The sequence below is a fragment of the Lycium ferocissimum genome, chromosome 8 (assembly GCF_029784015.1).
Source record: "Lycium ferocissimum isolate CSIRO_LF1 chromosome 8, AGI_CSIRO_Lferr_CH_V1, whole genome shotgun sequence".
NCBI lineage: Eukaryota > Viridiplantae > Streptophyta > Magnoliopsida > Solanales > Solanaceae > Lycium > Lycium ferocissimum.
Window position 1 is genome coordinate 38,927,961 of NC_081349.1, and position 72,089 is coordinate 39,000,049.

A 72,089-nucleotide genomic window follows, 5' to 3' on the forward strand; every position below is an offset into this window, starting at 1 on the left:
TTGGGAACTAATCAATCGGTGTAATTTGGATTCATGTGCCACTATATAGGATTCACTAAAAGAGGAGGTGCTTCCAACCATAATCTTTTGAATCTCATGGCTCATAACCCAAAACCTCTGGTTAAATAAAAAAAATTAAAATGTCAAAATCAATAAATATGAGAGCGCAGATATTCCGTTGCAAATCTTTGCGCTAAATTTAACGACTGATTCATCTTCATCGCTATGTGTTTTCATTATCTTTTGATTTAGTGAAAAAAATCATAATCCGTTGTTATGTTGTCATTAGCTACTACTTAAATAGTATCACCCCGTCACTAATATCCGTGCAAGGCCTTTTTTTTTTTTTTTTACAAGAGGACTAGGCCTACTTGTACTTTTTTTTTTTTTTTTTTTGGCGCGGATTGACCTTCTTTTGGGATGGTCCTTAATTTTTGTCCCTCAAATTGGTGGTCTTTAATATTGCCCTTCACTTAACACCCAGAGGTCCTGGGCTCGAACCTAGACTCAGTAAACAAAAAAAAAAAAAAAAAAATCGCAAGGCATAAGTTGGGATTCGCAGGGCAAAAGTTGGGATTCGCAAGGCATAAGTTGGACCCCAACTTATGCCTTAAGGCATAAGTTTGCCCAAAGTTAGTCCTTAAGGCATAAGTTTGCCCAAAGTTAGGCCTTAAGGCAGAATATATATATATATATATATATATATATATATATATATATATATATATATATATATATATATATATATATATATATATATTTTATTTATATAGCGAGAGTTTGAAACCCAACTTATGCCTTTCAATTTTTTAATTTTTTTTAATTTTTGACTTAGCGGGGTTCAAACCCGAAAAGGGGCTTTTAGTGAGGAACAAAAATTAAAGACTACTGATTTGAGGGGTAAAAATTAAAGATCACACAGTGAAGGACAATCCTGCAAATTGCCCTTGCTTGTATGGTTTCGTATGGGCACACTTTTGTGGACCTAATCTTGTCTTTAAGAAGAGTACACATGCTTTTTCTATGAATTTGATAGAAAAAATGACAAAGTTGATTCCTTATGTTTGAGAATAGAAGCAAAATAGTACCTTAAGTATGCATTGAATAATTTTGGTCCTTTAAGCTAGCCAAAAGTTAGTACTTGTAGCGTTTGTCAAATAGTTACCGAACTCTGCGTGTTAGATTTGAAAACTATGCAAAAAAAGAAGAAGAAGGAAATTAGCGAGAACTTACATTTAGAGAGGTACAATTTTTGTGGTTATGCTATTTTTGATTTATTTTTAGAGTCTGGTGTGGCTTTTATAAATGTAAATTTAACTATTTTTACAATCCTTTCAGTATCTAATGTAATTTTTTTGTTGCATATTTTAGGATTTGCTCGACTAATTTAAATTTACGCCGTGTTAGCGCCAGCCAATACAATTTCAGCCAAATTATATAACATGTTATAATGTGACTATGTGACTGTGATTAATTAAGGCTTAGCTGTCTGTAACTAATTTAGCTGAGGAACCTGATTATCCTCGTGTACGAGATTGGTTAATTTTTTCCCGCCTAGCAAGTTTGAATCTAATTAAATAAACTCTTTACAATTTATTATGACATTAAAGTTTCTAACAGTTTCATTAATTCTTTTAAGTGATTTCTGTTACAAGATTCCCATACGAAATCTAAATTAGGGGATGGGTGACTGCTGATAAGAAAAAAAACAAGAAGTTGTTACAAATATTAATTCAACCATTATCCATTGAAATCCTCATGGAATTACATTTTAATATCCTTAGTTGGGTAGTATTCAATTTTACTACTATAAATAGAACCATTTTTCATGCCATTTTGCATAAGCAATTAGCAAAAGAGTAACTTAAACTACTCAATTAAGTTAATGGCCATGGCTTCTAATATTCCGCAAATTCTTTTTGTTTGCATTTTTGTTATTCTTTTATTGGATTTGGTTTCTTGCCGATTTTTCAATGGTAGTTTAGATGCTGGTGGATTTTCACCAGCAGTAGCAACTTGGTATGGAGATCCTACTGGATCTGGCAGTGGTAATGTCTCTAAAATCGATTTTTTCATATTCTTTCAGATTTAACTTATATATAGTATAACATGTTGTGCAATAGATAAACTGCTTTATTTTTTAGGTTAATAATACCGTTTGTTTATGAACAATTATATATAATTATCTTTTTTAACATTCAGGAGGAGCTTGTGGACTAGAAGATGATGTAGCAAATGCTCCCTACAACGGCATGATAACCGCTGGAAATCAAGCTTTATTCCAACATGGCACGGGATGTGGTGCATGCTATCAGGTGCACACATTCACTATAAAAAAAAATTGGAACTAGCCTACGAACTTCATTGCTAATCCGTCGTTAAATTGCTCATATCTAACCTGATTTCCCCATTGCTAATTCTTGCTTTTTAGTAGTGATTTCTCATAAATTTTACTTAAATTTTTTGTATACAATATCAGTGGCAAATCCAATAATAGGCTAAGTATGTGAAAAAACAAATATGCAGAATCAAAAATATATTTCAGAACCGACAATGTCTATGTTCTAAATCCGTCGCTTTTCAATATACATAATGTTTGAATAGGAGAGAAAAAGAAAAAGTTGTTATTTAAAATTTTACAAAATAATGATATTTTTTATGTATGGAATTGTTTTTCAGGTCTCATGTTCGAAACCAGAATGCTCTGGAAATCCAATAACAGTGGCACTTACAGATGAGTGTCCAGGAACATGTAATAATGATCCAATTCATTTTGATTTAAGTGGAACTGCTTTTGGTGCTATGGCAAAACCTGGTCAAGCTGATCAACTACGTAAACTCGGAAGAATTGATATTTCCTACAAAAGGTAATTATTAAGTCTCTTCATAACAAACTAAAAAAATTATCAGTATAACTTAACATATTATAGCGGATTACCTCCTTTAGTATCATTCGTTATAACTTCTACTTGGGATTTTTTCAGGGTGGCGTGCGACTACAAACAAAATATTATGTTTAAAGTTGATAAAGGATCCAACCCTAATTTCTTTGCGGTTGTAACTGAAGCTGAGGACGGAGATGGTGAACTCTCTTTGGTTGAGATAAAACCGACAGATTCAAATAATTGGCTACCCATGAAACGAATGATTGGAGTAACGTGGTCTGCTAATATTGATCCGAACACACAAAAACCTCCCTTCTCTCTTAGGTTAACTTCAGGGAATAAGCATCAGGTTATAGCTGATACTGCTATTCCTGTTGGTTGGCAGCCAAAAGAAATTTACAAATCGAATGTCAATTTCCCTGCCCAATTATAAAGTCTTTAGTTTGAGAGATTACAAAGTGAAATGTTGGACTTCTTTTGTATACCAACAATATGATATATTAAAGAAAATTCTTCAGATATCAAGATCGAAATTCTCAATTTTACTTTATTATAAATCTTTATGGCAGTTCCTTCAATGTTTGCCTATGGTGCCTTCTGGCTAGACATGTTAGGCATTTCTTTTGAAAAGAACATTCCTGTTGTACGCTACTAATTAATTCAAGCTTTAATATAGTTATATAGCCAAAAGGTTTTCAGTCCATACGGACCCAATATCTTGTAATGTTGAACGTTAATTATGTTTAATTAATAGTAGTATATATTATCCTTGTTTAAAAAGCATAGTTGATTCAGTCCATCTTGTTTTTACAAATTCAAAAGAAAAAACTATTTATAATTACTCATTACCTAAAAGCATAAACCTTGAAAGCATTGGTCACAACAATTTTGTAATGTATTTCACATATAAAACGTACCTAAATTTAATTTATATTAAGTCTTTTGTTCTTTTTACTTAAAAGCCATCACCTTAGGTTATGTTAAGAATTGGTCATTCCCAATATTCTATGAGCAAAAAACTAGTTCTGTCTACATTTATCCTAGCCTTATACTACAAACTAGGAGTACAAAATCAACCTAGAAAGTTCGAATCTGACGTTTACAAATATTCATTAGATTTGTTAAGTGATATTTATTACTAGATACCAAAATAAAATCTAAATTAATGGATACGCAACGTGCTGATAAAAAATAATCTAGAAATTTTAAAAAATATTTCTCCCATTATTTATTAAAATCCTCTACATGTATTCAAAATTTTCTAGTATAAATAGAACAGTTTTCATGTCATTTGTATAAGCGATTAGCAAAAGAGCAAAGTACTCTATTAAGTTAATAATGGGCATGGGTTCTAATTTTCCTCATTTTCTTTCTATTTGCATTTTTGTTTTTCTTTTCTCGAATTCGGTTGGTGTTTGTTCTTGCCGATTACTCAATGTTAGTTTAGATAATACTGGTGGATTTTCATCAGCAGTGGCAACTTGGTATGGAGATCCTACTGGAGCTGGCAGTGGTAAAGTCTCTAGCTAAGATCCTTTCTTTTCTTATTTTTTTGGATTTTTTTCATCTTATTTTTTTTGGATTTAACCTATCTACTAATGGTGTAAAATAACTATGCTCAATCAATATAATTTAACATGTTTTGTAATAGGTAAGTTGCTTTATTTTTCAGGTCGATAATTTTTTTAAAAATAATTAATTACCGATAATGATTTTTTTTTTCGTGTTTAGGTGGGGCTTGTGGACTGGAAGATGATGTAGCAAACGCTCCATACAACGCCATGATAACTGCTGGAAATCAAGTTTTGTTCCAATCTGGTTTAGGATGTGGCTCATGCTATCAGGTCCGAACGTTACTCATAGTTTTACTTAAATTTGTTGTATTCAACAACACTGGCGAATCGAACAATAGGTTGTGTGAAAAATAAGGGCCCGTTTGGCCATAAATACCAAAAACGTTTTCACTTTTTTTGGAATTTTTGAAGTTGGAGTTGGAGTTGTGTTTGGTCATAATTTTTTAAATTGGAGTTTTTGGTGAAATGTAGTGTAAAAAAGAAAAAAAAGTTGAAATTTTTTTAAAAACAAATTTTTCTTGTTTTCAATATTCCGGAATACAACTCCGGAAAAAAGTGAATAATTTTTATGGCCAAAAGCTAAAAGTAAAAGAAGCGAAAAAAATTTCTGGAAAAAAGTGAATAATTTTTATGGCCAAACGCCCACTAAGTATAAATAGAGTTAAGACACCCATTTCAAGAGTAGCCATCCTCTACTTATTTTTTGTTTTGTTTTTGCGTTAAGTCTTTTCAGTGATGCAGAGGTTAGGCCTAGTGCCCCTTGCGCAAACTATAATCTGAATTATCAATAAAAGTGGACCACTTTGTGGTCATAAACAAAGTCATACATTTCAGAACATACTATTTTTCAATGGTCGTTATGCAATATACATCATGTTTTGGGGCGTGGGGGTGTGAACAGTGAAATTTTACCGAATTTGAAATAGGATTTTACAAGATGAATTCAATCCATCTTCAAACTCTAAAGCCGGTTAGGGTTTCTTGAAGGCTACTCTACTCTAAACCCTAACTTACGTCTATATAAAGGGACACATATTCCCTTGAAAGACATCTCGAACATCCCATAAACTCATGGATATTCACAAAGAGATCAATATCTCGAATATCCCATAAACTCATGGGTATTCACAAGAGATCAAGGCATCAAATAATGTATTTTTCAAATCTCTGTCCAACGTTCTTGGAGATTAAATACATCACATGGAGGTCATCCTACGTTCGAGAAATACGCTACTAACGGCCCTCGAATTACGGAGAAATATTAGGAGAGAAGAATCAAGAGAACAAACAGATTTGTACCCGCAATATTCATCAATAAAATCTCTGTTTCAACATATATTGTTTGGGCTTTACAGTTTATTTTTCACAAATCAAAAATTTGTTGCAAACAAATTGGCACCCCCAGTGGGACCAAATCTGCCCTTCATCTCTTCTCTCACAAATCAAATCTTCAAAATCTGTAGTCACAAAACCGCCAAGATGGAAGCTCCATAATATGGGTACTTCAAGTCTCGTATTTGAGTTTCAGCAAGTCTACACTTTGACAAGCCTTGAAATAGGGGGCATTTGTGAACAACAAAATTTTACCGAATTTGAAATAGGACTCTACTAGATCAGTTCAATCCATCTTCAAACTCTAAGGTCGGTTAGGATTTCTTGGAGGCTACTCTACCCTAAATCCTAACTTACGCTCTCGAATATCTCATAAACTCATGGATATTCACAAAGAGACCAATATCTCGAATATCTCATAAACTCATGAATATTCACAAAGAGATCAATATCTCGAATATCCCGTAAACTCGTGGATATTCACAAGAGATCAAGGCATCAAATAGTGTCTTTTTCAAATTCCTGTCCGACGTTCTTGGAGATCAAATACATCACAAGGAGGTCATCCTACGTTCGAGAAATACGCTATTAACGGCCCTCAAATTACGGAGAAATATTAGGTGAGAAGAATCAAGAGAACAAAAAAATTTGTACCCGCAATATTCATCAATAAAATCTCTATTTCAACATATTTTATTTATGCTTTACAGTTTATTTTTCACACATCGAAAATTTGTTGCAAATAGGGGGTGGGGAGGGTGGGGGGAGGAACTGCATAAAGAAAAAATAAAACACATAATATAGTAGTACTTATTAAAATTCAGAGTATCAATTTATATGTTTGTAAAGAATGGAACTGTTTTCAGGTCTTATGCAATCAGAATCAAGAATGCTCAGGTAATCCAATAACAGTAGCTCTTATAGATGAGTGTCCAGGAACATGCAATGATGATCCAGTTCACTTTGATTTAAGTGGATTTGCCTTTGGAGCTATGTCAAAATCTGGCCAAGCAGACCAATTGCGTAAACTTGGAAGAATCGATATTTCCTATAAAAGGTGAATGAGTTTCGTCATAATAAACTAAAAATGTACATTATTTTATGAATTTAACTTACAAAAATTGCATTATCTAAGTAATTTTACGTGTTATAATAAGTTAGACTACCAAAAAAAAAAAAAAAAAAAAAAGGCCAGAACTAACCGAGAATCGATTTTCGGAAAAACCCGACAGAAAATGAGTTGTTGGAAAGGAACTCGTCGGTAAAAAAAGCGACCGATTTTTCAGTTGTTTTTTTAAATATTAAATTTATCGGCTTTTTTGACACATGACCAAAAAAATGATTGAATTCGGTCGATTATTAAATTACAAAATTATAAAAAGCATCATTCGGGGTTCGAACCCCCGTCTTAACTGTGGTAGGTACTATTATTTATTTATTTATTTTGTAGGATATTATTCACCACCAGATCATTGGTGCTTGTTAGTTTAGGACTTTTTTTTTAAAAAAAAAAATTTATACTCTTCAATCTCATTTTTTCGGATTGGTAATTAGATCGATTTTTCTTTTAACTAAGTTGACCGAAGATTTGACCAAAAATTGACCGCGTCGGTCGGTTTTGAAAGTTATTTTCAATTATTTCAACTAATAAACCGATCGCGTCGGTCGACTTTCTATTTCCTGGATTTTGACACTAAAAACCGACCAAGTCGATCGACTTTTTATATTAGTGAACCTTTTTGCCAGAAGAAAGCAAAAAATCAACCAAATTTGGTCAAATTTTCTATCGATTTTGGCGTGTTTTTAGTAGTTGCCTGCTTTATTTTTCATATAGCTATCTTATTGACCCATATATTATTCTTTGGTTAACTTCCTCTTGGGATTTTTCAGGGTGGCATGCGACTACAAGCAAAATATTATGTTTAAGGTTGAAAAGGGATCCAACCCTAATTTCTTTGCTATTGCAATTGAAGCTGAAAATGGAGATGGTGAACTCTCTTCGGTTGAGATAAAACCGACAAGTTCCAATAAGTGGCTTTCCATGCAACAAATGTTTGGAGCAACTTGGTCTGCAAATATTCATCCAAACACACAAAAACCTCCATTCTCTGTTAGGTTAACTTCACAGAATAAACATCAGGTTCAAGCTAATAATGTCATTCCTGCGGATTGGCAGCCAAGAGCAATCTACAAATCAAATGTCAATTTCTCTCCCCAATTATAAAGTCTTTTAATTTTATTTTGAGGATTGGAGGAATTTGAGAGATTATCAAGTAAAATGTTGGACTTTTTTTATACACCAACATTTTGATATAATAAAAGAAATTATTTAGTTATCAAGTTCGAAATCTCTTTCACTTTATTATAAACCTATTCGAGAAATTGTACTTTCGTTAGATCTCGTAGACAACTAATACCCTAGGTAAAGTTCAATGGCTTTAATGAGAGAAAAATATTTTTTAACTTTATTGATAAACAACTAAAGTTGAGTGACATAAATTGATAAACATAATTTTTTAAACTTTATTGATAAACATAAATTGAAACGGAGGGAGTATTTATGATTATTCATAATCTCTTCATTTTCTCGCAAAATCATAAAACTAGATTTTCTTTTGTTATTCATGTGGGTAAAACAAAAAATTTATTACAACCTAAGGCAAAAATGAAAAAGGAAGAGACTTTTTAGATCAAAGAAAGACTGAAATAACACTAATGAACAGGAGAACATTTGTTCATCTCTTCTTCATTCATAGACAGTCTACAAGGCTCACTCCATGCTTTATAATAAAGAAAGGTTGTACTAATACTACCAGTTGGCCTCTCTCATTCAAGAGTAGTAGTAGTACTAGTGTTTTTCCTCACCCGATATCAGGGGGCGAATTTACTATAGAATTTATGGTGCACGTGAATCCATAATATTTTCACTAAATTAGATATTTTATGTACATATTATCTAGATTTTTTTTTTTTTTTTTTTTAATTTCTATTTCTCCCATCACAGTGGCAGGACATTTTCATTAATCAAATCAGAGTACACAAAAGGGGTATTAACTACCCAAATACCTACCGAATGGAACATTCTCCATTCGTAAGATGGTAGATTTCCATTTAAGCCCTAAAAAATTGTATATACTATGTAGGGGTACTTCACCCCTCTATCTAAAACAAGTTAACGGACATCAAAAGTGTAGAATCTAGCTATGTTCCTATCTACAAAGAAGGAATTATGTATGATTCTCCTTCTAAATGAAGGGAGTTGTAACCCGTCAACATTAAGCTCTCCTCTAGCTTCTTTAAGCATTTGAGAAGGAGTACTGAACCAAGTGAAGTCTTGGCACTGCACACCAAAATTAGCAAGTTTGTCTACAACATTGTTGCCTTCTTTATAGCAGTGATTGATTTGGAAATGATCAAAATTGTTGAGAAGATTTTTGATATTTTGAATAATATCAGAAAGGTTCCAAAGAGGGATTTGATTTTCTAAGAATCCAGTTAACTAGGAGTTGAGAATCACTTTCAATCTCCAGATTCTGGATGCCATTACTGGAGCACCAATTCACACCAATCAACAGGGCCATTGCTTTAGCAAAATTATTGGATCTCTGGCCAAAAGTAGTAGCAAAAGCTGAAACCATGTATCCATCAGCATCCCTAACAATACCTCTACCACCACTGGGGCTAGGATTGCCTCATGAGCTGCCATCTGTGTTCACTTTCATATAACCATTGCGAGGAGGGGTCCATGTTACAGGAATGACAGAGAAAGTAGGAATTGCATCTTGAATCAGGTTACTGATGTTTCCATTGCATAAATGGTGAGATGTGGTTGAATTGTTTATGGGCTATGATATTGAGCTGATGGTAGGTGGATGTGATAATGTTGTAAGCATTCATTCTCTTGTTCTCATACCTATATTTGCATCTAGCCTTCCATAATTGCCATATAAGAATAGCTGGCATAACTTGAAGGGCCATTTTCACAAGAGGCCTCCTACCTTTGGTAATCCACCATTGAATTAGAACATGTCTAATATTAATGGCATGTATAGAGACACCAACCACCTTGTTGAAATGAGACCACACCTCCTTTGCAATGTCACTTTGTATGAACAAGTGTTCTTGATCTTCCAGATTCCCAATAGCACAACAAGAACATTTTGAAGGTAAGGCCACACCTGATTTGATGATGTTAAAATCCCCTGCAATTTTATTTCTAAGTAGTCTCCAGATGAAAAAAGATACTTTGAAAGGCTCCTTCTTGTTCCAAGTCATGCTATCAACCAGTGACTTCGAGTGCCATGTCCTAGTTGCATGCCAAGCAGAGTTACAAGTGAATCTTTCATCTATTGAAGCAGTCCAAATTGGCTGATCATCCAAGGTAGGAGATCCAATTTTAACTCACAAATATGTTCCACAATATCTGGGGCTAGGCATTGGTGAAGCTTGATCATATTCCATCTACCATCTGTAAAGAAAGAAGAGACACATGTATTAAAGAAGTAGAAGTTGAACCATATTGTGATAATTGGCCCTTACCAGACCAATTATCCCACCAATTGTTGGCATTTCCAGAGTTTATTCTCCATTGTATGAGGTGATCTATTCTTCCTTTGATTTTCATCATTCTTCTCCAAATATCATACTGTGAATCGTTGAATTTCCTAGCAATATTTAGCATTTAAAAAATCAGTCCATATACATTTCTACAATTTTGAAAATACTCCAAAGTTTTGTGGCAAAGGTATCAGCTATCTCATGAAGAGATCTGATGCCAATGCCTCCTTCATTGGTAGGTGCACAGAATCTTTTTCAGGAAGCCCAATGATGTTTATTTCTACCATCCACAGTATCCCATAGGAAGTTAGAGAGAACCATTTCAGTCTGATAGAAAATAGTTTTAGTGGGCTGACAAATAGAAAGTAAATGTGTAGGCATTGCACTAAGAACATATTTTATAAGAATGAATTTACCACCAGGTGAAAGAGATTTACTATTCCAAGTGCTAGCCCTTTGGAGAATTTTAGAAGCAAGATCAGTGAAATAGTGAGTTTTTTTCCTACCAGTGAAGATGAGGCAACCCAAATAATTAAAAGGAAAATCATTTTTCTGAAAACCAAGGCATTTAGTGACGATTTTCTTCCTTTTGTTAGGAATAGAGTCATCAAAAAAGAAACAAGATTTGCTCCTATTAATCAACTATCCAGAAATTTTTTCATAGTCATGAAGAGTTTCCATAATAAGGTTAAGAGTATAGGATTTCCCATAACAGAAAATGATCACATCATCTGCATAAGACAAGTGATTAATTAGAGGACCATTATTCTGCATGTAAAAACCAATGAATTTGGGATCTTGGAAAAGCTTATTCAGGCTTCTAGTAAGAACTTCAGCAGCTATAATGAAAAGATAGGGTGAAATGGGATCTCCCTGTTTGACCCCTCTTTGAGATTTGAAAAACCATGTTTGTTGCAATTGATGTTGATAGTATACTGCATATTTGAAAGCAGATTTCATATAATACCAATCCATCTTTTAGAGAAACCAAATTTTCTCATAACAGCACAGAGCAATTGCTATGATAATCTGTCATAGGCCTTATTCATATCCAGTTTAATGACCACATTATCAACTCTGTTTTGTTTCTTGAGCCAGCAGAACATTCTCACTTATAGATCTATTCTTGACAAAACCACTTTGATTCTGAGAGATAATCTTGGGAATGACTTTGGCCAATCTCTCATTAAGGACCTTGGAAACTATTTTTTTGTGAAACATTACTCAGGCTGATGGGTCTGAATTCTAAGAAAGATTGAGGAGCCTCAACTTTAGGGATGAGGACCAAACAGGTACTGGTGAAGAACTTAGGCATTTGAGCACCCATTTATAACAGTCTTCACCATTTCCACAAAGTCATTTTCAATGATGTCCCATATTTTCTGAAAGAAACACCCAGTGATGCCATCAGACCCAGGAGAACTGTTGGCATTAATGCTGAAGACAGCTCTTTTAACTTCATCCATGTTGGGTTCTTCAAGCAGAGAAAAGTTGTCCTCTTCACTAATTAAAGAAGGATTGACATCAAAACATTCCATATCAATTAAACAGTATTCTTGTGAGGAAAGTTGATGATAAAAATTGACTGTAGCAGCTGCAATTTCTTCATCATTTTCCAGTTTAGAATTGATCTAATATTACCTGTTGGCACTCATGCTACAATTAAACTTAAGAGTACACTTGGTTGAAAGCTAGAGGAACATGACTCATTCTCACTTAACGTATTTTTTTCCTTTCTTAAATAGTAAACCCATATTTCAAAAATTCTAAATTCAGCTTTGCCGAAAATCCTAAATCCACCTCTGTCATTATCTGCTTTGTAGTATGATTAATATGAATTTACATTGAGAAGTACTACTATACAGATTAAACTTTGTTTACAAAATGCGACTCCATTTTCAGAGCTCAAGCAATAACAAACTTTGTTTTTGTTTTTCTAATATAATAAATCACAAAAATCTAGCCTTTTGAGTTGTACTAATATGAAGGCCATAGGTGAATAGACATAGAAGTTGACCACTTGGCCTAATTTGTTTTTTGGATGCCTTCAGTTTTTCATTTATTTATTATTTGGCTTAATAGTTCGGGAACCCTGACATTTGAAATTTGTAGGGAGTCAAATATTATTAATTTAATGGAAACGGCTCAAATATGCCATTGAACTATCGGAAATGACTCATTTATTTCACTCATCAATAGTTTGGCCCATTTATGCCATCGAACTATCGAAAATGGCTCATTTATGCCACTAATCAATAGTTTGGCTCATTCATGCCATCGCCCGTTACCAAAATGACTCATCCATGCCATTTTTCATTAACGCCGATTGTATAATACCAAATATGACATGTGGCCTCCAACTCAATTATGGTTGTGGGTGGGTAGGGTGTATGAGTCGGATTTTTTATTAATTTGGGATTTAAAATTGGGCCGGTTTAATTAAAAGACGTAAACCTCTAATTAGAGGTCACGTGTCATATCTGGTATTATAAAACCGGCGTTAATGAAAATGACATGGATGAGTCATTTTGGTAACGGACGACGGCATAAATGAGCTAAACTATTGATGAGTGGCATAAATGAGCCATTTTCGATAGTTCGATGGCATAAATAGGCCAAACTATTGATGAGTGGCATACATGAGCCATTTCCGATAGTTCGATGACATATTTGAGCCTTTTCCGTTAATTCTTTTACTGAATAGATCAAATAGCTCTGTTTTCAAGAGGAGTTGGCCAAAAGGCCATATTGAAAAGTTATTTTGCCAAAAGGCCACGGGTCTTCAAAAATTGGTGCTTTGGCCACCATTGATGATGTCAGCATGTCAGAGATTTGCTGTGTCAAATATCAGCCCTAAAGTTTTGAAAACTACACTTTGGCCTCAAACGCCCAATATTTTAATTACCTCAAAAAAAAATTTAAAAAAATTTCCCTCCAAAAGCTCCCGATTTATCCACTTTTCATATTCCGTTTCCGGCAAAAATTTCGGCGAAAGTTTCGGCTTTTCAACGAAAAATCAGTCCCCAGCAACGTAGTATGGCGTCGATTGCAGTCATAGACCATAGCCGTAATCTATTATCGATTTATTATGGCATCGATTGCAGTCATAAATCATAGCCGTAGTCTATTATAGATTTATTATGGCGTCGATTGCAGAATATATTATAGTAGGTGGTGATTGAATGGATGAATGGGAGGGGACCTCAAAATGTTGGAACTGGACTTCTATGAGCAAGGTGACAGGATGATCCTGATAGTGATGACGAAGAGCGAACGGACAAAAAAATAAAACACAAACCCCAAATTGCACAAATCTAAGGGATCGTGGATAGGTATACCATAAACCGATCGCCGCCAATATAATAGCTAACAGTTATCATTTAGGCTCGACTTCACGCATGGTCAATAATTGTCCACATGTTATGTATAGACCAAGGACAATATTTGTCTAAAAATTCATAAGTAAATAAAATAAATAAAAGTACAATAACACTTTAATACCATATGAGAGTCCTCATTCATTGAACACATGATTAAAAGAGTTTTAGGACAAGTAATGGTACTTAAAAGGCCAATATTTGTCTAAATAGCCATAATTTTTTTTTTAAAAAAAAGGACATACCACTATTTAAACATTATAATAACACTCTAATACATCATATGAGAGTCCCATCCATTAAACACATGATCAAAAGAGTTTTAGGACAAATAATGGTACTTAAAAGGCTAATATTTGTCTAAGTAACCATAAGTAAAAAAAAATAAAAAAGGACATACCACTATTTAAACATTAAAATAACACTTTAATACATCATATGAGTGTCCCCATCCATTAAACACATGATCAAAAGAGTTTTAAGACAAGTAATGGTACTTAAAAGGCCAACATTTGTCTAAATAGCCATAAATTTTTTTTTTTAAAAAAAGGACATACCACTGTTTAAATATTATAATAACAATTTAATACATCATATGAGAGTCTCCATCCATTAAACACATGATCAAAAGAGTTTTAGGATAAGTAATGATACTTAAAAGGCCAATATTTGTCTAAAAAGAGCCAAAAACAAATAAATAAAAAAGGACATACCACTATTAAACATTATAATAACACTTTAATAAATCATATGAGAGTCCCCGTCCATTGAACACATGATCAAAAGAGTTTTAGGACAAGTAATGATACTTAAAAGACTAATTTTTATCTAAAAATGCCAAAAATAAATAAAAGGACATGTCACTATTTAAACATTATAATAACACTTTAATACATCATATGAGAGTCCCATTCATTGAACACATGATCAAAAAGAGTTTTAGGACAAGTAATGATACTTAAAAGACCAATATTTGTCTAAAAAAAGTCATAAATTAATAAAATAAAATAAAAAGAGGACATACCGCTATTTAAATATTATAATAACACTTTAATACATCAAATGAGAGTCTTAATCCATTGAACACATGATCAAAAGAATTTTAGGACAAGTAATGGTAATCATAACACTACTATCCATTTAGTCTCACAATAAGTTATTGTTCTCAAAGCACAATCTTGTTTTAAGGATAACCATTACTTGTGCTTAAACTCTTTAGACCATGTGTTTAATGGATGTGGACTCTCATATGATATATTAATTTTTTATTGTAATGTTTAAATAGTATCAAGTCTTTTAATTTATTTATGGCTTTTTACACAATTATTGGCCTTTTAAGTACCATTACTTGTCCTAAAACTATTTTGATGTGTTCAATGGATGGGGACTCTCTTATGATATATTAAAGTGTTATTATAATGTTTAATATCCTTTTTTATTTTATTTATTTATTTATGACTTTTTTAAACAAATATTGGCCTTTTAAGTATCATTACTTGTCTTAAAACTCTTTTGATCATGTGCTCAATGGATGGGGACTCTCATAGAATGTATTAAAGAGTTATTATAATGTTTAAATAGTGGCATGTCCTTTTATATATTTATGGATTTTTAGACAAATATTGTCCTTGGTCTATATACAATATATGAATAATTATTGACCATGCGTGAAGTCGAGCCTAAATGATAATTTTTAGTTATTGACGACGGTCAGTTTATGGTATACCTATCCACGATCCCTTAGATTTGTGCAATTTAGAGTTTAGGGTTTGGCGTTTGGGGTCTGGGGTTTGGGTTTTATTTATTTTATTTTTTCAATTTTTTTTTCATTAGACTAGTGTAAATTCAGCATGCTTTTCATTCCAACGGTCGCCTTTATTTCTCTGGTTTATCATCGACCAAAATGGTCTAAAATTGTTCTAAGTAGTGAGTTATTATAAACTACGGTGATTTATTTCCTATTTGTATTTATAATCTACCAAAGACACAGTTTTATTTCGACTGACGGACCACAAATTTCTCTACAACGGTAATAAAACAAAAATTTCTTAAATTTACAACCTTAACAATAGATCCTTCCTTATAATAAAACCGACCAAAAGTTCAAACTACTCCATTGTCTTTTTTCTTGAACAAACTTCTCCATTGTCTCCTTTCTTGATCAAACTCCTCCATTATCTTTCTTGATCAAACACCTCCATTCTCAGATACATTACCATCATTCTCAACTCTATCTCCTCCATCACCATCAACACTATACTTATTAATAGGGTCTGAGTAGGACTCACTCTCAGCTTCTGCACTTCTATTTCTTTTACATCTCAGCTAACTTCTTCACCTCTTTTTTTTTATCCTTATGATCTGCAGTAGAACGAGTTTGAACCATATCACCAGAACGGGGGAGTATTTTTCCTCTTCTTCCTCTACACCTAGTCATTTATACGGTCTATATATAAAAAATACAGACTTTGTTGAAACACAATATAAGAACCATCACTCTCAACTCTCAACTGTATCTGAACCATTCTGAACGGGGACGTGACGGTTGTATTTGAACCATCCTCAAATAGGGACTTTATTTTGCCTGTTTTTCCAATACAGAATAAGAATAATCGACCAAAAGTCTATTAATAGACCATGATTTACAAAAAGCAAAAACACAAAAAGAAAGATCAAAACAAGCAAAATAAGTATAAATAACACACATTTCCACGAGAAAACAGGCAAAACTTCAAAGGTTTTGGAAAAAAAGCAGAACTTTATAAACACTAGGTTTTTATCAAGATCGAAAAAAATTTAATCGAACCAATCTTTTAAATAGGCAATATGGATCTTAAAATGCTTCGCCATTGATGCAAAATTAATTAACATACCTGAAGACGACGATTGGAGAGCTTCCGAGCTCTAGAGAGAAGAAAAATAAACTGGAGAGATTGGTCTTGATAGAGAAGAGAGTGAAGAGAGAGAAGGTTTTGTATATTTTATTACAAGTCACACGGACTTAAGTGTATAACTTAAAACCTCCAAACTTTTTAAAATTATGAAATACACCCCATTCCCCTTTTTCTAAACCTTAATACCAAAAAATTATTGAAAAAGAAATTGAACGGCCTTATTCCCAATTGAAACTTGAAAATGACCTCCTCCACAAATCTTCTCCTGTTTTTATCGGGGATATGGATGATAATATAAATACTATTTCTTGTAGCTTCTTAAAATATAACTATTCAAATATGAAAAAGCTATTCAAATACTTCTTTTAATTATTTCAGAAACCTTTTAGAAAATATTTGTCTGCACTGTTGTCGAGTACTCGAGTTCCTCTAGTTGAATTTCTTTTTTACTTAATAATTCAATTTTCAGACAAATTTACATGTAGTTATAATTTGATTAATTAAGTCTAATCTGTCTGTAACTTGATTAAAATTATCATTTAGCTAAGGAACCTCTATATTGGTTATCCCCGTTAATTGTATGAGACAATTCTGATGAAATAACCTCTTTGCAATTTATTATGACATTTAAGTCACTAACAGTCAACAGACTCACTAGATGGTCTTCTAAGTGATTTTTCTTACTGAATATTGAAAATTTAATGGAATAATTAAAAGTCGTTAAAATATTAATTCTGGTATTATCCATGGACATCCTCACACAATGAAGTTTTAATATCCTTGGCCGGCTTGTATTCAATTTTTCTTTGTTCCAAGTAATAATTTTTATTACGGGATTTCGAAAAATTAATGAATCTAATTAAAAGTCGTTAAAGTATTAATTTTTCTATTATCCATGGACATCCTCCTACAATTACTCCCTTCGTCTCAAATTATTTGTCCTTTTTTTAAAAAAAAAAACATTCCTTAAAAAATATTAATTAGGAAGAGTATTTGACTACCATATACCCTTATTTAAGTCTAAGTTATAATCTCTCTCTATTAAATGTTTACTCTATTTATGTATCCTCTCCAATAATTAATGATAAAATTCTACCAAAGTTAAAATGGGAAAAAATAATTAATTGTGCCTTGAACTTTTAAAACGATGATAATTTGAGACAACTATATTAATTAACAACGACATATAATTTGCGAGGGAGGGAGGACGTTTTAATATCCTTCACTAGATCTTCTTAGTGATTCTCTTTGCTGGATTTCAAAAGGGGAACTTACACAATTACTAGCAAATAAGTATTAAATTATGTAATGTACAACTATTTTCTAATTTACAGAATCTACCATATATACCCTATAAATGAGTAAAGGAGAAAATCTTTGGATATGGTAATTTTCCTATAAATAATGTAATTAAATTTGATAGGTTATATTTTTTTCCCCCTAAATTTAAGTAATTAATCTGTCCCTACAACTACCAATCAATAAGGAAACATTATCATCAAACCCTGGAAAAACTCCATTAACAGACAGTAGAATTTGCTCATACACTCGATCTTCTATAAGGTGTATTGTAATGCTGTGTACTACATATATATTATACGAAGGTATTATTATGTTATATACTGTATATAATAAACAAACTTAAATATATTAATTCCTACTATTACACCCACAAATATTTATTATCATTTTTTCAATTACACTTACCAATTTGAATATACCATACACATGGTATTATTATATTATATACTATATATAATATAAAACTTAAATATACTGATTCTCATCTTTTCAATTACACTTACCAATTTGAATATACCATATACATGGTATTATTATATTATATACTATCTATAATATAAAACTTAAATATACTAATTCTTACTATTATACCTACAAATATTTTATTACCATCTTTTCAATTACACTTACCAATTTGAGTATACCATATACATTTTTAGCATTTTCCCCTAGAAACAAAAATAGTGTGAACACATGCTTAGAAATAAAAAAATTTGAAAAGCTTAAGTAAAAAACTACAAATAGTTCATATCAGAAGACTTTGAATATGTATATAAAAGCAAAGATTGAAAATTTGTATTTTTAGGAGCTTGAGGGAATGAATATGGAAGGGAGAGGACATGAAATTGAAAATTAGAGCACCTTTTGATTGATAAGGTAAGTTTTTAGGTGAGAGAATTACATTTTATTGTGTATTTAATTAGGAGAGATATTTTAGGGATATGAAAGATTGTATACAATATGATGAAAAGTTAAAAGATTAGAATAAATTGTATTAATGTAATTTTTTGAAAGTAGTTGTAATTTTTGAAGATTCCTTTTTTAAAACTTGTATTTGTGTGACTTTCCCTGTTCAAGAAACTAATAGATCTAATTAAAAGACGTATAAATGTTAATTTTGATCTTATCCATGGACATCCTCATACAGAGACGTTTTAATATCCTTAGCTGGCTAGTAGTCAATCTTTCTAATATAAATAGAACCATTTATCATGCCACTGCATATGCAAATTAGCAAACACCAAACCATTCAATTATTAGTTAGTGGTCATGGCTTCTAATATTCCCCAATTTCTTTTTGTTTGCATTTTTACTTTTCTTTTCTCGGATTATATTAGTTTTTGTTCTTGCCAATTATTCAATAATAGTTTAGATGGTGGCTTAGCAGTGGCAACTTGGTATGGAGATCCTAACGGACCTGGCAGTGGTAATGTGTCTCGCAAGATTGATTTTTTTTTTTCCAGTTTTTATTTGAACTTAACTTATGTGCACTAATGGTACAAAAATACCTAATGACACTATCAGGTTAATTAAAATGATCTATAACGAGGAGCTTGTTGATTACCTAGAAATAAAGTAAAAAACCTGATGTAATTGGTGAAAATAAAAAATATACATCGTCAATGTACTTAATTTTTTTCCTTTTTCTTTCTTGTGTGTGTATTTATATTGTATAGGAGGAGCTTGTGGACTAGAAGATGATGTAGCAAAAGCTCCGTATAACGCCATGATAACTGCGGGAAATCAAGTTCTATTCAAACATGGCTTTGGATGTGGTGCATGCTATCAGGTGCACACATTACTTATACTGACTTTTTCTTAAATTTATTTCGCATATTCTGTTGAACAATTCTCCTTTCTAGTAGTATTATTTATTAATCGCATAGTTTCATTCTTCAATGTGCATTACTATCTGTTGCTTCATTTTCTTTGTACCCTGCTACCTTGTTGTCATATTTTTCTTGCTACCCTGCTTCATAAACTTTTTTTTTGAGCCGAGGGTCTATCGAAAACAACATCTCTCTACCCCACAAATGTAGGGTAAGATTTGCGACATCCTACACTCCCTAGACCCACTTTGTGGGATTACATTGGGTATGTTATTGTTGTCGTAAATTCTGTTGAACTAGTATTTCAAAATCAAACCATATATATGTATTTGTGTGGGCGTGCATTCAAAATGCAAGTAAAGATGAAGTTAAATATATAATATTTCAAAACTCATTCTCCCAATTTGAATCTCGTGTCTAGTCTATATCCACTATGTTCAATATCCGTAATTGTATCACAAAAGGAAGAGAAATTCAAAAGAAAAAGGAAAACCACATAGTTGATTATTTTTTGTTTTTTTAAAAATTATCCAAATAAATTTATGTATATCATCTTTGTGCTATTGGATTTTTTTTTTTTTTCCAGGTCTCATGCTCTAAACCACAATGCTCAGGGAAACCAATAACAGTGCCTCTTACAGATGAGTGTCCAGGAGCATGCAATGATGATCCAGTTCACTTTGATTTAAGTGGAACTGCCTTTGGTGCTATGGCAAAGCCTGGTCAAGCTGACCAACTGCGTAAACTTGGAAGAATTGATATTTCCTACAAAAGGTGAGTCTCTTTGTAACAAAATAAAAATAATTAGTATTTCACGGGTTTAAATTCTATGCATTAACATTGGGGAAAAGTTATCTAAATGTACTATTTGGCCAACTAGTTTATCAAAAATGGCTGAAGTATACAATATCTATACACTTCAGTTGTATAAGTTGTATGTAGATATGTATATTTATAAATTGTTTACCATCAAATTAAGTTGACATATAACAATAGGTAACTCTATAATGAAAATCAGTTAATAATCACACAAAAGTGAAAATACCTTTATCATATTTGTGTATATTATTTAACTTCATTTTTATTTTGCTAACTTTTGCTTGGAAAATTTTTAGGGTGCCGTGCGACTACAAGCAAAATATTATGTTTAAGGTTGACAAAGGATCCAACCCTTATTTCTTTGCAGCTGCAATTGAAGCTGAAAATGGAGATGGTGCACTTTCATCGGTCGAGATAAAAACAGCAGGTTCAGATAAATGGCTTCCCATGAAACAAATGTTTGGAGCAACATGGTCTGCTAATATTAATCCAAACACACAAAAACCTCCATATTCACTTAGGTTAACTTCAGAGTTTAAGCGTCGGGTTAAAGCTGATAATGTTATTCCTGTGGGATGGCAGCCAAGAGCAATTTACAAATCAAATGTCAATTTCCCTCCAAAATTATAGTCTCTTTACTCTAGAGGAATTTGAAATTACAAAGTGAAATGTTGGACTCATTTGTATGCCAACAGTATGATGAATGAATTTTTTTAGTTTTCAAGATCCAAATGCTCAGTCTCACTTTATTTCATAGGGTTTTACTCCATCAAATTTTCTCAAATGTGATATAAATATCTAATATCTTCTTAAAATAGACCGTTAATTACTCTTGCAATGACATACTATGTTGTTTACATCAAATCAATAAATGCAAGATATATATCAATTATACCACATTTATTCCTGAATGTTGTAAAGTGTATGATTTTCACTTTAATTTTTAACTATTGAAGTTAAATTTGATAGAGAGAGAACAACAAAGATTGACTCCTAAATTTTATAGTCAAAAAACGTATTCGCTCTCGATGACTATTTGCACCACAAACACAAATTCTAATTTCTAAGACATGTATCTTATCATATAACTCTATCATTTAACCTTGATCAAGAGAGACGCATTTTAACTTTATTTTGTGACCTGATTTCATGAACGTGTTTAATTTAGTATAAATAACGAGTGGGCGTGTGAATATCTTTTAAAAAATATCAACAAAGATGAGTGGCTAGATGAGTTGCCGCTCCACTTTGAGAAATCTTTTAGTCCTCTCCCTAACTTTGTACCTTGCGTAGACTCAAATTAGAGATTGTTCTCAAGACTTTTTATCAATATGAGGTGATCGTAACACTAGTATATAAGATTCGTGATTCAGGCAATCCAATCTTCTGTGTGTAAGGCGGAATTCTAAAAGTATAACAGCTATTTAAGAGATGCGTGTTGTTGTATGCCAAGAAAATTAAAATGTAAATTTATATTTAGACATGGCCATACTTTAATTGTGTGATGAAATCTACACCAAGAAATTTGGCATTTACATATATACTCCTACATTTTTTTGTCTAGTTGCTTCAAATGAGGGGTTACATTTCTCATTTGTTCTTAACAATTTGTTGCTGCACCACCGTGACTGAAACTGGTCTATTGATCTCTGCAGCAGCAAGCATATCAATAACTGGTCCAAGTTCTGGTAAATCATTCCATTCATTAAGTCCTAATAACTGTTGCAAATCGTCTCGATGGCGCCTTCCGACCACAATAAGATCAAAAGCTTCTTCCATAGCATGTATATAGTCAAAGTTGTTTCAGCCCCATCTTTAACTCTTTCCGCTTTGTACACAGTATTATCTTGGTACACCAAAAAGTCTTATTTCCTTCAATAATTCAGCTAGTGCACATTCGAGAGTGCAGCTATGAGTAATATAGATGCAGTTAGCATGGAAAAGGTTTCTCCATCAAATGTCTGTGATTCAACACAGGGGAGAGAAAAAGGAATTAAAAATTCTGGTTGAAAAAGGTGAGGAAAATGATAAAAATGGTCCTTATGTTTGTGGGTTTATTTAAAATAGTCTCTTAAGCATGCACCGAACAGTTTTGGTTATTGACAAGAGGGGGTTGCTCAGGTGGTAAGCATCCTCTACTTCTAACCCGAAAATTGTGAGTTTGAGTCACCAAGAGAGAAAAGAGGGGGAGCTCCGGGGGGAGGGGTAAAAAAAAAAAAACCGTTTCGGTTCTTTAAGTTTGTTAAAAGTTAACATTTTTCAAACAACTTCAATTGTTCTAATTTTTTAATTTAAACATTTATCTCATTCAAATTCCAAACTTTTCTCAATCAAAACAAATGGAGAATTCGATTTTTGCGATTTAGTAACCGAATGAGAATGAAATTAAACGTAACACAGATGCTAGCTTTGATATTCACATTATTCTGGCGAGAGTGGAAATCTTTGATACGCACTGCTATAGAAGATTTCATTAGCGGCAAGCAAGGTTGTTAAATAAAGTACCTAACCTGTTAGTTGCAGAGATTATGGGTGTTCGGGAAGCTCTCGGCTGGTTGAAGAGCGGCTTTGCTAATAGTCATGTGGTGATTGAGACAGATAATCGGTTAGTTCGTCAAGCTCTCAAAGGAAACATTTCAAATAATTCTTATTCTGATTCTCTTGTTTATAATTGTAAGGCAATAAGGAAAGATTTTCAATTAGTGTCTGTTTTTCTAATTAGAAAATCAGCGAATCAAGCTGCCCATGCTTTACTTAGGGCGGCTATTTCTATGTCTGGTTCGATGGAATATGGGTTCCCCCCCCCCCCCCCCACCCACCCCACATCTTTTATTTCTGATGTACTCGCTTTTGATTTGAGTAATAATTGAAAAGCCACCGTTTCAATCAAACCAAAAAAAAAAAAAAAGAGAGGAGAATACAACTTATAGATCCCATTTTATAGTAGGGATCTAATAGCTCAATTGGTTGGCTACCTGAACTTTCACCTTGTTGGTGAGGGTCCGAATCCTTACGATGTAATCCCCTTCCCCTAGCCCCTATGTAATAAAAAAAGTTAAAAAAAAAAAAAAAAAGATCCCGTTTTATATATGAAACATAAATAGCCAATTGGAAAAAGCTTTTCATAAACTCATGAATGACGCCAGGTTTGAAAAACGAGAGAGATAATATGAAAATATATGGAATTAAAATTCACATTATCAGTTCGAACTCCAGCACAATATAAATTTTAGGACTCCAGCATAATGTGCTGGAATTTTGCTTGTAAAAGTTTTGAAATCATGTATTTGTTACTGGACATCTTTTGTGTTTTAAGCAAGGATATTTTTATCCAAATATTCTTTTGCGTCAATAGAGTCTATTTCCCTATCAAATATCCAAATATTCTCGAAAAAGCCAATTTGACTAATTTTCGGAGCTAAAATTAGATTAGATTAATTCAATGGCCACCCACCTAATTTTTATTTGTTTATTTTCTGATGACCAAAAACAACAATTATTTCTTCTTCTTTTTTCATAAAAGAGAAACTAGTAGGAAATCAAATATTATTAACTCCTTTACTGAATAGATATCAAATAGCTCTGTTCTTTTTTTAAGGATAAGGAGGATAATATAAATACCATTTCTTGTAGCTTCTTAAAAATAACTATCCATAGAAGTACTTTGTAAGCGCAAAAAAAAAAAAAAAAAAAAAAAAAAAAAAAAACACTACTCAAATACTCGTCTTTTTCTATTTCAGAAAGCTTGTTGGAAAATATTTGTCAGCACTGTTGTCGAGTTCCTCTAGTTGAATTTCTTTTTTACTTAATAATTCGATTTTCAGCCAAACTTGCATGTACTTTTAATGTTTCTGTAAGTAAATTAAATTAGCATTTAGCTAAGGAACGTCATTATAGACTAGCTGGCTAGTATTCAATTTTTCTTTGTTCCAAGTAATTTTTGTTGCTAGATTTCGAAAATCTAAGGGATCTAATTAAAAGTCGCTAAATTAAATGTTAATTTTGTTATTATCCATGGACATCTTCATACAGATTATGTTTAAATACCCTTGGCTGGCTAGTATTGAATATTTGTAATATAAATATAACTACTTTTCATGCCGTTGCATAAGCAAATTAGCAACAAAAAAAAACCACTCAATTAATTAGTTAGTGGTCATGGATACTAATATTCCTCAATTTGTTTTTGTTTGCATTTTTGTTTTCTTTTGTCGAATTTTGTTAGTGTTTGTTCTTGCCAATTATTCAATGGTAGTTTAGATGGTGGCTTAGCAGTGGCAACTTGGTATGGGGATCCTAACGGAGCTGGCAGTACTGGTAATGTATCTCGCAAGGTTGTATTTTTGTTTTTACTTGAGTTTAACTTATATACATTGATGGTATAAAAGTACCTAATTTACCGAGTTTTTGATAATTACGTAGAAAAAAAAAGTAAACAGCCTCATGTAATGGGTGAAACTGAAAAACGTTACACTATGTCATTAAAAATGTACTCAATTTTTCATTTTTTGTCTTCTTTTTTTTTCTTTTCTTGTGTGTGTTTAGGAGGAGCTTGTGGACTAGAAGATGTCAGTGTCAAGTTTTTATGATGACAATTTTATTTGTGTAGGTATAATAATTAAATCGCACAAGGAAGCAAAGGACATCAACAAAGTTGACTACTTGTATAGAAAAGCCCACAAGGCAACCCAACAATCGCATAAACAAGATGGGCTTACACAAGTCCAATTCAGTGAAGAGTGAAGACTTCACAGCCCTACAATTGGGTACTGCTATATGGAAAATATCGTAGTGGCTGCACAAGAGATTCTTACAGCTGCAAGCAGTACTAAATCAGTTCAAGGAAGGAAAGAAGATCTGCACTATTAAAGGAGGAATATCCCATCGAGTGTAACAATCTTCTTGATTGACAATGCAGCTCCATCGCACAAGGAAAGAAGTAACAGCTCCAGCCTTATTCTTGGAAATAGGATCACTAATTCCTTTTTCCAAGGATCAAATCCCTTGGCTTGATATCTCTGCGTGAAGAGCCTAAACAGCTACAAACAAGTTGCTTCACAAAACAAGAAAAAATACCCAGTCTCATTCTCTTAGTGCCTGCTTTACTTTTCATAAACATTGTATGTCTGTGTGATTTATAGTGTAAGAAAAAAAGAAAGGAGAGTTATAGTATAGCTTGTGAGGCTTTGTATCAAAAAGATTAAGAGTGATTTGAGTGTAGACGTAGGAGCTCCATTCAAACCTCCATTGTACCAAACCTTTAACAAAGAAATTACAGAGAGAACACCCTTGCAACCCAAGGGGACTGGACTAGGATTCACATTGAATCTGAACCATTATAAAATATTTGGCGTCATTTATCTTCTCCATTTTACTTTAGCATTATACAGTAAACGTTCATCGACTGCGATTCACCTTAGTCGACTACGTATCGAAAATTACAATTCACCCCCCCCCCCCCCTTCTTGCACTTTCGGAAGATGCTCGTAGCAAAAGCCCATACAACCCGGCGGATGTACCAAGACTTCGGTGTTCGAACACCCGAACAAAAAATTACGGTGTATATTTAGGGTAAATTTTATGTGTTTATGTAGACATATTAACTTTTTGAACACCCGAACATATATTACGGTGTATATTTTGGTTCAATTATTTTTCCGAACACTCCGAATGAAAATTTTGAATCCGCCACTGCATACAACGTCATAATAACCGCTGGAAAGCAAGTTCTATTCAAACATGGCCTTGGATGTGGGGCATGCTATCAGGTGCACACATTACTTATAATGACTTTTGCTTAAAAAAAATTTCGTGAATTCTGCTGGACCAATGTTTCAAAATCGAACCATACATATGTAATTATGTGCGCGTGCACACAAAATACAAGTAAAGTAAAGATAAAGTTAAATGTATAATATTTCAAAACTCATTCTCTCAACTTGAATCTCGCGTCTATTTTATATCCATAATATCACAAAAGGGTGAGAAATGCAAAAGAAAAAAATCACATATATCATTATCTTATAATTGGAATTGTTTTTCAGGTCTCATGCTCGTATCCACAGTGCTCAGGGAAGCCAATAAGAGTGGTTGTTACAGATGAGTGTCCAGGAGCATGTAATAGTGATCCAGTTCACTTTGATTTAAGTGGAACTGCATTTGGTGCTATGGCAAAGCCTGGTCAAGCTGACCAATTGCGTACGCTTGGAAGAATTAATATTTCCTACAAAAGGTGACTCTCTTCATAACAAACTACTACAATATCAGCATAACTTTAACATCTTATAGCAGATTACCTTCTTTATTTTTCAGGTAGCTATCTCATTGAACCATGAATCATTTGTTTTAACTTCTAGTTTGAATTTTTCAGGGTTGCGTGCAACTACAAGCAAAATATTATGTTTAAGGTTGGTAGAGGATCCAACCCTTATTTCTTTGCCGTTGAAATAGAAGCTGAAAATGGAGATGGTGCACTTTCATTGGTCGAGATAAAAACAGCAGGTTCAAATAAATGGCTTCCCACGAAACAAATGTTTGGAGCAACATGGTCTGCTAATATTAATCCACACACACACACAAAGCTCCCTTCTCACTTCAATTAACTTCGGAGTTTAAGCACAAGATTCTAGCTAATAACGTTATTCCGGTGGGTTGGAAGCCAGGAGCTATCTACAAATCGAATGTCAATTTCCCTCCTAAATTATAGTCTCTTTACTCTAGAGGAATTTGAAGTTACAAAGTGAAACGTTGGACTTATTGTTTTAAACTCTGCAAAGAATACTTTGAAGTTTACAAAGTGAAATGTTGGACTCGAAAAATATATGTATGGAAAACCAAACACGGTGTCCTTAAGGAAATTATTCCCCTCATATGTGCCCGAGGTTTTGGAATCTTATATCATACGAGAGTTTTTTTTAATTCGGAAAATTTCAAGATCCATATATACTCGGGAAAAATTATTAATTAAATAATTAAAATTGTTGGTCCAAAAAGATTATCAATCAATTTGACCGAACGGGCGAAGCCGAAGCCGAGCGAGCAACACGGCGCGAGGTTATACTCCTTCTTCTTGACCCTTTAGTAACACGAAGGAGTCCTTTAAGTTTTTTTCTCAATGCTTATGTGTGATATAAATATCTAATGTCTCATTCAACCATCAATTAAACCCAACACTTATTTGTATACCAACAATATGATAAATGAATTTTTTTTTTTTTTTTAATTATCAAGATCCAAATACTCTGTTTCACTTTATTTCATAGGGTTATACTCCTTCATTTTTTTCTCAAATGTGTGATATAAATATCTAATGTGTCTTGAGAATAGACCGTTAATTACTCGTACAGTTACAAGTTATATCAAATCAATAAATGCAAAATATATACCCACATTTATCCCTTAGTGTTGTAAAGTGATATGTATTTTCACTTTAATTTTTAACTGTTAAAGTTAAATAAGATAGACAGCGAGAGACCGAGAGTAGCCACCGGTTTAAAAGAGAGTCAAAATAGTATGATAAGCTAGTCGTCCATTATCCACAAATTCTGACTCCTAAATTTTTATAGTCGAAAAAACTTATTTGCGCTCGATCACTATGTTTCCCAAAACAAATTCTAAAGCATGCATCTTAACACATATGGCTTTATCACTTAACCTTGGTCAAGACATGTATTTTAACTTTAATTTGGGACACAATCTGATGGGTTAACATGTTTAGTTTAATGTAAACACCAAGTGCGGGTGTGAATATATAGCAAAAGTCAAATTTTTAAAAATATCAACAAAGATGAGTGGCTACACTTTGAAGTCTTTTAATCCTCTCCCTAAATTTGTGCCTTGCATATACTCAAACAAAAAGTGGAGCGATTCATTGAAAGGTGTGATGCTGTATGCCATGAAACTTAAAATGTTAATTTATGTTTAGACATGGCCTTACTCTAATTGTGTGATGAAATCTACACAAAGAAATTTGGCATTTACATATATATTTTTCTGGTCTATTTGCTTCAAATGAGGAGTTACTTTCCTCATTTGTTCTTAACAATTTGTTGCTGCACCACCAAGACTGAAACTGGTCTATTGATCTCTGCAGCAGCAAGCATATCACCAACTGGTCCAAGTTCTGGTAAATCATTCCATTCATTAAGTCCTAATAACTGTTGCAAATCGTCTCGATGGCGCCTTCCGACCATGATAAGATCAAAAGCTTCTTCCATAGCATGTATGATCAAAGCTGTTTCAGCCCCGTCTTTAACTCTTTCCTCTCTATACACAATTTTATCCTGGTGCTGACCAAGAAGTCTTATTTCCTTCAATAACTCAGCATCAAGTACAGCATCCCATTGGTTTTCACGTACGTCAAGGTCCCATGACACGAATCTAACCACGGTTAAGTGAATTTCAGGTGACCTTGACATACGTTTAGCATAAGCTAAGGCTTCACGATCATCATTTCCTCCCATGAAAACCACAGCTACATGATACATCGATGACCCATGATCGGATTCACTTGCAATACGCCTTATTTTCTGTCGGTCAATTAAGATACCTACAGAACAAGGAGCCATGTCCAATACATTATTGTTAATTGTCCTTAAGTTACTGCTGTCCAAGATAGTCTTTCCCTGGTGATTCCATTTCCTGTGAAACGGGAGTATGATCATGGACGCTAACTTGTCGAATGCGAGTGAGCAAATGTCCTGATGCATGAATCTTGGGAGCGACATTGAGGTGAAGAAATGAGTGCTGGCAGATCCCAAGTACCGATTTTCAAATGATTGAAAAACTTCCACGATTTTTTGTGATCGAGAGATGCCAGAAGTATTCTTTTGTCCGAGTTGATGATCAATTAGAACCGGGGATGCTCGACCAGCAAGTTCCACCAAGTGTAGAGCGTACACAGATAAAGGACTTTCTTTACATGGAAAAGAAGCATCTAAGATCTTACGGACAGCTACGACATCATCAAATCGATGAGCACATGCAAGCAAACGCAACTCAGAATTGCTTGAAGCATGTTGGATGTCTCTTTTCTGATAACCGGCATATATCCTTGTATGATCATACAGAGACCCGACACATAAATGAGAGATTGCAGCTATGAGTAATATAGATGTCGTTAGCGCGGAAAAGGTTTCTCCATCAAATGTCTGTGCTTCAATGCAGGGGAAGAGAAAACCGAGTTAAAACTCTAGTTATTAGCACAGTTTAGGAATGATTAACTATGGTTTCTTTTTCATAAGGAGCATTGCTATCACATACCACACTTCACATGTTGACAATAAACAACTACATAGTATCAACTACAATAAAACAACCCCGGAAAAAGAAAAAAGAAAAAAAAAATACCTCCCTCAAAAGGAAAGGGGCATTGCATAAATTCGAAGATAATCAGCTATAAGCACACTGTTGCTCATCAATAAGAAGCTGCAAACTACTTAGGAGACGGGTTGGGCTGGATTTGGGCAGGTCATGTTTTTATGGGCTAATTTCTCCACTCCTAAAACTACTGCATTCAAACTAAATGGTTACAACAACTTGCTTGTATGCTTAACTTGATGCAAATAGCATGTAGATGTTAAACTGAATCGTCTGTTCAAGATAGGTTGACACAGAACAGCATGCCATGGATTAAGAAAGCTAAATTTGTACAAATCGACCACATAAAGAAACTGTATTCACTACTAGAAACAAAGGTTTTTCCCACCGATATTCAGTGGAAAATTTGTGCTACAAAACATAATTTTCCCACCTCATTCCCACCGAACCAACTCACTGGGAAAACGAATGGTGGGAAACAGGTTCCCATTGAAACACTGGGGAATTTTCTAATTTTTCCCTGTGAAAACACTATAATTTAGGTTTTCCCATCAACATTCGGTGGGAATTAATCACTAAACATTTTTCAGTGGGAAATCAGTGGAAAAATAGAGATTTTTAATAGTGATTTAAGCTAATAACATTCCAGGAAAAAACAGTTACTGTATTTACTGTATATGTTACTGGTACGTAACTGCAGGCTCAGCAACACAACCTCGGAATGTATATATGGACACCAATACTTTGATATTGAAAGGAAAATCAATGTACCTGATTAATAACGTTGTTCAAGTAAAACGACATCTGAATAACACCTTGTGAGGTCATGATGAAGGCAAGAGCTGCAGCATCTTTAGGCGGGACCTTACAGGCCAATGCAGGAAGAAAAACCGATGCATACTTCACCGTAAGACAAAAGAACACCATAACCCATACCCAATTAAGGAACATGACATCATACACATCGATCAGATTTATTTTCATACCACAATAAGTCACCATTAGAGGTGCAAGCATACCGGATACCAACGTCTCTAACTTCTCTACCAATGTGGACCCTAGAGGCGGACCATCTGGTATCACAAGACCTAGAATAAAAGGACCATATTGGTAATTAAGCCCTGCGTTATCCGTAAGAATCACGCCTAACAGGACCGTGACAGATGCCCAAACAATGTAAACCGAACTTACAGGCCTGCCTTCCGGGGTCCTTTTGATGATCCAAAGTGAAAAAGGTCGAACGGTGAAAATGATAAGCAAGATTATGGCGAGAAGTAGAACGAAAGACTGTACAGATATAACCGTCGTAATCTCTGCTAAGAGTCCAATTCTAAGTGTCGAGAAGATAGTCAACCCGAGATTACTGAACAGGTCACTTATCAAACTTGATGCCAGAGCAAGACGACCAAGCTCAGAATTCATGATTTTCAGGTCAACAAGGAGAGATGCAACCACGGGAAATGCGATTAAACTTTGTATCAAGAAAATACTTTGGGTGGCTGGTTGTCGGTATCTATGCAGGTTCGTATCTAGTGCAAAATAACCGAAATACAAGCTCGCGAAAGAGGCCACGGGTAGAATGACTGCAAGCAATCCAACTGTCCACGCCCTTGAACCACTTCTCAACACCATTTTTGGGTCCATCTTCACTCCACTTAGGAATATAAAGAAGACATACCCGATTTTCGACATTAAATCTATGAAAATTTCTCCTGCTTGTGGGAATAATGTCTCTGTAAAGTCCGGGATTTTTCCTAGCATTGTTGGGCCCAGTATGATCCCTGCCTGTAGGTGGAAGACAATAGCATCAAAGTTGGAGTTAATACAAGCATCAATGAAAGGGAAAGTTAAACATTTGGCCAGTGGGCCAAAAATAATTACATTCTCTAGCCAAATATAAAAACATATACATTATTATGTATCAAAAATGTATATTTAACGTATAGTATACATCAATATACAGAAGATATACATTTGCTGGCTATTATTTTGGTGGCGGATATTTATGTCAATTTCTCTAAATGAATTTCAGTTTGCTTTTTTGCATAGTTTGGCATTTGTGCCTTTGGTAGTCTGAAGAACCACCACTTTAGCCTTTTGATGAAAGAAGGACCACCATATGTTGGAATGAGGAGAGGGAAATACACGATTTTAGTTACCGAAAAAAGAAAAAAGAAAAAAATACAAGATTTCTCTTCCCGTGTCTTCTCGAAAAGAGAAAGAGCAAAGAAAAGAAAACAAGAGTTGAAATAGACATAAAAATTTCCAGAACAAATTGAAAGAACCTCAAATTTTTCAACCTCAACTTAATAAGTTTACTCTTTTTGGGGTTGCACAAAACTCAAAAGGACATTTCTCTATTTTATCTCCCACCTAGCAAACACTTGCTTCATCCCCTATTGAATTTTCACCTTTTATTCAAGTCATCCCAAAAAATGACCACTTCCCTTGAAATGACAAATGTAAGTGCTTATTATTCAAAGACAAACAATAAAATGCTACTACTATTTGTCTCTTTATTCCTTAATAATTGAAAGTAACTTCAGACCTAACTTCTTGTCCAGATCAAACAGAGAATAAAATTTCAACATACTTCTCTATTCTAATATTACAAACACCCCAAAAATTTCTTCCTTTTTTATCCTGAAATTATCTTCTCATACTCTCTATCCATGTCCTTTGTTTCGTTTTCTTTTCTTTTCTTTTTATTTTTAGGAATGAAGACCTTAAATGAGAAGAACATGAATGAAGACCTTAAATGAGAAGAACATGTAACATATACTCAAGAAACTCTAAGTGATTTCTTTTCATCCGTCTTAGTTCCAGCAAAACAGAGTTACCCACTACTTTGCTGGTGGGAGGTAACAGAATGGGCTGGTGAAAACTGAAAAGTAGTCGCGAAGTCAGAAATTCATATAAAGTGATTCAAGGAAATAATAGAACGTTACACCTAGGATTTAAACATGCAACCTAAAGCAATTTTGGAACCCTCTTTGTCACTATACTAAAAAAATTTCCTCATGTCAAGGGTACTCAACAGCTTGTATATAACCAAAAAAGAATAGTTTATTGGAATTTTACACTGTATAGCCGCCCACAAAAATAATATCTAGCAAATATATATTATTTTTTATATAATTAGTGTATATTTGTTTAGGGGTTGCAATTATTTTGGCCGAGCTGACAAATGTGTTAAAATCCTAGTTTTTCCCCCTATTTGCATAGCCCTCGGATGAAATACTCGAGGTGCATGCATGCATCCAAGCTAGCCCGAACACCCAATCTCAAAAAATAACATGCAACATTATCAATAAAATGGTATGAATAAAATGTTCAAAAGAAGAAGAATACCAAAATCTCAGAGATAAGGCGAGGCAAACGAATACGTTTAAGGACCAAATGAAGACCTTGGGTCAGCAAAAAAATGACGGCTAATTGTAAAAGAAGCCTAGGCAAATTGAAATTCAAGAAATCATGTGAATCAGGTAAACCCCATAATCCAGGTGAATGAAGAGGTATTTCTGCATAACATTTTTCATCAACTCCACCAGGTAATTCTCCTTTTGGAGTTTCTTGTTGCCTTGTTGTTGTTGTTGCTGTTGCCATGGTATGATGATTATGCTGACCTTGACCTTTGGCTAGGGAGAAATACCCTCCCACATTTGCAAGAGAAATTTGAGAATTTTGTTATGTGAATAAAAAGAAGAGGTTTAAGGATTTGTATCATTTTTGTTTGAAGCAAAAAAGAAATGGAGGGACCAAATTGCTAGCAACCCGTAAAATGTTCAATGCCTTTGGTTTGTAGAAGGAATGTAGCGGGAAAGATGAAAATAAAGAGATATCATGTTAATTAAGTATGGGTTGTTTTAGAAAAATAATTACAACTGGATTTTATGTTTCCTTTTCTTTTCTTTTGTTGATTGTTTTTATTAAATATCATGCATTAGAATTTCCCTGAAAACTATGGCTTCTTGTTTCAGTTGTGTTTGAACATGTATTCACTTGAAAAAAAAAAAATCGTAAGTTAAGAATATTATAACTTAAAATACTATGTAGATTAGTTTTTCAATGTTTCATTAGAATTATAATAGTTTAGTATTCGAAAATACTGCAAACGAATTTTTACAAAAAAAATAACTAAAAAAAATACATTATTTATGGACAATAGTCCACAATAACTATTTTACAACAACAAACAAACCCAATGTAATCCCACAAGTGAGGTCTGAGGAGGATAATGGGTACCCAAAACTTATCCCTACCTTGCGATGGTAGAGAGGTTGTTTCCAATATACCCTCAACTCAAAGACTATTTGTGGACAAAATTCACAATAATTATTTTTTATTTTGCATGAAACTGATGCCCTAACCATTTTACTTTGTCTCTACAAAATTCAAAAACCTTATTTACTTTTTCATTGTCTTAATTGTATGTCATACAAAAAGAAATGGGTTACTGTGTTTTGTAGAGTGCGTGTAATGTCTAACTTGAGACTAGCAAATATTAGACTTATAAGTTTGAATTGCATGCTCCCCCAGTAGAAGTAGATCCTATGAATTCAGCTGATCTCGAACTATGTATAACAACAACAACAACAACAACAAGCCCAGTATAATCCCACCATGTGGGTCCTCTGTATGTACGGAAAGTTGACCTAACCCCCACTTTGAAAGGTAGGCGGTTGTTTCCGGAAAACCCTCGGCTCAAGAGAGGAGAAGAGAGGAAGATAAGAGGAAAACAAGACAAAAAGGTCGGATAGGGCCAAGCATATCGAAAACAATATGATAACACGAATACCATGCGAGAAAGTCATGGTAGAACATTCGGAATAAAGGGGCATTAACTACTATAAATAAAAAATAATCAAAGTACAACGGCCCAACAAATATAAGCAAAAATGCATAAACCAAAGGTAATAAACGAATGAGCGAAACCGCAACTACTATGGTGAAAGGGTAAGCCACCTAGCCTTCTATCCTAATCCGAGTCCTCCACAACCTCCTATCTAAGGTCATGTCCCTCGGTAGCCGAAACCGTGCCATATCCGTCCGATCACCTCTCCCCAATACTTCTTCGGCCTCCTTTACCTCGCCCGAAACCATCCATAGCCAACCTCTTGTTGACTCTGTCTGCCTCTGCTCTTCACATGCCCAAACCATCTAGAAAATGCCCTCGTTTCCCGCATCTTTGTCCTCCACCGATACCACTCCCATCTTGTCTCTGATATCTTCATTCCTAATTCTATCTCTCCTAGTGTGTCCACACATCCACCGCAAAGAAAAAACTCATTCGCATTAGAGCCGCGACTTTCATCTTCGAACGTGGCATTTCTTAACCGGCCAACACTCCGCTCCGTACAATAACGCAGTTCGGTCTAACCACCACTTTGTAGAACTTGCCTTTAAGTTTTGGAGGCACTTTCTTATCACACAAAGACTTGAGGCGAGTCTCCATTTCATCCACCTCGCACCAATACGATGTGAAACATCGTCGTCGATATCCCCATCTTCCGTATAATAGACCCAAGGTACTTGAAACTTCCTTTCTTTTGAATGGCTCCGGGTACCAAGCCTCACTTCCTCATCCCCTCCCCGCGGTACGCCACCGAACCCGCACTCCAAGTATCACTTTTCCGTCTCGTCCTACTCAATTTAAATCCTTTAGACTCCAACGCCCGTCTTACCCTCCAAAGCCCATCGTTAACTCCGTTGCGAGTCTCGTCTTTCATCAAAGACTATGTTGCGAACAACATACACCAAGGCACCTCGCCTTGTATTTGTCGCGTCAATTCATCCATCACCAAGGCGAATAGAACACAAGAGGCCGATCCACACGCAACCCCATGTGTGGAAGTGCTCCGAGTATCCTCCTACCGTCCTTACACTGGTCTTAGCTCCATCATACATGTCTTTTATCGCTCTAATGTACACCACAGTACACCTTTAGCCTCCAAGCATCTCCATAGACCTCTCTTGGAACCTTGTTGTAGGCCTTTTCTAGGTCAATGAATACCGTATGCAAGTCCCTCTTCCGCTCCCTATTTCAACTCCACCAATCTTTACAATTGGATGGCTTCGTTCGAGCGCCCCCGCATGAAACCAACCGGTTCTTCGAAATAGACACACTCTCTCCTCACCCTCATTTCCACCACCCTTTCCCACACTTTCATAGTGTGACTTAGCCATACCTCTATAGTTGTTGGAGCTCTTGAATGTCTCCCTTGTTTGTACACGGGAATCATTGTACTCCATCTCCATTCTTATAAGCAACTTCTTATTCGTCTTGAAAATGACATTAAACAATCTAGTCGCCCACTCCAAAATACCCCTTAATGCCTACATTCTTCCAAAATTCTCCTAAGAATCTCGTCGGGTCCTTTATATATTCTCTTTTTCTCCCCGCATCCTACGAACGGCTCCCTTAACCTCCTCAACCTTTACGCTCCTCTGATAACCAAAGTCGCGACTCCTATGCAGTGCTCCAAGTCTCCCAACACAATGTCTCCGTCCGCTCCTTCGTTCAAGAGTTCGTGAAAGTATGACCGCCATCTCTGCGTTTCTAACGCGGCTTCCCGTACCAACACTTGGCCATCCTCGTCCTTAATGCACTTCACTTGATCCAAGTCGCGTGCTCTCTCTCGCCTTGGCTATTTCAAACAAAGCTTCTTATCCCCACCTCTCGTTCTCTTTCGCAGAGAAGCCGAAACCGCCAACTTCGCCTCCTTTCTCGCCATCTTATACTTTTGATTCGTCCGCTTCTCTTCATCATCCTTGCTATCTACCAGCCGTCATATACGCCCCCGTTTCATTTGCTTCTTTACCTTCCCTTGGACTTCTCCATTCCACCACCAATCCCCTCGAGACCCCCAATACTTCTCTGATGAATATACATCCCACATCGCTCGCATCCCCCCTACTAACCCACGCCCCATAGCCATCAACTTCTCCCTCACAAAGGGTTGACAATGAGTCAAACTCCCCACCTAATCCTCGATTTCGGTCATCCACAATATAGTTTCTTCTTCTTCCTTCTTACCTCAACCATCCAGAAACTTATGTCAGTCGTAAGATTCTGCTCGGTATGACATGATGGTACCTGCTGAGGCCTTTATCATCTTTTCTAAGAAGCAAAAAGTCTATTGCGTCTACGAAAGGTTACCAAGTGCTCCTCCTTCTTCGAAACACGAGTTGGCTACCACCAATCCAAAAGCTTTTGAGAAATCTGAATAGTGAGACTCCTCCACCATTCCCGTCCTTTACTGCCAAATCCTCCACGCACCTCGTCATAATGTTCGGAACCCAATGTGCCCATTGAAATCTCCTCCTATGAATAACTATAGAAATAGTAAGGCGGTATACTTACCACCACTTCGTCCAAGTCCTCCCAAAAGCGCCTTTTACCTCCTCGTCCAAACCCACTTGTGACGCGTAGGCACAATAATGTTCAAGGTGAATCCTCCAACGACTAACTTAATCGCCATCATCCCGTCGTTAATCCTCCTCGATCTCTAAGCTTATCTACTAAGATCCCTACCCCATTCCTATACCTCGACTTGCCCGAGAACGCAGCCTCATCCACATCCTTAGCTTTAGGTCCTACCCATTTAGTCTGGACAAAACTATATTAATCCTCCTCTTTTTAAGAATCTTAACTAACTCAATGGACTTTCCCGATAAAGTCCCCGATACCAGTGCAATTTCCCAACTCCCTTAGCCCCCCCAACCCTAGTCCCCGATCCCAACCAAGAACATGACCTTACTACTACTATCCCTCACCAAATCCCCTGAAAGCAAATATACCGCTAGTGAAAGGTTAATCTAAGACAAACGAAGGATCAATAATCTTAGCACAAGTTAGTAATAGTCTATCACTATCAAAGAAATAGGTATTCAATTAGGCAAGAAACTGCAAAATTTATAAGGCAAAATTTGTAAGGCTAAATGACAGAATGGGCTATAGAGGTACCAACTCCAAGTAAAATAAAACCCGCATTTCGCCACCGAGAAATATAGTTGAAACAAGTAGCGTTCATGAACCGAACATGCCAGTCATCAATTGAAAGTCCTCGAAAATCACTGTATTGCAAAAGAGAGAGAGATTTTGACAAAAAACAACATACCGAGGAAGGAGAGAAAAGAGAGAACAGAGAGAGAGAAAGAGATATTCATAATAACACGAGTGATCGGCCGCCGGTTGGGATAGCCCGTTGGGGGGGGGGGGGTGGGTGGGGAATTTCGGGGGGTAACTTACCGTTACTAGGAGAGGAGAGAGAAAAAGAGAGGAGAGAGAAATACAGAAATCTGATTTTTTAGCGAAGAATCCTTTGATCTCGAACTATGTATATATGTGCTAATATAATGAGATCATACTTATTCTGAACTCACCAACGGTAGGTTCTCCTCTCTCCCGGTAACGATATCTGGAAAGTTGTTTTGCCTCTGAATTTGGTTATCAAAACTCAATCAACATAGACTAACACTTTTGATGGGGAATTCAACAAAATAACTCTATGCGTGAAACCATCAATACTGACAATCAGGCTAAAACATTGCTGGTAGACGAACTTAATTTGGTAGTCAAACTCAATCAGTATAGAATGAAATGTAAAACCCAAGTAGCATGATAAGAAACAATCACCAAGTATAAATAATTGGCATCATAAGCAATGCAATTTACAGCCAGTCTCAGATATGAACAATTTAAGTAAGATCATCTTCCTCTAGCTCCTTCGCCTTCAACGCTTCCTTCACTCTGAGAAGAAGTGTTGTCCTCCATTCATCCTGTTAAGTGAAAAGAATATGCCGACAGAAAAAGCATAAGTATTGGGATGAACAATGAAAAAAACTATAGCCAAACATGTTTAGGTTGATTGAGCCAATGAAGTACGAAATTCCCATTCACTTGGATAAATGAAAACGAAAACTACTGTATAAAGTAAACATTCTGAAATATCCAGATAAACAAAGGATTCCTTTCTTTAATTTAGTCGCTTGGGACTGGCACTATTCAAATAGAAGTACATAAGATGAACTGCCAAAGGTGTTACTAGTTACTACATATACATCTGTATGTACAATTCTGCATTTAAGTTCCCATGCCAATATATTTAGAAAATGACTGTAAGGTTTAACTGCAACATCAATCAATCATGAAATGCAACTACTTCTCAGTAGTTCATAAAACCTGCACCCCTATCTCATAATGGAGCACAAATGGAGATCATCGCTAATAAAATACTAGAGAAAAGAAAAAACTCCGAGTAACTTTTCTGCTATGTAGAGCCAGGATTGATGGTGATGATCCGGTGTTATGAGGAGTTGCAGATAGGAATATACGTAAGCCAAAACCACAAAGAAGTAACACTAAACTGTACAATTATCAGCAGTTGGTAACATCTAAAAATTTATGTTTCTTCTTGTAGGCAAAGAGTGGAGAAAACTAAATACCAGCTTTGTCATGCTATCATATTCCCTGAGACAACCAGTAAACTTTGGAACATCTTCCTCGTCAATAGCAGCTGTCAAATCCTGTCATTGCAAAAGTATTCTCCCAAATTTATTCTACATTATCATATTTGGAACACACAATGATCCTGAAAGAATAACTATGCTATCAAGCAACTCAAACACAATTTCTCTGGCTCTCGCATACTCAAATTGATGGTTCATCATATTAGTTGCTATGTTGGTTAGCAAGCATTGTGCTTATGTCCCAAGGAAATCACTTTTGCAGTCAATTTCCTCTGAATTCGATTATTCAATAGTTTTGTTTAATTTAATAATACTACATCGATATATATCTTATTTTTCACAAAACCCACCATCTACCAATATGTTGTTAATATCTTCACTTTCATCAAAGACATCAGTTTACCCCTACCCAGACATAACCAATGAATACCTGTGCAAATTTTATGTCTCATAAAAAGAGTAACAGAAAGATCACACACAAGTCAACCCGCACATGAAACTCTGTTTTGTGTCCTGGTAATTCATCCCCATATATACATTTCCCCTGTCTGCATTAAGCACTGCATTTCAGTTACAGATCAACCACTTTAAAGTTAACAATTTTTATATTTTGGATAAATTCTTAACAATTTCCATACTTGATACAGTATATACTTTGCTATATCCACAGATAAGGCAGGAAAACTTGTTCAAAGGAGATAGAGAAGGGATCAAGACAAAAGAACTCGTATGCTTGAGCTAATACAAGCTATGACATACCACTAGCAACTTGCACTCGCGTGTCCCAGAAAATGTTGGATCCAGGTCCTGCAAGTTAAGATGCATTATTTACTTACACATATCATGTCCCGTTGAAATCATAGAGGCTTGACAAGAAGAACACTCTACCTGATATTTCTCCAATGCGTTGTTAATTGCAACAACATCACCTCTACAAAGTTGGCAAATACCAGCATTCAGAAGATGCCCTCTCACTCCATACTTCAACAAGTTGTTTTTTATGGAGTGTCTTGCTATCTCCTCAAAAATATCAATTGCTCTTTGATATCTGGGTGACAAATACTGAATGTTAGGTTATCCTTTTATAATGCAAAACTTCAGTTATTCTTACATATGGAGCAAAGTTGAACATTAGCTTATTAACATTTATAACTTATTAAGTTCTCAGCGCTTTTAAAATGGCACTTAATGAACATTTCTACTCTTAGTTTGGAATTGACGTCTTTTCCTAAGTATTGGTTTTGACTCCCTTTATATATTCTCTTTTTCTCAACCCGTATACTAGATTTACTGCACCAGTACACCAAGAGACAAGGATAGAATTCAACAATTCCACGGAGAAATATGCAAGATAAAGAGGGAAGCTTAGCATCAAATTCGGACCTCCTATATTACCCAGAAATTGTTCTCAGAGGAATTTCCTCTTGCAGTTTCTAGGTCCAATTTTTTTACAAGTTGCTTTCGTCTTCAACTGTGTCAACAGTTCCATGTTCAGCAATGAATTTGCAATTGCCACAATTATTCTTCTCTAGAAAAACTGTATTACTATTTCAAGACAAAGAATCTTACTTTTCTACTTTAGCAGAGAATTCTGCAATTTTTTGCTTGCACTGATTTGCAGATGTTGTTACATCCTCACTCTGGAAAAGATCAGCAGCTTTCTCATAGTAAATGATAGCCTGCTCCAAATTTTGCTCTTGTTCATATAATTCAGCAATTTCCTGGACACAGCAGATTCATTATGTATCTTTCAAATGCAACAAAGCTGCCAAGATACACTCCAATTAACTGAACTCAAGTCTAGGATCATTTTAATGAAACAGGACTGCCATGTACTACATTAGACAGTCACTTACCTAACTTGATGGTATAAAAGTTTAAATTGCTACATAACTTGAAGAGGCTAAGCATAAAATTTACCAAAACCGGACCATAAACTAGAAAAGAATTTTGACCAAGCACAAAGTTGACAGTACTGCTATTGAAAACATCAAAGAGCACATCCGGTTTCTCACAGACAATATAGTTGTACCTTGTAATATCTTGCAGACATATTTAACCTTCCAATGTCCAGAAACATGTGTACTGCCTGCTCTAGACATGATATTGCCTCTGCAAGAGATACAATGTAAAGAGCTTTTTTTTCAATAAAAGTGAAATCTGATGAATGAAAAAATGAATTCAGCGTGAAGATTACATATAATATGACCCTGAAATGATCAACTGATATGGTACTAGAATTTTGCTTCTATATTTTATACATTATACCAAGTCACTTAACAAGAGTCTATACAGGGCCAGCGTGCTCAGCTATATTCCTGAATACTGGGACAATGCATTCTTTGTACGTCTTTACTGGAAACATTTAAATATTGCTAGTATAATGTTGTTAGCAATTGCCATAAGCTCACCCATAAAGAGATTATCCAACTGCTAAAGGACGATAGAGAAACTATATAGAAATAGTAAAGCAGTACAACCAACTACAATATGAACAACCACTCTGGGACAAGTGCACTTTATTCATCAGTGCATTGTACAAAATATCTTTTAAAGAGTTCCTACTGAAAGAACTCTAAAAGAGCTTCAATTTACTGCACAATGGACATATATCCAAGGATTCGACACATTATTTTGGAGCACATAAGACATTCCGCGATATAAAAGAATTGGACGGAAGCACAAGATGGCAACACACAACCTCTCGTATTTGTCTTCTTGTAGCAATGAGCAGCATTAGCGTAAGCACCAGCAGCCTCATGTTTGCTGTCCAACTGATAAGATAAGAAAAAATAGTTCAAGTATTTAAGTTTTGTAGGAAATATAAAAGGGAAAGGTACCAGATATAGACAAGTCATTTTGAGAGGATCAAAAACTTACCTTCAGATGACAACTTGCTAATTTGACATATACTGCTCCAGCTCGATCCCCTGAAACACCAATATTCCAAGATTGATATGCAGTTTTTCGCCATACCATATAGATGATCTACTTTATGAAACAGAAAGCCTTCTCCCATAGATCCTACAAGAACAACAACTACTACTACTACTAGTACTACTGCTTTCGATCCCCTGAAAGACCAACATTCCAAGATTGATATGCAGTTTATCACCATACCATATAGATGATCTACTTTACGAAACAGAAAGCCTTCTCCGATAGATCCTACAAGAACAACAACAACTACTACTACTACTACTACTACTACTACTGCTTCCAATCCCCTGAAAGACCAACATTCCAAGATTGATATGCAGTTTTTTGTCATGCCATATAGACGATCTACTACTACTAAGGATTCTACAAAAATCTTAGACCTTGCTATATTATGTTCTTTCAGTTTTTTCCACTATCAAACAAATGGATGTCCATCTTATACAAGAAACTATTCAGAAATATCTTTTCTTCCATTTTCAGCGACAATTCGCGGACTTCAAAAAGCACATAGATAAATCAGATGATAATGAAAACATCAAACTACCTGCGCATTAACTTACAAATATAGTTGACTCAGTGAATGGTAGTAGCACGTCGAAAGTATGACAAAAGCTTCCCAGTAAATTATTTTCCATATATGTACAGTATGCCAGTCATCAGAAAATTGAGAAAGTCCTCTAACTGCTATTCTTCCCAAATATTCACCAAAAGAAAAAGTGCAGCAAAATGCTACTATACCTTTTACTGACTATACTCGTACTCAAATCAAAGTAACCTTTCAGAGTATTGAAATATTCATAAATACTAACACAAGTATCTGAATCAAGTGAAATTAAATAATAGAACTTTGTTTCCAAAAACAAAGAATCTACTACTGTTGATCAAACAACAACGTAACGATGAAAGCCTAGAACAAAATCAGAGTGAAAATCCTAGCAAAAGTTTCACTATAGAAGTATAGATAGATCTTACAAAAAGTTACTGGCTTTTTTTTTTTTTTTGTTTTTTTACTCATAATTTTTTTGGTAACTACTCCCTCCAGATCAAAAAAAGAGTCCACTTAGTCATTTGCACACCCCTTAAGAAAATACTAACTCCTAGACAAAAATAGGTAATTTGACTAAACTACCCCTAATTAAATAGGCATTGGGATTTGATCATATAACACTTAATAGGGGCAAATATGGAAAAACAAGGTTAATTCTTTCTTGATTTGCAAAGTGGACTCTTTTTTTGATCCAAGAAAAAAAAAGGCTAAGTGGACTCTTTTTTTTATCCGGAGGAAGTAACTTATTTCATTACCAAAAATGAGAATATGTACAGCACAACTTAGGAACTTACTATTGGACCAATTTCCCCCACAGCCACTTTACTCATAATTTAAACGCATACGACAAGTAATTATGCAGTGTAATCCCACAAGTGGGGTCTTGGGAGGGTAAGATGTACGCAGACCTTACCCCTACCTTTGTGGGGTAGAGAGGCTGTTTCCGGTAGACCCTCGGCTCAAAGAACAGACCGATAATCCGCATAATGATAGGAGTAACAATTTATTGAAAAATTATCAGGATATTGCAGTCCTCAAAAATTCTAAAATAAGCATTCTTAGTCAGTTCTAATTAGAAAGCTTAAAAATAAAAAATAATATACTACTCGATTAAAAAAAAAAGAAAAACAGAAACTAACACCAGTAATCGATTAAACAACAATCATAAAAAATGAAATCACAGTTAATCACTACAATACTGGAGTTGATGATTCAAAGAAGAAGCAATTTTAACTATTAGTAATTAAATATTAACAATTTATGTTCGTAAACTAACACCAGTCATCGATTAAAAAGTAATTCAAAAAAAAAATTAAAAAAAAAAAGATTACAATTAATCAGTACAATATTGAAGTTGATGAGTCAAAAGGAAAAGAATTTTATTTCATGAATAATAGTAACACCAGAAATCAATTTAATAAAACAATCAGAGTTAATGAGTAAAATATTGAAGAATTGTGTAGGTGAAAATGAACTAACATGATTTAGAGAGTTTAAAGCAATTAGCAGCTTTATCGAATAAATCTGAAGCATCATCGTATTTGGAGCCAAACAGTCCCCAACCGTTAAGTTTTTTCTCAGCTTTTTTAAGGAATTCTTCTCCTCTTGCCATCTGATCCCCCATTGTTTTTGTGTTTTTTGTTTGCTTTAGTTGAAGAGGATTCTGTAATGGAAAGAAGAAAGAAAGAATCAAAGTAAGGTGGGTGAGATGTATTGGGAGTTGATTTTTAAATGAGGGGACCTTGACTTTTGTCAAACCTTGTTGTCTACTTTTCGTTGGGCTTGGAAGGGCTCATTCGCACAAATGTTCTATTTTGCGTGGAGTTGGTCTTCTACCGTTTAAGTGATGGAAAATATCTTTCAGATTCTGAGTTCGAACACAAGTAGAGAATAATAAATAAAAATTTATAAGGCTGAATTTCATAGCAAATTGTGCCTATTCGGACAGAAGTAAGGCCTAGCATATGTAGATTGTTGTGAGCTGTTTTTGAAAAAAAAAAATAGCGCAAAGTTTTATAGGATTTTATGTTATTGATGATAAAGTTATGCGTACAACATAGTTTCTATATAGAAGTTATGCCTTTTACCCCTCATAGGATTCTACAAAAGTTAGGCCTTGAGACTAACAAACCCGAATAGACATAATTTGCAACAAAGTTCTATCTTGCGATTTTTTTTTTTTTTGCCCCTCTTGGGGTTCGAACCAGAATCTTTAACCCACAAAGTTTCAATAAATGAGAAGTAGGGATAAAAATTAAAGATCACAAATACGGAGACAAAATTAAAGAAAGTGCTGAAGGACAGGCAAAAAAAAAAAAAAAAAAAAAAATGGCTTGGAAGTTTTGGAACTGGAAGTGTAAATTTCACTACAAGAAAAAAGATATTTGCCAACAATTTTTTTTTTTTATTGTCATAGATAGACTATTGTTGCAAAAAATACTTTTGGCAACAATATATATATTTTTTTTGTTGTTGCATAAACTTTTCCCAACAGTTATTATTGCAATGACGTGCAAAAACGTTTTTGTTGTTACCAAAAGTACTTTTTGCAACAATAGGCAATAATATGGCAACAAAATTAAATTATTTGATAACAAAAAAAGTTCATTTTTAAAAGATTCATCATATATACTAACAATAAAACTAAGTTATTGCCAAATATTGAATATTGCCAATTCTATTATTTTTGCTGCCAGTTATGTACTTTCTTGTAGTGTTTTCAAGAAATTGCTCGGGACTGCTATTTAATACGGGTCATTTGCACTCTTGTCCCTATTTTGTCTTTGGTCTTTATTTTTTTTCCCTTCAAAATCAACCTTCTGCTTCTGCCTATATGGACATAAGTTACGTATCATAATATGCACAAGTTATGCCAACACCCTTAAAGAATTTATGCCCCTATAGGCATAAGTTCGATTTTGAGGGGAAAAACTTAAAGACCAACCCATTTGAAGGACGAAAATTAAAGATCAATCCATTTAAAGGGAAAACTGTGCAATTAATTACTTGTTTGGTACGGTGTTTGTTATGAGACTAGTACAAAATTTAAACTTCAATTTCAAATCTCAAATTCTCTAAAAAGTAGGATTTCAAATTCCAAGTTATGATTTCATTTTTTTAAAATGTAAAATTTGACCCATAAATTTATACTTTATAATAAAAGACCCATCATTTTAAATTTTCCCCAAAAAAAGAGACTCATGCTCGATGTGAAGAGATTCCTGTATCGTGTAAAAGAATGATATTAAAAAATAACTAGTTATTAAGAATATTGATTTATGGAACCAATGGTAGGAGTTGCTCCAAATCATTACGATCATCAAACTCGACATGGGAAAGGGTGGTAGTAAATTGTCAATTCAGTAATAAAAATCAAGAATATAACTTAGAAATCATAAATGGCTGAAGAAACTAAAAATCAAAGTTGGAAATGTTAGTAGAAGAAAACGTTCAAGGTAATACATGACCTAACTTTGAAAGATTATATCTTCCGATAAATAAAGCATTTAGCCAAGATTCCTGAATGTAAATTGTAGCCTTTTGAGTTTAAAAGTTCAAAATGTTCATCAATCCGAGTTCTGTACAAAGGTTATGATCATTTTACCAAAAGATAGTAAAGTTGTCTCTTCCCGCCTCATGGGCGTGCGACGCGAGAGATATGACGCACATATCCTGGAAAAAAAAAATCAGTAACTTTAGAACAAAATGCTCATTTTATTAAGAGGGGAAGGGTTCTTGAATCCTAAGAGGCGATTTTAAGCCCAAATGGAATCAAACCATTTTAAGCTATTGATTTTGTTTTGAGTTGATTATACTCAATATGCATGGAATCTAACATATTTTTTACATGCAAATCACTAGATTTTTCATCAAATCTTCAAGAATTCAAAAAGCACTGAAGTGATTTTTCAAGATTGGTCTACAAGAGATAGCCCACTACACAAACCTTGTTGTTCGTTTATAAATACACTCGTAGATGATGATGTATGTATTGATTAAAAACGTGATTTAGTTATATTGTTGAGCAAACTCTAGAAATCTGGTGTTTTTGAAGTGAAAATTAAAGGAAAAAAAAGGAGAAGACGGTGGATAGTGTTTCCAAAATTTAGAAATGAGTTTGTTAATGATATTAATGACTCAAATGAATGGATAAACAATAATGAAGAGAATTATGGAGTGAATTATGTTGAAAGTGAAGAATTTGAGTTTTGAAAGGTTCGTGGCCACTTTATAAACTTGAATTGAGTTGAGTTAGATTTCTTATGAATTAATGAAAATAGATTGCAATTATGTAGATTGAGTTTGAGCTGATTCATCGAGCATTGTTGAGATTGTTGTTGGACGCACTTGACGTGGTTTGAAATAGTGGAAAGGTTGAGCTCAGGACGAGGTGGGTTAGACTTAATTTACTTTAAGGCTTTTGAATGAAAGCATGATTTCAGTTTTATTGAAGTAAGTGTGAAAATGTATTTGTATGTTCGAGGGGATGCACGAGCGTACTTACACCATAATTATGTAAAAATTATAATTTTTGTGCTAATGATTTGCTTTTCTTTGAGCCAAGAGTCCATCGGAAACAACCTTTCTGCCTCCCATGGTAAGGGTAAGGTATGCGTACACTCTACCCTCCCCAGACTCCACTTGTGAGATTACACTGGGTATGTTTTTGTTGTTGTTATATTTTTATGCTAAGTTCAAGTATGATGGTTGAAGCTAAGTGTGATTTTCCACTTTCATTTGGGTTTTTTTTGTTCAATGGGCATCAAGTTTGAGATTATCAACCTCAGGAACATGCTATTCAACTTGTCGACTGATGCCTGCTCCATAATGGTCATGTGGACCAGACATCCCATCCTTTATGTCAAATTGAACACAGATGGCTCCTGCATTAATGATATGTGTAGTGCTGGAGGTGTTGTGAGAGATGATATGGGTAGATTAATCATGGCTTTCTCCCTGCCTCTTGGTAATGGAAATAGCAACTGGACAGAAGCTTGTGCTCTACTTTTTGGATTGAAATGGTGTAAAGAAAATAGTTACAACATGAATGCAACAATGATCAACACCTTGGAAGATTGTTGAGACTGTTAAGGAGATTAAATTACTTATCAACTTCCCTCAGATCGGTACCAATCACTGCTACAGAATGACCTTTATGGACCACAAGCTAAACCAACTGAAGATCCTCACCGCCTTCAAATAGCTTACCGAGAGAAATTAAAGGGCTTCTCAATGCTGATAGATGGCAAATTTGCTTCTTTAGGATTAGAAAAAGGAGACCTGCTATGCTTGCATATGATCCACCTAGATTGTACATAGTTTTTGAAGGAACACAAGATGTATAGGGTGTTCCTTTCAGAGTAGCATTTACCTCATCTTCCTGATCTTAAGATAGGTTCAAAATCTTCTTTCTGAGGAAGGACCTTTTGTTTTAACAGCTCCCTATCCTCTCATGTACAAGTTTTTGCTGAAGATGAATAAATATCCTATGTTGAATTAAAAAAAAAAAAAGAGGAAGATCATCTTCCTTTAGCTTCTTCACCTTCAGCGCTTTCTTCACTCTCAGGAGAAGTTTTGTACTCCATGCATCCTGTTAAGTGGGAAAAAAAAAAACCAATAGAAAAGGCATAACATAAGTATTGCGATGAACAATCCAAAAAAAAAAAAAAAGAATAGCCATGTGTGTTTAGGTTGATTGAGCCAATGAAGTACGAAAATCCCATTTCCCTTGTATAACCGATATAAGAAAACTATCCCTAGAAAGTATACATTCTGAAATATCCAAATCGACGAAAGAATTAATTTCTTTAATTTAGTCGCTTGGGACTGGCACTATCAAATAGAAGTACATAACATGAACTGCCAAAGGTGTGACCAGTTACTACATGTAACATGTATAGTCATTAGATATGTATAAATTCTGCATTTAAGTTCCATACCAATATACTTAGACAATGCCTGAAGGTTAACTGCAACATCAATCAATCCTGAAATGCAACTACTTCTATGTGGTTTATAAAACCTGCGCCCAATCTCATAATGGAGCACAAACGGAGTTCATTGCCTTATAAAATGCTAGAGAAAAGGAAAAACTTTGACGAACTTTTTCTGCTATGTAGAGCAATGATTAATGGTGATGTTCAAGTATTACTGAGAAGTTGGCAGATAGGAATATACGTAAGCCAAAACCACTAAGAAGTAACCCTATATTGTACAATTATCAGCAGTTGGTAACATCTAAACATTTCTGTTTCTTGTTGTAGGCAAAGAGAGCGGAGAAAACTAAAATTTACCAGCTTTGCACTTCCAATGTCCAGAAACATGTCTGCTGCCTGCTCTAGACATGATATTGCCTCTGCAAGAGAAACATCGTAAAGATTTCTTTTTCAGTAAAAGTGAAATTTGATGAACAAAAAAACGAATTCGACGTGATGATGACATACATTATGACCCTGAAATGATCAACTGATATGGTACTAGAAATTTGCTTCTGTATTTTATACATTATACCAAGTCATTTACCAAGAGGTCTTCACAGGGCGGGCGTGCTCAGCTATATTTCCGAATAGTGGGACAATCCATTCTGTACATCTTTGCAGGAATCTCTAAATACTGCTAGTATCATTTTGTTAGAAATTTCCATAAGCTCAAACCATAAAGGAGATTATCTATCTAGCTGTAAAGGACGATAGAGAAACTATATAGAACTAGGAAAACAGTACAACCAACTACAATATGAACAACCACTCATAGGTCATAATTCTGGGACGAGTAAACTTTGTTCGTTACTATATTGTAGAAAACATTTTTTAAAGAGTTCCTACTAAAAGAAATCTAAAAGAGCTTCGATCTAGTGCGTGATCTAGTGCACAATGGACATCTATCCAAGTACGTCGACAGATATTATTTTGGAGCACATAAGATAATTCCGCAACATAAAAGAATTGGACAGAATCACAAGAAGGCAACACACAACCTGTCATAACTGTCTTCATGTAGCAACGGGCAACATTAGCGTAAGCACTAGCAGCCTCATGTTTGCTATCCAACTGATAAGATAAGAAAAAATAGTTCAAGAATTTAAGTTTTGTAGGAAATTAAAATGAAGGGAAAGGCATCAGCTAAGTCACTATGAGAGGATCGAAAACTTACCTTCAGATGACAACTCGCTAATTTGCATATACTGCTCCAGCTCGATCCCCTGAAAAACCAACATTCCAACATCAATATGCAATTTTTCGTCACACCAAATAGATGATCTACTTTATGAAACAGTAAGCCTTCTCTGATAGATCCTACAACAAGTGTCACGACCCGACTAGAGGGCCATGACGGGTACCCGGAGCTACCCTACCGAGCACCACCTAACTCACTTGTCATCACATTCAATTTGAACATACACCGTTCTCATCATAAAACTCATTATGAGACAGCCTTCATTTACTTCCCAAACATATATATATATATATACACATATGCCCACAAGGCTACAAAATGATGTACAGAACATGCACTAATAGGATCATGAGACATCTACTACCACACACATGTATCTACGAGCCTCTACTAGAATACTAGAATCATAAGGACGGGACAGGATCCCGCCATGCCCCAAATATGTACACAAAAAATATACCAACAAGCGGCAACTCCGGAGAAGTGGAGTGTGTTACACCTCGGATTTTCGCACGTTAAAGTCGCATCATGAGTTAATCGACGTAAGTTCAAAAAGAAATTATGTTGAGGATAAAAGGGATTTATTTTATTAATAAAAATGGTTACAAGAGTCTATAAATAATATTAGTAAGTGGCGGAATATTTGGAGGGTGAATGAATCAAGCATGAGTTTCGTCAAAAGTCGGTAAGTTGGGAATACGATAACTTGTACTTTGGGTGAGATTAGGAGTGTTCACATGCTAAGCAAGTAATGATATAAAGTATTTGAATTGTCTAATGGTCTCTTGTTAAGTTTGAAAGTCAAACGAGTTGTAATACGAAAGTCGACAAAGAGCGTCGCAAGTTAAGTTTGTAAATTTCACTGAAATTTGGGTCAAATGTCTCGGAGATTTTCTCTGAATCTACTTGGAATTATGGGGTGATCCACCTACCAAATCGAAAGTCTACGAGTCTGGTTTCCATTGTATTTTACCGTTTGTCAATACGACGTCCGAGTAGAGAGAAATCTCATTTCCGTCCCGAGGGTGAAAGCGCCACGGGACAAGATGATGGCCCAACTTAAGTGATATAAATAAAGTCCCCAAGGTTTTAGGCCCTCATTTTCATCAATATAAACCCTATATATACTCTCCCAAATTTATTCTCCATCAATCACAACTAAGTTCCCAAATCAAGTGATTACAAATAAGGAATCACATGACAATCATAGAATCGTAGATTTCTCGTTGTTTCGATTTTTTCGGAAGAAAAAGGTCTTGAAATAACTTAAGTTGCAGAGTATTATTCAACTTTTGAGGTATGATTTAACCTTCCCTTCATCTCTTTGAGCCTTACAAGTAATTAAACCTAAGAAAATGGAGGAAAATCCCATATGAATAAGTTATGGTTAAAATCAATGGGTGGACATGGCTAAATTGTTGAGCTATTTGTGTTGGGTTTGTTGTATTGTTTGGAGTTATAATGGTATGGATAGAATCATGGTAGTAAGGAAGAGTATAAAAGTAGGTCTTTGGTAGTGTTTTACAAGAAACTACACTACAAAAGAGCTTACAAACTCGTCCCTACGAATTGCTCGATAAAATGCCTAAATGAAGATTTTTTATTGGCTATATGCTCAAAGTTGATCTCGAATTGTTCGTATCTTGGAAAGTCGGTTATAAAGTGTTCGAAGCTTTGGGAAATGTGTATAACTCCAATCGACAATATTGAGGGCTTTTTATTCTCTTTAATGTGGCATGACTAGATTTCAAAATGACCTTTGTTGAAAAGTTGTTCCGCTAACTTGGATCGATCGCGTTCCATGATAAGTGGTGACACATACTTATCTATGACTTGTACCAAATTATGGTCCACATCTCCTTTTGCTATCAATTAAAAGACTTTTGGTTCAAAACTTATGTCGATTATGTGGGATAAAATGGTTAAGCTTACTTTTTTCATGAATAGCTTGTATTGAAGTACCTTTCACATTTCGTATCCCTCTTGTTTATCGAACGAAGAATGATATTAGTTATGGTACTCTTCACATCAAAGATTGAGTTGATTGTACTTCCTTTAATTAAGTTAATCCTTATCTTCGTACAATTGCTCCAGGTGACGAACCTCTCGTAAGATGGCACTTCTTTCGACGATAAAAGTTGTGTCGATCATCTTGTAAGAGACTTTGGCTTCGTGAATAATTCATAACAAGATGTTTCCTTTTACTTTTGCTTCTTTGGCCTAATGATCAAATAATGATAAACGTAGCGACAATAATGATAGTCGGAGGATAACGAAAAGTTCTTTAATTTCACTTTTATGATATTTCTTCGAGGTGTCTTTCATTGCACTTATATATATGTATTTGTTTTCGAGAGATTACCGAGCCGCGCTATAGTCGGCGGGTAGACAACAAAGTTATATTGCACCTAGACATGTTCTTTCTTTCGTGTTATGAATTATCTCGCAATGGCAAGATGTATTTCTTTCTTTAAGAACTCTATTTGTGGCGGGACCCGGGTAGGCACGTAGGATTGCCTTTGATCGATTGAGACGAGAGATGATGTTATGATGATGAGCTCACCCTCATAGGATTTATTATTGTTATATGATATGATATATGCCTCCACGGTGAGGAATGATTTTACGGGCATCAATTTACATTTATGTCTTGAAAAATTTGGTCTGGCCTCGTTCGATGGTTTCGGGTTGTCACTATATCTTTTTAAAAAATCTCTTTATGCTTATGTTACGTTTATGCTTCTTGTACTACATAATGTACATATTTCGTGCGACACATTTTATGTGATGATCATGCCCACAAGTATGATACGGATTGGTGTACCTTTCTCAGTAGGATACCAGAGTTCGGCAGGGATGTTCGCACTCCACAGTTGGTGAGTCATTAAATAAGATGCGTACATATATATATATATATATATATATATATATATATATATATATATATAGTATGGCTATGGGCGTTGGGGCCTTGTCACCTCCGGTTGATGCATATTAGTGCTCTTAACGCTTACGGACTATCGGTTTCGTGTGTCGGGTATTGTGTTTGGAACGTTGCCGGCCTTCGACTAGTTGTCTTTCTTGGTTGTGGCCTTGTCGGACCTAGTTATGCATATATGTTGTTGGGCCTTTTTCTGCTTTTAGGTTGTTATGATATAACTTTTCAACACAATTGTTATTCGGTGACATTTTGTCGTGCTATAATTCACGTTACGAGTTCGGATATCACGGTTGGTTCGCTCGGCCCTTCGGGTGCGGGTGGCGCCCAGTTGGGGTGTGGTGTGTGCTCTGTAACCGAAGCTCCTGTGTGTATGTCCATCGCACCTTTTGAGACCGCGGCATGAACAAGCGTCTAAAAGGAAGGACGTCGATGACAAAACAATGTACCGAGTATGTAAGGCATGAACCATAATGTAATAAAATAAGGAAACATGAGGGAAAAGAGATAAGTCTCTTAAGGGCGAATATCATGCATGCTTAGCCTTTTAAGAAAACATTTTTCATACATACGTAACATAATATCATCACTAGCCCGCATCCGGGGTAATCATCTCGCACTGGGTTTGCCACTAAGTGGGGAAACTAACGGTGTAACTATCATCGTCCATAAGCCACCCACGAAGTGTTGTCGCGACAACCAACTAGGCCCGGTATCATACATAAAAATAAGCATGCGTGAGAGTCCAATTAAAAGCTGTGATTATCGGAGTGACGTAAGGTCGGTAACCTTGATTATGTTATGGAATAATCATAACGTCGTTGTCTCTGAAGGAACTAGTATTATGAGGTGAGACTATCAACAATGAATAATATCAAGAAAATCATGCAATAGGATCATTAGTCTTATTATAGCATCATTTCATAAGCTTTATAATCTCGATGAATAAAATCATCATAATCATCGTCATTATCCTAGAACATATCTTATCCCTTTCTCATAGGAAGCTTTTAGAAATCTTTAGCCTTCAACTTTGGGATATGAGGAAGTCATGGAAATATAAAGGAATCATCGTATAGGAGTCATGCCTTTGAAAGAAAGGGACTAGCCTTACATACCTTTACATCTCTTTAACTTTATCGACTAAATGCTTCCTCCGAGCTCACGATTCTACATTGAGAGAATTCGTACTAAAATTAGATAATTGGAAGCATATTTGAGTCTAAACTAAAATTACTAAGAGATAACGAAAATTGGGTTGACATTTCCTTTGTTCCAACCACTTCCTCCATATGATAAACAACTCCCAAATATCGATAGCAACACTTTAATATCATAATCAATAAACTTAATTTCAAGTTAAACATTATTCAACTCTTAAAATTCCCTTTCAAAGTCATCCTTAACCATAACTACAATGCAACACCATATCCATTTTCATATAATACTTCTCGACATCATTAGTATCATTCACAACATGATTATACTCATGGCATATCAAGAATTATGATTCAAGTCAAATTATTCAAGAACATCACTAATTCGACATTTTGAGCCTCATATTCTACTTTTTTTCCCTAATCAAGTCATTCGACCACTCAATACTCTTAATAACATGAGATGAATACAAAACTCACCTTTGGTGATAGAGGAATGGACTTTGGATGAAAATGCTTTCAACTTGAGAAAAACCCAACTTCATGTTCCAGAGAATTCTTGGCTTACATCAACAGTGAGCATCACTTGATTCTCTTGATTCTTGGTGTTTAATCTTTGATTTCTCTTGGATTTGTGTTGATATGGTGAGTTAATGGAAGCTTTGAGAGGATTTAGGGCTTTTTTTGGGTGAAAAATGAATGCCTAAATCGTGGAAAGCCTGGAAGATTGTTATAGGCTTAGGAAAATTTTCCACTCGACGGATCTTTTAAAATTTCGGGGAAAGTACCACCTTTGTTCATCCGTACTTTGAAGTACGGGTTATTGTTCATCCGTACTTTCAAAGGATGGGTTACTGTTCATCAGAGGTAAAAAAAAGATTCCAACTTTCTGGAATTTTTTTCAAAATCCAAAGTGCGGGACGTAATTTATTGTACGAACACGTATTTTCCTCTATACTTACGAAATGCGATCCAGTTGCATTGGAAGAAGACTGTTGAACTTCAATTTTCATAGGTTATGGGTTCCGTAACTCCTTATTCTAGGAGATATGTGTCACACCCCGATCTTGAATAAAAAAAAAAAAAAAGGGTGTGATGGGCACCGACCCCGTATATTTGGCTTTCGAGCGACCCGCGGACTCTTATTACTCACATATTCTCTTTGGATTCTTAAATCAAATGAAAGTAAAATACATAGTAAAATTTTCAAAATCTTTTTGTCGTTTCTCAAATTAAACTTTGAAAGCGTGTGTGGCTTTATAACATAATGTATAATAAACACATATCGGCTAGCGGGCCATTTGTATCCCTAGACTACGGCGCGCAAAGTCTCCAAATGGAAGCGTATCAAATCCGACTCGTACACTGTACAAATGGAGTCTACGACTCACATGCCGGAATGTCTTAGATATGGCTTCTACTTTAAGTTGTACTGCGCGGTATGAAACAATGCCGCGAAATGGGGGCGTCGATACCTAATGTCGAGTATGTAAGGCATGAGTAATATCACGAAATCATAATGGGGAACATAAAACATGACATAGGAGAGTGATATAACTTTGACGAACTTTTATTGTCTACCAATGATAGGTATTTCCAAGTTAACCTTACCTTTGGAGTACTATATAGATACTACAAGTAAACCCCCGTACCGTGTAGGTACGATCTAAACATTTATGTTTCTTGTTGTACCATATAGAGTGCGGTGGAAAATTTGCCGACCATATAGGTGCCAGACATGATATCGCCCGACCATATAGGTACGTAAAGAACGCTTTACGAAAGTGAACCATGGAATAAAAAGAGTAATCCCATGATGTGACACCGAGTGCCCCTTGAAATGGGCGGATGCCATGCGTACTAGCTTTTAAAAAAAAACATGTAAATATACGTAAGTCATTTACCACGTAGGATCTATAGCGGCCGTCCATATAGGAACGCGTGTATAAGCCGACGTCCGGGCCTCCTTTGCGTCGGGGTGTAATCATGCGATTAAGGTGTGTCCCGGCCTCAAACCATCGGACGGCGCGCGGTGTCATAAAATAAATCATATGTAAAAATAAAGCATGCATGAGAGCCTAAGTGAAAACTATGAGCTGCCACTCGGATGACGTAAGGTCGGTAACCTCCGATCACATTATGGATAATCGGGATCGCCTGCCTTCCTACTGAAGGAACAATTATAAGGCGAGCGTCAATCAAGGATAACATCACGGGAAAACATAAACGGGGTCATGACATATCATTTCATATACTTTGAAACCTTTAAAATAGTCATTATCCAAAAATTAGCTTAACATTTCATATCGTTGTATTCATGGTAAGAACGTATCCTTGACATATTCGTCCTAGTCATTTCTCTCATATCTAGCATCATCATTGTCATCATAAAATCATAGTCGTTGTTTTGACCATAAAAACTTTCAAGAATCGTAAAACTTAGATTTTGGAGAAAAATGGATATTTTGGAAAACATTCATAAACTTTTAGGAAGGAAAATCATGCTTTGGAATCATAACTTCTAACGTTTGAAAATGAGAGCGTTATGGAAGCTTTTAACACGTCTCACGTATGAATCATGCCATGGAAAGAAAAAGGGACAAGCCTTAACATACCTGCGCCGCGCCTTCTAGGCTTATTCATCCAAGCTTGGTTCCACTGTCTACATTCAAGAAAGTTAATGCAACCCGTTAGATTCATCGACATATCTTTTGTGTCGTAACCTTTCAAGTTCCTTGCTTAGCCAACGGACGGGATTTCGACATCTCCAAATTTTCAACGAAAGTCAGTGCTCTTATAAGACTGTTTTAATCCAATAATTTGCGGCCAAATTCAATACCGACAAGTATTCTAACGAAACAACTTGAGTATTCATGATTCTATCTATTCAATTCAATTCAATTCAATTCAATTCGCATATTATTCCAACAACTCGATCGACATACTACTTTTTAAAAAACTTTTTTAACATATATTTCATTATTAATCGATTAAATCTTTCTATCACATAAGCCATCCCCACCAACTAGAATGTCTGATAAGATCAACTTTACCATAACTTACATAAAAATCCATACCATTAAAGCCACCACAGTGACGTAAGGTCTAACATATTTTCATGCATTTTCATCCATGTCTCTGTATTATTGAGACATTACAACGACAACAACAACCAACATGCTACATAGGAATTAGTCATTCTTACTACACATTTCATCACGCATATCTCACGTAACAACATAGAACAACTTATTTTCATAAGCTTTTAGAAATCATTTCATCACTTTAATCCATAATAACAACAACTATAAATGCCAAGTGGAATTTAGGAGTCATGCCTTTGAAAGAAAGGCATAGCCTTACATACCACAACACCTTTAATTTCATGGTTCTTATTCATTTCCACACGGTCATAAGCATTAAGAGAACATATAATTAGATTAAATCTCAAGCTTATCTTCTTCCTCGGCTAGAATTGGCAAATTGGAACAACAAGCGGTTTTCTCGCTCCAACAACTCCTCCATATGATAGGCCTTTCAATTAGTAGGAAACTAGAAGGAAAATAAATTTTTTCATAAACATTATCTCAACTCTTAAAATTCCCTTTCCGGCATCCTTAACCATAACTCTCTCTCTCTTTCATTTTCTTAATACTTTCTTTCTTTCTTTCTTTCTTGACCTTTCTATATATATATATATATACGTATTGCATGCATTTGGGGCACGTACCCCTCCCCAATCAAGTCATTTTCTTTTCTTTTAATAACATGAGATGAATTTTCTTATTTTCCATAGGAATGGACTTATTTTTTGTCATCTTTTTTCATTTCATTTTTAGAAATTTCTTGAAATAACAAACACTTAATTGTCTTCCTATGTACACTTTTCTCTTGGAAAAAAAAAAATATGGTGAGTTCATGGAAGCTTTGAGAGGATTTAGGGCTTTATTTTGGGTGAAAAATGAGGCCTAAATCGTGGGAAGCCTCTATTTATAGGCTTAGGAAATCTTTTCCACCGACTTTCCTTAGCGGAAATTTCGGGGAAAGTACGGGCACTGTTCATCCCGTACTTTGAAGTACGGGTTATTGTTCATCCGTACTTTCAAAGTACGGGTTCCATACTCATCGAGGTAAAAAAAAATCCAACTTTCTAGAATTTTTTTTGCAAAAGTACGCCCGATTAAAATAATTTTTAGTTTCCTCTATACTTCACGTAAATGCCTCGAAATGCATTGGAAAGAAGACTCGCTGAACTTCAATTTTCATAATTATGGGTTCCGTAACTCCTTATATTCTAGGAGATATGCCCCTCACAAGTTGGACCAATATTTCTGTCCAAAATTCTGCCAAGTTTTTCCAAATTTTCAACGAACCTAATTTATTCGATTCGCTTGATCCCGAAACCTTTAGATACTTGTCTAACACTTATTAAAAATCTTTCTTGACCTTATAGGGGTATCATATCCTCTCTGAACTCACGTTATTTTGCTTATGACGACGCGAAAATTCACGAGGTGTAACAACAAGAACAACTACTACTACTCTCGATCCCCTGAAAGATCAGCATTCCAAGATTAACATGCAGTTTTGCGTCATAGCATACAGACGATCTACTACTACTAAGGATTTTACCAAAATCTTAGACCTTGGTACATTATATTCTTTCAGTTTTTTCCACTATCAAACAAATGGATGTCCATTTTATACGAGAAACCTATGTTGCACAAACTCTTCAAAAATGTCAACAGATGCGTACCGAATTCTCCAAAAGTAGTGTATTTTTAGAGAATTCGACACGGGTGCAGCATTAAAAGTGAAGAGTCCGCGCAACTTAACAAGAAACTATTAAGGAATATCCTCTCTTCCATTTTTTGGTGTTAATTCACCGACTTTCACAAAGCACATAGATAAATCAGGTGATAGTGCAAACATCAAACTAGCTGTGCATTAACTCACAAGTAACAGTTGACTCAGTGAATGGTAGTAACACGAAAATATGACAAAAGCTGCCCAAGAATTATCTTCCATAAATAAACAATATTCCAGTCATCAGAAGATTGAGAAAGTAATATAACTGTCATTCTTCCCAAATATTCACCAAAGGAAAAAGTACAACAAAGAACAACTCGTTTGACTCTCGAAAAGCGAAAAGTGTCAAACAAATTGGGACAGAAAGAGTGCTACCTTTTATTGACTATACTCATACTCGAACGATAATCAAAGTAAGCATTCTGAGTATTTCAATCTTTACAAATAGGAACATAAGCATTGTGGAGCAAGTCCAATTAAACAACAGATTTTCTCCATATACAAAGAATCTATACTGTCGATCAAACAACACTATTCAGTACTCTCTCTGTCCCAATTTATGTGATACCCTTTCTTTTTTAGTCTGTGCCAAAAAGAATGATACATTTTCTTATTTGACAATAATTTAACTTTAAACTTTACACCATTTACGCTTTTTTTTTTTCAGAAACCATCACCATCGTAGTGATGGGGGGTTTGGCAGACCCCTACCATGTCGATTGATTCCAAAAAATAGTTACATTGGAGGGGGACATGTCACCTTACCTCCATACATAAGATTACATATATATACTATTCAAAGGATATACTAATGCATTGAAACTTAAGGAAGTTAATGCATAACATCTAAGTCACCTCAAGGTGGTTCAAAGCACCAGCCTGAATTCTTTTTGACTCTTCTCCTAAAGGAGGGGAGGTCGAGCTTATTCATTCTGAGCGGTCCTCTAGCCTCCGTCGGCAGGCCACCTTCATTCAAAAGGGACTTGAATTTGTGTTGCATATTTAGCTAGTGCATTCGCCACCTCATTTCCTTCTCTAAAGCAATGCTTTATCGAGATGTTTCTGTGAGCCATCTTTGCCTTAGTGTTTTCTATAATGTCTAATAACCTCTGTGGAGGTTTAAGGGAACCATCTATCATTTGTACCACCATCTTGGAGTCCAATTCTACTTCAAGGGCTTGAAAGGATGATTGACACACCAAGAAATTCCAACTAGAGCTACATATGCTTCACTATAATTGTTAGTGCGAATTGGGTTGGGTATGCAAAGGCCATGACCATATTCCCAGATTTTGTTCCTAACAATACCATCGCTCTCGCTTTGTTTTGACTTTTCATGTAACTTCCATCAGTGTTGAGCTTCCAAGTGTTGCCTGTAGATTTGATCCATTTGATCATCTTACTTATTATCACTGCTTTGAAATTTTCTGCTTGTGAAAAAACTTTGCTCCAGTTCCAGGTGTAGTCTATGGATTTGAATTTCTTTGTTATTGCCACCTTGATCTGAAATACAGATTGAAAACATATATTAGAAGCAGTAGTATTTTTTTGTTCAAATTTCTTAGTGCACCTTGCTCTCCAAATTTCCCAACATACTATCACTGGGGTGATAAGTAGGAGGAATTTGTGAACAATATTTCTTGATTTTTATCTCTACCATTGCCAGAGAATCGTTTGAACAGTGGAACCGGTAATGCTGATCCCCATCGGTCTGGTAATGATTTGCCATGTTTGTTTTGCAAGCTCACTTTGTGCAAAAACATGATTCCCAGTTTCTATGCATGCAGTCCTGCAACAACAACAACTAGCACCTTTGTCAATGTTAAATCTTGAAAGATTAGCATCTAGAGGAAGATTTTTCTTTAAAAGCTTCCACATGAAAAAGGAAACCTTGAAAGGAATTTCTTTTATCCAGATGAAATTATAGATATGAGGGGCAACTTCCTTCTTCCTGAGGAATTCGAATGCACTGAAAAATGTAAATAAACCATTGCTATTCAGCTTCCAAATAGCCTGATCCTTTTCATTATGTTTAGCGATAGGAATACTCTTGATCAGATTCAGAGTGTCCCTTGATAAGGGAAAAGGATTATCATCAAGCTGCCATTGCTGATTCAATAAGAAACAGTTAACTTTAATATTACCAGGCTTGGCTGAAGGATTTATCATCTGATAAAGAGACCCATGATGGGTCCAGTTATCCCACCAAAACAGACTATTTCCAGAATTAATTTTCCAACTGATGTTGGCTTCAATATTATCTCTGATATGAAGCAAGTCTTTCCAAGCAGCTGAATCTTTTGGAGCAATGATCTTAGAGTTGAGATTGCTTCTTTGGCAATACTTTGATTTAATGAATTGTGCCCACAAAGAAGGTTCTGTTCTCAATCTCTATCATTTTTTAACAGCAAAAGTGTGACAGATATCAAGTAGACTCCTGAAACCCAAGCCCCCTTCTTTGGTAGGGTAACTCATGCTATCCCAAGAGGACCAATGATAGTTGTTTTTCCCATCTTTTTCTCCCCAGAAGAAGTTAGCAAATTGCATTTCAATCTCATATAGAGATGTAACAGGTGGCATTAAGGCAGCAAATATATGAAGTGCTTGAGATTGAAGAACATGCTTAATAATGGTAGCCTTACCACCAGGAGATAAGAATCTTCCTTGCCAACCTGCAATCTTATTAAGAATCTTTTTGGAAATGTCAGAAAAATAAGAGATTCTCTTCCTACCACAGTATATGGGACAACCTAAGTATGTGAAAGGGAAGGAAGACTATTTGTAACCAGTCCACCTTCTTATCCTCCTGTTATAAATCCTGTCAGTCTTACTATGGGTGAGAAAGAAAGTCTTATCTTTGTTAATCTACTGACCAGAAGCCTTTTGATACAACCTTAGCAGATTCATTATGAGCTTAATAGAAAACTTATCGGCGTTGAAAAGCACAAGGTCATCAGCATAACTAAGGTGATTAATTTGGGGCCTTTTTTTTATGCATAGAGAAATTAATGAACCTATCATTCTGATTAAGATGATTCAGAGCTCTTGAAAGAGTTTCAGCTGCAATAATAAAAAGAGCAGGAGATAGAGGGTCTCCCTGTTTTAAGCCTCTAGAAGATTTAAAGAACCCATATCTAACACCATTAACAATAACAGAATACCTGTTGTTAGAGATCAATCTATAAACTAATTTGATAAAAAAAAACTCATCAAATCCCATCTTTCTAGGAACAGAAATTAGGAAATTCCAAGACAATTTATCATAAGCTTTAGACATATCTAATTTAAAAACAACATTGCAACTATCAGGGTTGGGTCTAATACCATGAATAATCCCTTGTGTTAAAAGAATATTCTCGGTGATTTGCCTACCTTTAACGAAACCAAATTGATTCTCAAAAATGATCTTAGGCAAAATATTGTTAATCCTTAAAGCAAGAATTTTAGACAGTATTTTGTTTGAAAAATTACTAAGACTGATAGGTCTAAGCTTAGAAAAATAATCAGGTGAAGTAACCTTAGGAATTAGTGTCAAACAAAAATGAGTATAGTACTTTGTAAGTTCAGACCCATGAAAGAAGGAGAGAACAAAGGAGATTACCTCTCTTTTGATGATGTCCCAGCAGTATTGAAAAAAAAAAACCATTAAATCCATCAGGTCCTGCACAACTGTTAGGGTCCATAGAATCTATTGCCGTCTTAATCTCTTCTGCTGTGGGATATCTTGCTAATAGGTGGTTGTCCTCAGTACTGATCAGATTGTCACAACCTCTAATAAAGTCCAAATTCATATCCCTTGATTTTTCACTGAATAAGTCACTAAAATGATCGATGGCAGCTTTGGAAATATTTACATTCCGTTCAACCCATTGACCATTCTGATCTTTCATTTTATAGATTTGGGCTTTTCTTCTCCTAGCCTTGATGGTACTGTGAAAGTACTTCGTATTGGAGTCCCCTTCTTCTGCCCATTTGATTCTAGCTTTTTGTCTTAAAATAGAATCTTCCATTTTCAACCACTTGATGTATTCGGCTTTAGTCTTATTAAGCAAAACATTCTATCGTATCGAATCGAATTTAAGTGCTAGCTTCTCGTATCCGAAACTTCCTTCTCAAATTTCTTGACATTTTCAAAAACATCCCCACATCGTTTCTAGACCACTTACTAAGTTCCTTAGCCAAAGTTTTCAGCTTTTGTTGTAATCTCCACATAGGGTTGCCATATACTTCAGTATCCCAGACTTTTTTAACCAAAGGAAGAAACTCTTTTTGATCAGTCCAAAAATTAAGAAATTTGAAGTATTTGATTACCTGTTGGTTGTCGTCGGAGCAATTGACGAGGAGTAGGTTGTGATCAGAACCTGTTTTGGATAAGTGCTCCACATTGATGTTTGGGAATTTAGCACTCCATTCTTCATTGTGTAACAACCTGTCTAATCTCATATGGATCCTCTCGGTCCCTCCTCGCCCACTGCACCATGTATGGATATTACCTACAAAACCAGCATTTGTCATACCACAATCATACATACAGTTTATAAAATCAAAACATGTATTTAATCTAAAAGGAACACCCCATTTCTTTTCCTCGGCTTCCATTATAGAGTTAAAATCCCCTCCGATGGCCCATGGGCCATCGATAATGGAATTCAAATCTCTTAACTTCTGCCAAAGATACTTCCTTTTGTTTGCTTTAGATCTTTCTACATAATGGAATTCAAATCTCTTAACTTCTGCCAAAGATACTTCCTTTTGTTTTCTTTAGATCTAGCGACAAAAGTTATCCAGAAATTATCAGTGCTTCCCTGCAAGCGAACCTGCAAAGTGACCTGTTGTCTAGTTTTGGAAACTACTGAACAAACATAGTTAGAATTCCAGAAAATCCAAATTTTACTATGAGAGTTGGAGATGGCATGATCGAAACCCATCATTCTCCTAAACTTCTCTATTTTGTTACTACTATGAAAAGATTCTTGTAAAGTTATAAAATCAATTTTATGAAGTCTGACAACCTTAGTGAGTTTGTACAGAGAACCTTTGGAGGTTATCCCTCTAATATTCCATATTATGTATTTAATCATAATGGAATTTCAGGGGAAAAGACAACCTTCTTAGATTGTTCTGGTTTTTCTGGGAAATTATTTTTGTTTCCCTTTTTGTTCTTTATACCTTTCTTGTTTTTTTTACCTCTTAGTGACAAACCTTGTCGTAAAATAGCTTCTTCTTTTTCTTGTGTGATAGGGTCCTTGATTTCTTTTGGAGTTGGAGCAAATACTTCAAATAGACTATCAAGGATTTGTGCTTCTTCCTCTTCAGAGACATCTAAGAAGCTATCAGGAACCTCCTCGTATGAGGATATTTCTGCTATTTGTTCTTCACTAGTGTCATAACAATATTCCTGATCAGAGTTATTTCCTAAATCAGGACCATGTTTATTTTCCGAAGGAATATACTCAATGCTTCCCAGATCAATCTCTATTCTGCCTCCTATTAATTTTAAACACTCAGTATCAGCTGTAGTAGGGGACATATGATCTTTTTGTATTCCTTTAGAACTGTTGCATTGGCTATCAACTGTTTTGTTCTCTTCTCGACCTTGATTGACTTCCATACTGTTCTGGTGTTGCTCTTTTGTCGTCTTATTTCCATCTAAGGCCTTGTCGGGTTTTTCAGTGTGTTCTTGTTCATTACCAGCTTTTGGTTTCTGTTTTACCCACAACATATTCTTGAGAAATTTGGCTGCAGTAACCTCTTTTTCCTCTTTTTTTGTTTCATTTTTTGGCCTTTGGCTCCTGCTGCTTTGAATTCATGTTATTTGTTGTCGTTTTCAGTTTGTTGCAACCCATGGAGCTGATTCCCTTGCTTGCCAACTCCAGGTGCTTCCCAATTAACAGGTTGCTCTCCTGCCACAGCCTTCTGTTTTTCTCGAGTCTTCGTTACTTTAATCCGTTGCCCCTCGGTCTGAAAATTAGCTTCCTGCTCCATCTGCTTTGTTCTCTATTTCCCAAGCCTGATTTGTTCAGTAGCTTTGGATTGCTTGACATTTTCATGGTCCTCTTTTATATCATTGCTAATCTTGTCAATTTTGTTCTGAGTAACCATTTTCCCAGTCGCTCTTGTGTGATCTTTTCCATTTTGAATATTGTTAGTCTTTAAGACCTTCTTATTCCTCCTCCTAGTGACTTCTATGAAACCATCATCGTCCTGATCAGTTCTGGCCACAGTTGACGTATTTGGTGCATTTTCACCTTTGATGTTGTCTTGTACATCATTGTTCTGCTGAATTTGTTCTGTGTTCGTTTTTTGTAGATGTGTTTCTCCTTTTTCGGGCTGATTCCGCCTGGTCTGTCCTTCCTCAGCTACCATCTGATTCCTTTCCTTTTTCTTTTCGACCCTTCTATATTGGATTATTGAGTGACCCAACATCCTACAATGAGTACAGAATTTGGGGGCATTCTCGTATTCAAGCTTCTGATAGAACCCTTTACGAGGGCAGTTCTCATTTTTAGTTCCAATGAAGATAGAGTTGATTTGAGTCTTAGTGAGGTTCACCTCGACTCTCACTTTCGCCATACTTGGCCTGGTTCGATTCTCAGTGGCAGGATCCATAATAAGAGGGGTTCCTATCGGGGCAACTATTTGTTTTACATAATTCCAAGTATGTAAATGAAAAGGCAAGTCCGGTAATAGAACCCAAACTGGAACTACCGGAGAATCCTCATCAGGTTTGAACTCCGGCGTCCACTTTTCTAACCACATAACTTGTTCATCAATTTCAATAGAACGTCTATACCAAACTGTCTTAAATTCATCCTTATTAGAAAATTCGAAAAAGACAGTATGATAATCATAAACACCAATTGTAACTTTACCTCTAACAGTAATTATCTCTGCGAACCTTGCTCGTAGCTTTTCTATTTGAGGTTTGGCTCGAATAAATTTCCCAACCAGTGTGAATTTGCATTCTTCGGACATAACCCCATAATATTCATCGTTGTTGAATAGCACAGCTGGTACTCCATTATGAGTGGTGTATTTGGCGGTGACATCTGGGTTCCCTAATCGGATTTGTTTCAAGATAGGAGCTTTAGGGTTTTGAATTACCTTTGCATAAGTGGAATTAGAAGGATTTTGGCTTGTCGGTGTAATCGGAGTAGAGTTTTTAGCGGCAATTTCGTTGCCACACGCCGATTCCGGCATCTCCTGCAGCCCAGGGGGACGGCGAGTGGGTTTCAGACGCTTAGTTTTGGGGTTATATTACCGTTGTCGGTGGTAGAGAGAGAATGATTAAACCAATAAAAGAAACTGGTTAAGAAGTAGCTTAGGCAAAGTAGATACACATAAAAGTTTTTGAGACTTACTTACACCATTTACGCTTAACGAGATGATATGTAATTACACAAATATTTTTGAATTATTTTAGACCATAAGATTCATAAGTCTCCTTTATTTGTTAAACTAAGTGCCTAGTCGGAGGGAGTAATAGATAAAAATAACAATGAAAGCCCAAAACAAAATTCAGAGTGAACAACCTAGCAAAAGTTTCACCATAGAAGTACAGAAAGGATCGCACAAAACTTTATTGGATTTACTCATAATTTGAATGCATACTACAACTAATTACTTTGACAGACCGATTATCCGCATAAGAATAACAGTTTATTGGAAAAGTATCAGAATATCGTAGCCTTCATAAATTCTAAAATAAGCATTCTTAATCAGCTCAAATTAGAAAATCAAAAAATTAAAAAATACATCTCGTCGATGAAATAAAACAGAAAATAACAGCAGCCATCGATTAGAAAAAGAATCCTGAAAAACAAATTACAGTTAATCACTACAATACTGAAGTTAATAATTTTATCTCAGAATTGGTAAGTACTAGTAATAAATATTAGTAACAATTACAACAACAACAACACACCCAGTGTAATTCCATAGGTGGTGTCCAGGGAGGGTAAAGTGTATGCAGACCTTACCCCTCTCTCGTGGGGTGGTAAAGAGGCTGTGTATGAAAGACCCTCGGCTCAAATAACGCATATCAAAGCAATTTTTAAAAAATAAAATAAAATACAGAAATAAAACAGACATAACAAATTATAGAGAAATCATTATGTAGAATTCACAAAAAGGAACAGTAATAACAGCAAAATAATGCAATGACCGAAGCAAAGAAACAAGAGGTAGTAACAGAAATCGAAGAACAAGAAACTACGAGACTAGTACTAATGCTACTGGTATGCATGCGAGGAGACAACTCTCAACTACCTACTAACCTTCTATGCTAATAAAATAAATGTTAACAATTGGTGTTGGTAAAACTAACATGATTTAGCGAGTTTGAAGCGATTAATTAGCAGCTTTAAAAGGAACAGGAATAACAACAAAATAATGCAATAAAGCAAAGAAACACTAGGTAGTAACAGAAATTGAAGGACAAGAAACTACGAGACTAGTACTAGTGTTACTAGTATGCAAGGAGACAACCCTCAACTAAGTACTAACCTTCTACTCTAATAAAATAAATAGTAACAATTGGTGTTGGTGAAAACTAACATGATTTAGCGAGTTTGAAGCAATTAGCAGCTCTATCGAACAAATATGCAGCATCATCATATTTGGAACCGAAAAGTGCCCAACCGCTGAGTTTTTCCTCAGCTTTCTTCACGAATTCTTGTCCTCTCGCAATCTGATCCACCATTGTTTTTTGTTGATTTTTTGCTTGGCAGAAAAGAAGAGATTCTGTAATGAAGAAACAATAAGGTGTGGGAGTTAATATTCAAATTACGACCTTGACGACCGTATCCTTTTGGAACAAAAGAAACAGTACTGAGCACGATATTTGCTTGACAATGCTTTTGAATTCATTTCAACTAATGAAGAAGCAAAAAACACAGACATTCTGTTCAATAGAGTTGAATAAATAAATAATGCGATAGTGGAAAAACCTCAAGAATTAAATCAACCTTTGAAGAGATAAAAAACTGACCAGAATTGACTCGGAGTAACTGATGAGTTACGTAGATAATGCACACGACCTGAAGCCGTTAAGTTACGTAGTTTCTCAGAAACCTAATTGCCCTAATTACCCGACCTTAACCTAATAGCTGTCGTACTAATATACAAACGTCTAAGTCATGTCAAGGTTTTAATCATACTACACTTTCTGGTTATACGTAGTTGAGACAACCCTCTCTGGGTATTAAATTATTTGTCCTTTTTTTTGTTTTATACATGTCCCTTAAGAAATATTAATTTAGGAGAAGTATTTATATCTAAGTTATAATCTCTCTGCATTAAATATTTACTCTATTTTATATGTTATTTCCATTAATGAAAAAAATCTACCAAAGGTAAAATGGAAAAAAAAAAAATTAGTTGTCTCTTGAATTTCTAAAACGACAAATAATTTGAGACAACTATTTTTAGTAACCCACGAGACGGGGGAGTACGTAACTTTTCTTTCTTAGTAGGTAGTTGTAACATTTTAAGAGTCAAAGGTTTTTGCTTGAACGAATAAAGAAAACAAAAGCAAACAAATCAGCAAATAGAAGAATATACTCCCTCTGTCCCAATTTATGTGACACTTTTCGCTTCCCGAGATTCAAACTGCATGAATTTTGACCAATATTTTAAGATGTATTTTTTCATCAAATTGATATAAGAAAAGTTGCAACATATAGTACTTTCCATGTAGTTTTCAAATATATAAATTTTAATCTTAAAATATTGAATTAATCTAATCCAATTTAGCTCTAAAATTTAGTCAAATTGACTGTCAAAAAGCAAAAAGTGCCGCATAAATTGGAACATAGGGAGTATTTATTTTAACCACAGTTTTGCTGTCATACAAGACACGTAACTCCCACTTCTTTCCCAACACGACAAGGATATTGATCGAAACAAAATAAACAAAGAAAAACTATATATAAAAAGATCCCCTAATAAAAGAAATTTGTAACCCTTAAAAGAGAGAATCGAATATTTTTTCGAAACGAATATTTTGTGTATCTTAAAATAACCATATGATCGTTGAGTTGACTAGCAAAAGGTATGAGGAAAATTCACCATGCTTCAACTAGATCTTTAAATAGTTATGTCTTCATTTTTCATTTTATAGATTTTTAAAAAATTATAAAATATCCTACAAATTATAAATATCCTACACGTATCTTTTCAGATTTATTGAGGTTAATAATCTATTTGTCCAAGGTTCTAAAAGGCCAAAAATGCTTATTTAACAAAAAAGAACTTATTTGAGAGGGTAAAGGTGTATGATAAAATTTCTAGTGAAGAAATAAGTGTTTTTGAATAGCAAAAGTTGTTTTTGAGTTTTTAAGCAGAAGTTGAAAATAAGTGTTTTTGTTTTTTCTGACAAGATTACCCATACAAAATTTATACTACCAAATTAAAATTAAGTAACTTTCTTTTTCGTAGTCTGATACGTAAAAATCTACTATTTAGAGCAACTTTTCAAAAAGAACACTTTTGATAAATATTTCTCATAAGTTGATTTTGACAGGTTAACCAAACAAGCTATAAGTCGAATGTCTTGTCTCTTATATTTATCTCTTTTTATATATATTAGTATCTATAAATGTGCTTAGCACGATATTCTCTGTCAACCTCGAGCATCACAAAAAATATTCTGTAATATTATTTGTAATTACATACATTAATTTAAATAACAAAAATGTTACTATGTTATAATTAAGATTATATCTACTTAATATTTCTTTGAGAATGATGTTCTTAGTTTATATGTTGTTTTCCACACATGGAAACATGTTATGACTAAGATAATCCAATATTAGGAATTAAGAGATCATATATTTACTTATTGTATTTTACAAACATATAAGTGTTGTATCCTAACTTAACAAAATTAAATCATGAAAATATCTTTCAGTTTTAAGAATATTTAGTTATTTATTGTAAATAAATTTATGTTTTACAAAGTGAAATATAATATTTATTTAAAAAAAAAACAAGTGCTTCCGTCGCTTAAAATTTTTCTGACTTCATGGGAGTTTTCATGATGAAATGTTTATAGGAAGAAACAACTTCTACTATTATATTTTCTTCAACATAAAAGTTTATATCTACCGACTTGCAAAAATAGTCAATTAATTTTACGATAACTATTCTTGTTTTTCTCATCCTCCGATTTAATTTAAGCATATTTGTATTGATTCACACAAAATATTCTAATCGATGGTCATTCAACTTTGAGTTATCACAGAAAAGTCACTTTTCTATTTTCTTTTTTTTAAACGAGAAGTCATCCAACTTAGAGTTGATCACGCAAAAAATAATTTTTCTAGTTTTAGGTATGTAAAAGCCAATTTCTAGCATTCCTATCTTAAATTTTAAAGATAAAAAAGAGAAACTTGGAAACAAGAATATTTGAAGGATATTTTGGTTAACCAACATTTATATTCGTGCTTTTATAATAAAAGAAATTACGTTTAAATGAAAAATCAAAGAGAGAAAAACAACACAAACGGAACACGAAGAACAACATAAACGGAACACGAAGCATACCTCAATAATGAAATCTTAAAACTCTTAGTAATTAATTTTATTGAAAAATTGATTAAACTTTAATTAAAATCTAAAATAATTATAATCTCCAACGTTGGTGTTTGATTCTGAAAACTAACGTTTTCAAGAATTTGATTGGGAATAGGATAGGAATTGTTGTATTTATGAGTTTTTTTTATAGATATGAATACACCACAATTTGACTTGGACCATACAACTATTGAAGTACTTTACATTTTTGTACATTTATATTATAGAAAAGACATAGGATTAGAGCCTATTAAGGGTATAGAAGTCGTTTAATATTTAAAAGATATTACAGTCAACCAACATTTGTATTAATGCTTTTAAAGTAACTAGTCTCTATAAACGTGCATTTGCACGTTATTCCCAGTCAATCTCAATCATAGTAAAAGATATTAGATATTATTATTTGTAATTTTATATATTTATTTTATGAGTTACAAAAAGTATTACTAATAGTATAGGATTAGATCTACTTAAAACTTTTTTGAAATTGATGTTCTCGCTATTAATCTTTTTCTTCTTTTTCCCCATATAAAAATCATGTTACGACTAAAATAATTCAATATTAGAGACTAAGTGACCATAAAGCCGACACGTGGTAACCATCATCTAAAGGATACTTAAAATTAGATAATTCACTTGTCTGTGACCTTACTTTATAATTTTTCATCATTTTTGTAAGTTTCTTATAAGTGAAAAAAAAAAACATTATGCGACTTTTAAAAGTTCTAAGCAACATAACCTTGTTCAATATAGAATTATTTATTTTGAAGAATAATTTAAAATACAAATTCGCTGCTTAAGTTTCTATTTTTTATTGATGTCTTCCTTATTATCTATTTTTTCTTAACATTGCGCGCTCCAAAAAAAATAAATAGAAATTCGAACGGTTTGTTTAAGCTAGTCTTAATATTAACATGTATTACACGAATGAAAATAGTTCATCATTTAGTAGCATCATCATTATAAAGAAAATGATGTCAATTTATAAAGTATTCATCTTATTTCATATGATACCTATTATCTCAAGAATAGGAGATTCAGATTTCATAGTTAAATCTTGATATACGTCTTATGGACTCTCAATTTAAAAGAATGGTTTTAATAGATATATATTATTTACATCAGGTTTGACTAATCTTCCAAAATATGCTTATTTTAAATAAATATTTTTGTCGTAAGTTTATTTTAAAAAAAGTACTTTTAAAGGATAGCAGTTTGTGTTTGACTAATCAATTTTTAAAAATACTTTTATCAATATTAGAGCTACAATTTATGTTTGGCTGAGACTCCAAAAATGCTTTTGGAGAAAAACTGTTTCTTAAGCTTCTGCTACTCCTAAAAACACTTCTTCTTTTTTTTTTCTAAAAGTTTGGCCAAATACCTTAAACTCTCTAAAATAAACATTTAAAAAAATATATTTGGCTTCTAAACTTGATCAAATTAATTATTATAATTATTTTTGGACATTGTGTCAACTTTCTTAACGACCCATTCCGGCCTCAACTTATGGCCGACTTTGTAATCTAGGCTTTCAAGGTAAAATTATCAATCTTTCTAACAAAAAATTATATATACATCAAGCTGATTCTT

The 72,089-nt window shown here is 34.6% G+C and overlaps 4 protein-coding genes and 2 pseudogenes across 4 annotated transcripts; 4 read left to right on the top strand and 2 right to left on the bottom strand.

Moving 5' to 3' along the window:
* Positions 1 to 1,840: 1,840 nt before the first annotated feature.
* Positions 1,841 to 3,410, top strand: LOC132066910 (expansin-B4-like). The gene is made up of 4 exons (XM_059460101.1): positions 1,841 to 2,048; positions 2,203 to 2,315; positions 2,680 to 2,867; positions 2,985 to 3,410. Exons 1-4 carry the CDS (start codon positions 1,886 to 1,888, stop codon positions 3,316 to 3,318), a joined length of 798 nt encoding a protein of 265 aa, XP_059316084.1. The 5' UTR covers positions 1,841 to 1,885; the 3' UTR covers positions 3,319 to 3,410.
* Positions 3,411 to 4,038: 628 nt separating this feature from the next.
* LOC132066911 (expansin-B4-like) lies at positions 4,039 to 8,131 on the top strand. The gene is made up of 4 exons (XM_059460102.1): positions 4,039 to 4,398; positions 4,617 to 4,729; positions 6,658 to 6,848; positions 7,682 to 8,131. Exons 1-4 carry the CDS (start codon positions 4,224 to 4,226, stop codon positions 8,013 to 8,015), a joined length of 813 nt encoding a protein of 270 aa, XP_059316085.1. The 5' UTR covers positions 4,039 to 4,223; the 3' UTR covers positions 8,016 to 8,131.
* An 11,005-nt stretch (positions 8,132 to 19,136) lies between these two features.
* LOC132066912 (putative expansin-B14) lies at positions 19,137 to 21,301 on the top strand. The gene is made up of 4 exons (XM_059460103.1): positions 19,137 to 19,347; positions 19,598 to 19,710; positions 20,337 to 20,524; positions 20,866 to 21,301. Exons 1-4 carry the CDS (start codon positions 19,191 to 19,193, stop codon positions 21,197 to 21,199), a joined length of 792 nt encoding a protein of 263 aa, XP_059316086.1. The 5' UTR covers positions 19,137 to 19,190; the 3' UTR covers positions 21,200 to 21,301.
* A 1,796-nt stretch (positions 21,302 to 23,097) lies between these two features.
* LOC132066326 (expansin-B4-like) lies at positions 23,098 to 27,300 on the top strand (annotated as a pseudogene).
* A 1,015-nt stretch (positions 27,301 to 28,315) lies between these two features.
* On the bottom strand, positions 28,316 to 33,558 carry LOC132066913 (cation/H(+) antiporter 4-like; annotated as a pseudogene).
* Positions 33,559 to 38,401: 4,843 nt separating this feature from the next.
* LOC132068400 (alpha-soluble NSF attachment protein-like) lies at positions 38,402 to 44,525 on the bottom strand. Its single transcript, XM_059461972.1, has 9 exons — positions 44,325 to 44,525; positions 42,239 to 42,288; positions 42,060 to 42,132; positions 41,391 to 41,470; positions 40,928 to 41,079; positions 40,247 to 40,406; positions 40,118 to 40,165; positions 39,335 to 39,415; positions 38,402 to 38,668 (listed from the first exon to the last, which is right to left on the bottom strand). Exons 1-9 carry the CDS (start codon positions 44,467 to 44,469, stop codon positions 38,588 to 38,590), a joined length of 870 nt encoding a protein of 289 aa, XP_059317955.1. The 5' UTR covers positions 44,470 to 44,525; the 3' UTR covers positions 38,402 to 38,587.
* Positions 44,526 to 72,089: the final 27,564 nt, after the last annotated feature.

Excerpts from the sequence above, each read along its gene's own strand:
- LOC132066912 (XM_059460103.1), top strand. The coding sequence starts at position 19,191 with ATGGCTTCTAATATTCCCCAATTTCTTTTTGTTTGCATTTTTACTTTT. Across the intron at positions 19,348-19,597 it reads TCCTAACGGACCTGGCAGTG|GAGGAGCTTGTGGACTAGAA; the intron begins GTAATGTGTCTC and ends TATATTGTATAG. Across the intron at positions 19,711-20,336 it reads GATGTGGTGCATGCTATCAG|GTCTCATGCTCTAAACCACA; the intron begins GTGCACACATTA and ends TTTTTTTTCCAG.
- LOC132068400 (XM_059461972.1), bottom strand. The coding sequence starts at position 44,469 with ATGGGGGATCAGATGGCAAGAGGAGAAGAATTCCTTAAAAAAGCTGAG. Across the intron at positions 42,289-44,324 it reads CTTTAAACTCTCTAAATCAT|GGGATCGAGCTGGAGCAGTA; the intron begins GTTAGTTCATTT and ends TTGGTGTTTCAG. Across the intron at positions 40,166-40,246 it reads ACGCATTGGAGAAATATCAG|GACCTGGATCCAACATTTTC; the intron begins GTAGAGTGTTCT and ends CTTAACTTGCAG.
- LOC132066911 (XM_059460102.1), top strand. The coding sequence starts at position 4,224 with ATGGGCATGGGTTCTAATTTTCCTCATTTTCTTTCTATTTGCATTTTT. Across the intron at positions 4,730-6,657 it reads GATGTGGCTCATGCTATCAG|GTCTTATGCAATCAGAATCA; the intron begins GTCCGAACGTTA and ends AACTGTTTTCAG. Across the intron at positions 6,849-7,681 it reads ATCGATATTTCCTATAAAAG|GGTGGCATGCGACTACAAGC; the intron begins GTGAATGAGTTT and ends GGGATTTTTCAG.
- LOC132066910 (XM_059460101.1), top strand. The coding sequence starts at position 1,886 with ATGGCCATGGCTTCTAATATTCCGCAAATTCTTTTTGTTTGCATTTTT. Across the intron at positions 2,316-2,679 it reads GATGTGGTGCATGCTATCAG|GTCTCATGTTCGAAACCAGA; the intron begins GTGCACACATTC and ends ATTGTTTTTCAG. Across the intron at positions 2,868-2,984 it reads ATTGATATTTCCTACAAAAG|GGTGGCGTGCGACTACAAAC; the intron begins GTAATTATTAAG and ends GGATTTTTTCAG.